General features: G+C 39.2%; 2 protein-coding genes and 1 pseudogene across 3 annotated transcripts; 2 read left to right on the top strand and 1 right to left on the bottom strand.

Moving 5' to 3' along the window:
* The first annotated feature begins 1559 nt into the window (after positions 1-1559).
* Positions 1560-29711, top strand: LOC126263353 (NADH-ubiquinone oxidoreductase chain 5-like; annotated as a pseudogene).
* Positions 29712-32235: 2524 nt separating this feature from the next.
* On the bottom strand, positions 32236-52316 carry LOC126263625 (actin-related protein 2/3 complex subunit 5-B). Its single transcript, XM_049960712.1, has 3 exons — positions 52058-52316; positions 48626-48698; positions 32236-33482 (listed from the first exon to the last, which is right to left on the bottom strand). Exons 1-3 carry the CDS (start codon positions 52201-52203, stop codon positions 33243-33245), a joined length of 459 nt encoding a protein of 152 aa, XP_049816669.1. The 5' UTR covers positions 52204-52316; the 3' UTR covers positions 32236-33242.
* Positions 52317-52496: 180 nt separating this feature from the next.
* LOC126263626 (60S ribosomal protein L35-like) lies at positions 52497-57790 on the top strand. Of its 2 annotated transcripts, none has more exons than XM_049960713.1 (4): positions 52497-52566; positions 52782-52918; positions 57442-57523; positions 57601-57790. In XM_049960713.1, exons 1-4 carry the CDS (start codon positions 52564-52566, stop codon positions 57748-57750), a joined length of 372 nt encoding a protein of 123 aa, XP_049816670.1. In that variant the 5' UTR covers positions 52497-52563; the 3' UTR covers positions 57751-57790. The 2 variants fall into 2 exon arrangements, with proteins under 2 accessions (XP_049816670.1, XP_049816671.1); XM_049960714.1 differs by having other exon boundaries at positions 52559-52668.
* Positions 57791-72089: the final 14299 nt, after the last annotated feature.

The raw sequence follows: 72089 nt of genomic DNA on the forward strand, positions 1-72089 counted from the left end.
TATTTCTCTTTTAGTTTAATTTTATTAAGTTTTTGGATTAGTTCTTTAATAATTACTGCTAGAGGTACAGTTTATTTAACTTCCTATCATTATAATTTTTTATTTTTATGGTTTTAATTTTAATAATTATGCTTTACTGTTCGTTTACTAGATTGAGTCTTCTTTCTTATATATATTTTTTTAGGTTAGATTGGTTCCTTCTTTACTTTTAATTTTAGGTTGGGTTATCAACCTGAGCATTTGCAGGCTGGTGTTTACTTGATTTTTTTATACCCTAGTTGCTAGATTACCTTTGTGTTTGGTTTTGTTAATACTTTATATTTTCCTTTATTGTTTCATTTTGGCTCTTATTATTTTATGTTTTTTTATAATTTTGGCTTTTTTGGTTAAAATACCTATGTTTTTAGTTCACCTTTGACTTCCTGAGGCTCATGTAAAGGCCCCTATTTCTGGTGGAATAATTCTTGCAGGTGTTTTATTAAAGTTAGGTGGTTATGGTATTTTTTGTGTGATAAAGGTTATTTCTTATTTAGATTTAAAGTTCAATTATTTTTGATTGTCTATAGTCTTGTTTGGGGGTGTTATTGTTATATTTGTTTTCATCAGGTTGATTTAAAGTCTTTGATTGCCTATTCTTCTGTTGCTCATATGAGCATGGTTATTGGAGGTTTAATGACTATGAATTGATGGGGTTTATTGGTTCACTTTCTTTAATGGTTGGTCATGGTTTATGTTCTTCTGGATTGTTTTGTTTGTCTAGTATTATTTTGTTTATTTAATATTATTTATGTGACCTCAGTTGCCTGAGACTGCAATCATGTGTGTGTGAGGTTGCATTTGTGTGAGTGTGTGTTTGCTGTCTAAGTCTGATGAAGGCTTTACTGGCCAAAAGCTATATGTGTGACAGTCTTTTTGTTGTGCCTATCTGCAACTCAGCATCTCCGCTATATGGTGAATAGCAATTTTCCTTTTCACAATATTTTTATGGGCATTTAGGTAGACAAAGATTATTAACTGATATTGGTATAATTAAATTGATGCATAGAATGGCTTTATGGTGACCACATTATCTGCACCCTTGATGTATCGTATCAATCATCAAATAATGCTGCTCCTCCTTCATTGAATTTGGTAGGTGAGATGAGATTGTTAAATAGAATTATATCTTGATCTTGTTTTAGATGTTTTATTGTTATTATTTATTTTTTTATTTTATTTTATTTTATTTTTATTTATTTATTTATATTTTTTTTTTGAGCTGTTTGTACTTAGTACATATATTCTTACTCTCAACATGGTAATTATTATTCTGGTGTTTATACTTGTTCTCTTGGTTATTTTCGAGAGTATCATCTTTTACTTTTACATTGATTACCTTTAAATATTCTTTGTTTAAAGAGTGAGTATTTCTTTTTTTTAAAATTGCTTAAGCATTTTAATTAAAATATTGTTTTGTGGAATATGTGATATGAAGTTTTTCCTGTAGGGTTGTGTATTTGTTTTCTATTTTTTCATTGAGTTTCTTTCTTTATTTTTTTCAAGAACTTATTATCTTTATTTTGAGTATTTATTATTTAATAATTTATTACAGAGTTTTTGTTGAGTGGGAGCTTTTTAATTTAAATGGTTCTATGGTTGTGAAGGAGATATCAAGGTGGTAAGGTAATAACCGCGGTTCTCTCTTCTAATCATCAATACTTTTATTACACGACAAACGTACAGGTCGAAGACTAGGCAGGAACTCAGGTCCCAGAAGTTACAAAACCAAAGATCAACTCAAATACATAATACACGTATGATGTTTTGGCCTATCAATCTGTGGATCGACGCCACATCGCGCCCCCCCCTCCCCCCCTTCAGTATGGAGTACGTACCCGAAGGTGGGGGGGGGGAGGAGTTGGCGAGAGTGTAAGTGCATTACAGTGAGTTCCTCTGCATCTAACAGCATGGGCCGTGTGGGAGGAGAGCGTGGAGCAAATCCTGGATTGCTGATTCTGAAGTCTTGAAGCGACATCGGCGGTCGCAGTCATCGGCCGGTGCGGGAGCACTGGTGTGGAAGGGTGTCGTTGGCAGGGAACTTAATGATCACCTTTCCACTTGGCCTAACGTAAGCACGTAGGTTGCCACACGTAGCACTTCGAGAGATTTTGAAAAGCTTCACTACACATTGTGACACACCACCTAACAAGTCACATGAATCGTCACACGCCAGCAGCACTAATGCAGTATCACCACTAATGACGACAGATAAACCACAAATGTCATTAGGATGAACATGGGTAGAGAGCTCGTAAGTGGCACCTGCTAACGGAGAGGTATGTTGAGCCGGTGCGCTGGGGAAACCGTAGCACAGTGAAGGCGGTGTGCTGCGATTAGAGGGGTGAGTGTCAGATGGTGAGGTCTGAGTGGGCGTGGCAGGAACCTGCGGGCTGCACTAGTTAGAAGAGCTGCGTGCTGTGCTGTCGCACAAAGATGGAACTATTATATTAGAGCCCTGGGAGCTGGGACCTCTGCTATGGGAGCTGGAAGGCAGAAAACCCCGGAATGAGTTTGGGCTCATTGATGGGGCCAGTGTAGGCATGAGTTTACTCGAATAATGAGCAGAGGAAGAAGGCCGAGGGTGGTCAGATAGTGAGGTCTCTTCAACGGTGGGTGAGGTAGGGGAAAACTCAATGTGAGCAGGTTTTTACCCTGTTCAGGGAGACAGTAGTTACTGAGCCCTTAATTACGATGTCCATTGTGTTAATGGTTCATTTGACAACTCTGTACGGGCCTGTGTAAGGGGGCTGTAACGGGGCTTTTACAGTGTCATCATGGAGGAGCACAAATTCGCAAGTGTCGAGCGCCTTGGGAATATATGTGTGTGGCGGAGTGTGGTTGGAAGGGGGTGGGGGTTGAAGCTTGTTACAGTGTAACCTCATCCGTTCTACCAAGGACAGCAGTTCGGACAGTTTGGCGACTGGAGTAGGAGCAACAAGTTTGCCTGGGGACTGGCTGTAGACGAACTTGGCCACTGAGCCTTTAAGGTCTTCCTTGAAAGTGGTCTGCAAACCGAGTAAGACAAATGGCAGGGATTCCGTCCAAAGGAGGCCATGGCAATGTAGGGCTGTCTTAAGCGTCCTATGTCAACGTTCCACGAGGCCGTTGCTTTGGGGGTGGTATGCTGTTGAATGAATTTTCTTGATGCCACACAGCCTACATAGTTCAGAAAACAAGGCAGACTAAAATTGACGGCCTTGGTCGGTCGTCAAGTAAACAGGGCAGCCAAAGCATGAAATCCAAGTGTCTATGAAGGATCATGCCACTGATTTGGATGTAATATTGGGTAGCGGGGCAGCTTCCACCCAATGAGAGGTTCTGTCTATAATAGATAGCACGTATCTGTAAGCCTCGGAGGGGGTGAGGGGGCCCACCAAGTCGATGTGAACATGCTGGAAGCGACTGGTAGGAGCGATGAAGCTGCCTAGTGGGGGTGATGTGTGCCGCGAAACTTTTATTTTGTTGGCACAGAATGCAGACACAGGCCCAGGCTAGGCAGTCGCGATGCATGTCGCGCCAGACGAAGTGCTCTGAAATAAGTCTGGTAGAGGTTCTCACACCTGGATGAGCTAGGTCATGTAATTTGTCGAACACTTGTCTCTGTAGAGGTTTGAGTATGAAGGGACGTGGCATACCAGTTGATTCGTCACACCAAACCTCGCCTATGACACTGGGAAAGGTGGATCGCACAGGTTTGAGTGACGAGCTGTGATTGGAAATAAGGTCCATAGTGTCCATGTCAGCACACTGCAGCTGAGGCAAGTTAGAGAGGTCTATCAGAGTTGTGAGAGCGCCGACACGAGACAAAAAAATCTGTGACCACATTATCTGCACCCTTGATGTATCGTATGTCAGAGGTAAATTGCAATATAAAGTCCAAATGATGGAAGCGTCTAGGTGGAGGGTCGGTCAGGGGGTTCTTTATAGCAGCAACCAAAGGTTTATGGTCGGTTAAAATGTAGAAGTCCCTACCCTCAACCTCGGTGTGAAAGTATTTCACAGCCTCGTAAACTGCCAAGAGCTCCCTATCAAACGCTGAGTACTTTTTTGAGCGCCATTGAGCTTCTTAGAAAAGAGCTGCAAAGGAGAGGTAGTATCTCTGACCCTTTGGCTGAGGACAGCACTTACTGCGGTATCACTGGCATCCGCAGTAATAAAAAATGTAGCGTCCGGATGCGAGTGGGCAAAAGTCACTGCATTTCCTAGTAGGTGCTTCAGTTTGTCAAAATCTTGTTCCATGGCAGGGGTCCATGGGACCAGGTGGATACTGGTCGTATTTTTGCCAGCGAGGGCATCTGTTAGGGTAGCCTGAACCTCGGCTGCGGCAGGCAAGTGCTTCCTATAATAGTTAACTGTTCCGATGAACCTGCACAGCTCCTTAAATGAGTGAGGGCATGGTAAATCCAAAACAGGTTTGATTTTATCCTTGGGAGGAGTGAGGCCCTTAGCTGACACGATGTAGCCTAAGAATCTTACCAACGTCTGGTGCAACTGGAGCTTCTTATTATTCAGTTCAATACTGGAAGCGATAAGAGTGTCTTTAACAATCTGCAAATGTTCCTTGTTCTTTGGCAAAGTAGGACTGAAAATAAGAATGTCGTCCAAGTAAACGAAACAAAAATCCAGATGAAACAACACCTTGTTTACGAATCTCTGCCAAGTTTGTGCAGCGTTGCGGAGGCCAAAGGGCACAAACTGGTACTGGAAAAGGCTGAAAGGTGTTGTAACAGTTGTCTTTTCAATATCCTCTGGTGCCATCGGAATTTGATGATAGGCCCTCCTACAGTCCACTACCGAGAAATATTTGGCGCCTGCAAGAGCATGGTTAAAATCCGTGACGTTAGGAACCGGGTACTTGTCTATGATAGTATGAGAGTTCAACTTAGTATAGTCGCCAACCATACTCCAGGTGCCGTCGCTTTTTGTGATGAAGTGGATAGGCAAGGCTGTTCCCCGAATTTTGCATGGAAGAAACAGTATTTATGGGCGGACATCTGCTCCTGCGAGTGGTCAGACGGCGGCGGCACAGGATCTTCCGCGAAGTCAGATGTGCTGTTGTTGTGCAGACGTGAAGGTGTCGGTAGTGCGGCGAGCTTGACAGACTTAGGTTTAATGGGGCATCCACATTGGGCCCCTGGTTGTGGTTGGAAACTGGCGTAGCTGCCGGACAGCTGGGAACGGCGTTCATGTAGTAGAGCAGAGTAAGCTCGGTCAGCGGCGCGCAAGTGTTTGCAATTTGGCCTATCTTCGTAGGCGGAGATGGCTGTTTGGACAGACAGAGGCAGCTTTTCCATCCAAATCTCGGTGAGCATGGCGTCCGGCATGTCGCATTCACCGACGAGAAGTCGAAGGCATTGCCACAGCTGGGACGGAGATCTGTCGCCGAGGCGTTCTTCCTAGATGAGCTGTCAAACATTCTCTCTTCTTGTCTTGGAGACCCGTTCCAGTATTGCTTGTTTAGCTGTAGCATACTTCTCGTTTGGAGGTGACTTAACCAGGTCATAAATTAAGTCGACACGGTCGTGGAGGTGGTTCATGAGGCATGTGAAACGGGCGTTGTCATCAAGTGCACAGACACTGAAAGTTTGCTCGACCAGGTTGAACCAGAATTCTGGGTGGGCAGGTTTGAATGCCAGAAGTTTCAGTAGATTTGACGAACTGGCAGTCAAAAGAATGCGGGCAGCCACTCGCGGACGCAGGAGTAGGCAAGTCAAAGTTAACTCTGCGTCGTGAGGGCGGTAGAGAGGAAGCATATGTGCCAGCTGTGTTCATAGTAGCTGGAGGGGAAGTGAAATCCGTTAGCAGGAAGCCCAGCGTGGAGCGAAGCGGGACCGTTTGTTGCGGCAGAAAGGCAAAGTGGTTACGGTGGTTGCTCGACAGGTTATTATGCAATTGGTCTTCCACATCTGCAGCGAAATTGTCCTTCACAGAGTCACTGATGAGCTTGGTGGAACCTGACGCGCTCAAATTACTGCACTGATGAACACTTGGAGCAACAGGCTGGCAAATGTCGTTCACGTAGTGTGCAACTGGCACGGAGTGATACACACGTGGAGCTTGCACATTCAAAAAGGCGTCCTGTTGTGGCACATTATGAGAACTATGCTCCCCATTATTTACAGTACTTGCATTAAGGTTCGGTATCAGTGTGTAGTGGCTTCTTGTACTGCTGTGCGGCGAAAACTGAAGCACTTCAGGGCTAACAAAGCCGGAGTCGGAGATCGCTGGCGTCATGTTCAAAACCACTGCACTTGATGAGGTCCCTGGGTTCTCGAGGCTATAGGACTGCGGAAATTCATGTCCGGCACCGACTACAGCTGGCATGCTTGAATTTAGCTGCTGTTGCTGGTGAAAACTGGGCGGCGACAACATGTTGTAGAAGGCCATTGTGTAGCGGACAAAGGTCCATGCAGAATGCAGAAGCCGGCGTGGTAGTCACTTTGTACTCGGTTCGACATATTATTCGAACTTCGGGGTTACCACAGAAGGAGATATCAAGGTGGTAAGGTAATGACCACAGTTCTCTCTTCTAATCATCAATATTTTTATTACATGACAAACATACAGGTCGAAGACTAGGCAGGAACTCAGGTCCCGGAAGTAATAAAAAACAAAGACCAACCGAAGACATAATACTCATATGATGTTTTGGCCTATTGATCCATGGATCGACACCACAGTTGTAATAACTTTAATTTTGGTTTCAGTGTCTCTTATTTGTGTCTTTTGTTATATATATTCCTTTCTTGGTAATTTATTAAAGAGAGGATTACATATCCAGTGAAAAGAATATGAATTGTTTTATTATTATTGTTTTAATTCTTATTATTTCAATAGGGTTTTTCATTATTAGTCTGAATTTGGTTAGAATTTTATTAAGTTGGGACAGTTTGGGTTTGGTTTCTTATTATTTGGTTATTTATTATCAAAATGTAAAGCCTTATAGTGTGGGTATGTTGCTGCTTTGTCTAAACGAAATGGTAGTGTTGCTATTTTACTTTCTATTGGCTGAATGTTAAATTCTGGTTGTTGTAATTTTTTTATTACTACGATTTTATCTGAAGTTCTTTTGAGATAAAGGTTATTACTATATTAATTGTTTTAGCAGCTACACCTAAGAAAGCTCAGATCCCTTTTTTTCTTGACTTCCGGCTGCTATGGCTATTCCTACTCCTGTGTCTGCTTTAGTTCATTCTTCTACACTGGGGTTTATTTATTAATTTGTTTTAGACCAATATTAGAGACTTATAATTGTGGTTGGTTTTTATTATTAATTGGTTGTGTGACTATGTTTATGACTGGTTTAGGGGCTTATTTTGAGTTTGATGTAAGAAAGATTATTGCTCCTTCCACTTAGGACAATTTCATTTAATAATGAGAATTTTGGCAATGGATTATTCAAAACTTGCTTTTTTTCCATTTATTGGTTCATGCTTTATTTAAGGTGTTGTCATTTATGTGAGCAGGTTCAATAATTCATAATTTTAAGGATTCTCAGGATATTCATTTTATAGGTTCTATTGTGAATGTTATGCCTTTCACTTCTTCATAACTGCAAAGACATTTGCCTATTATTAAAAGCATTTTTGAGTTTAGAATTTGAAACATTTTGTGGGCATTTACAGTAAGCATAAAATGTCGTATTTATTCTTTGGCGACGTTAAAAGTAAAATGTGAATGGTTGTCTTTCAAGGGGTGACTTTGAACAGTGCCTTCCATATTCTTTGACACATCACCTTTATGGGAAATATGTTTTAGTGACGTTTTCTTCAAATAAAAGTGTAAAATATTATGTTGGACATGTTATCACTGATGATGAAATTACATTTCTGAGGAAATGGCATTCCAAGGTGGAATCAAACGAAGTTTTCTGTGTGGCCTAATGTGCCTGATGTGTCAGGTTCAAAAAATAATTCAAATGGCTCTGAGCACTATGGGACTTAACATCTATGATCATCAGTCTCCTAGAACTTAGAACTACTTAAACCTAACTAACCTAAGGACATCACACACATCCATGCCCGAGGCAGGATTCGAACCTGCGACCGTAGAGGTCACGCGGTTCCAGACTGAAGCGCCTAGAACCGCACGGCCACACCGGCCGGCGATGTGTCAGGTTTTGAGAAAGATGATACTTGTGGGATTCTACCTAATCCTATGGTAGATGGAAGGGGAAGGCTTCATTTTGGGTTTAAATTTGATGTCTATGACACCTGCAACAGTAGGCACTCTTTCCTGATGACTTCCTTTCCGTTAGTGTTTACAGATGTATTTCTTTAAAATGTGACAACCTTTTTTTCATTACTTTCAAATGATCTGTTTTTAAATAATTTTCTTCTTTCATAAGTAGCTCAGCACCCATTTCCATTATTAGCAAAATCAAGCAGTAATCGTATGAAAAGTTTCAGGTCATTAAAGAAAACCCAAATTTTTCTAAATAACTTACTTTCAAAACTACATTTATATACCATGCTGTTTCATATGATAGGCGTGTCATTTAATGGTAATTGACATGACTCCCAAGGAAAAGGGAAATGTTTCCATATTCAAAGTGACCCCAACGCATGGGGTGAAATTGAACAGTGAAGAATTAAAAGAAAATAAACTAAGCATGGGGGATAAAAATGTATAATGTGCTTTACCATAGTCAGCAACCCCTCTTGCAACTTCCCAAAAGATTTCATGTCAATATCTTAAGAATTTTCTGTTCAATTTATAAAAATGAATTTAAAATGTTCAAAGTCACCCCACTTTGCGGTGCCCTTTTTAGCTGGATTTTATTCAAATGATTTAATGTTTGAGATGGTTTGTTTAAGATGGATTAATTGTTTAATTATTTCCTTTATTTATTTTTCTAGAGGTTTAACTGCTTCTTATTCTTTTCATTTATTTTATTATTCAATGTTGGGAGACAATAATTTTTATTGAAGATTTTCTTTTCATAACATGGGTTATTATATTTCCTTTGGTACACTTGGTTTATTGTTTGCTGCTGTTTTTGGTTGTAGCCTTTTATCTTGATTGATTTTTCCTGTTCCTCATGTAATTGGTTAACCTTATTATTTGATACTTTTAACAATTAGTGTTGTTGTTTTAGGTTCTTATTTGGGTTATCTTATTTCTAAGTTTCATTTCTCCCACAACTTATTTTCTTTGCATGTATAATCTTTTGTTAGATTTTCAGTTTCTATGCAATTTATACCTTTTCTTTCAACTAAATTTATTAGAGGTATATACTTTTAAAGTTAGGTTCTTATTCATCAAAGTCTTTTGATTATGGTTGGGGTACATTATTAGATGGTCAAGGTTTATATAGCTTATTTGTTTATTTGATTAGTTATATTCATGGATGATATGACTCAAATTTTAAGATTTATCTTTTCACTTGTATTTTTTGAAGATTTATTTTAGTAGTATTATTTTTCTTATACCTAAATAGCTTATAATTAGTGTGCGACACTGAAGTTGTTAAAGAGATATTTTTATTTTTAAGTATTTAGAAATATAGATTATATTATTTTTACAGTGAAAATGTAATGTTTTATTTAAACTAGGCCTATATAAAAGAAATGTTAACAGAGTTTAACTGCTAATATAACAAGTTAGCAACTTTCATATTGGCTTTACATTTCCTTAATTGGAACTTTGTAGTTAAATTATATTATTAACAGTAATACACCTCTTTTTGACTTGAATTAAAACAGAATGAGGATAAATATTTACCAAGCTTCCAGGTCAAAACTGTCTGTAATAAATTGCTTTTTATTCTGTGTAAGGTTGATTGATAATATCAATACTTTTTGAATGCAAGCCAAATGTTACACTTAACTACAACCCTTTTAATCTGCTCATTGCAGAGCTCCTTGATTCCATTCGTGATTTAATCCCCTAAAAGTACTAGGAGTAGAATATTGTTGATACTGTTCAGATTATAATATCTAATGTTTTAACGATAATTACAATTGGCAGAATGAATGCAATTTCTACATCAAAAATTAGAAAAATTATGGCAATTAGGAAGAATCGAAGGGAAAAAGGTATTCATGCTGATCTTTTTGGATCGAACCCACATACAAATGGTGATCTTTTTTCTACATCATTAATTAGTTTTTACAGTAGAATTATTGCAAGGATTATGACAATTATTGGAATAATAATATTAATGAAAACTCTTGTAGATAATGCTAGGATTGTTTTTCTCAATTTATTTCAAGCTTTCTGATTGGAAGTCAAATGTACTATTTATACTAGAAAAACAATTATCTACCTCATCAATAAATTGACATGCATAGGACTAATAAGCTACACCTACGAAGTGTCAGTATCATGCTGTTAAAAAAAAAATGGTTCAGATGGCTCTGAGAACTATGGGACTTAACTTCTTAGGTCATCAGTCCCCTTGTTAACAAAAGTTTAATATACTTCTATAGAATATAAAGCTCTTAAGACTGAGAAAATGTAAGCTTGGATTATAGCTACTGCTGATTCTAGAATTAATAGAAGTATTTGTCCAATAATTAGCAATGAGATTACATTTATTGCTATGGATGTTCCTGTATTTCCTAATAAGATTAGTAATAAATGCCCAGCAATTATATTTGTTGCTAGTTGTACTGCTAGTGTACCTGATCAAATAACATTTCTAATTGTTTCAATTAATACTATAAATGATAGTGCAGGCAGTATATCTTGGAGTACAAGATACGTAAATATGTGGTTGGTATGATTAATTCATTCAAATAACATAAATGTTAATCATATATCTACATCTACATGACTACTCTGCAATTCACATTTAAGTGCTTGGCAGAGGGTTCATCGAACCACAATCATACTATCTCTCTACAGTTCCACTCCCGAACAGCGCGCGGGAAAAACGAACACCTAAACCTTTCTATTTTAGGTCTGATTTCTCTTATTTTATTTTGATGATCATTCCCACCTATGTAGGTTGGGCTCAACAAAATATTTTCGCATTCGGAAGAGAAAGTTGGTGACTGAAATTTCATAAATAGATCTCGCTGCGACGAAAAACGTCTTTGCTTTAATGACTTCCATCCCAACTCGAGTATCATATCTGCCACACTCTCTCCCCTATTACGTGATAATACAAAACGAGCTGCCCGTTTTAGCACCCTTTCGATGTCCTCCATCAATCCCACCTGGTAAGGATCCCACACCGCGCAGCAATATTCTAACAGAGGACGAACGAGTGTACTGTAAGCTGTCTCTTTAGTGGACTTGTTGCATCTTCTAAGTGTTCTGCCAATGAAACGCAACCTTTGGCTCGCCTTCCCCACAATATTATCTATGTGGTCTTTCCAACTGAAGTTGTTCCTAATTTTAACACCCAGGTACTTAGTTGAATTGACAGCCTTGAGAATTGTACTATTTATCGAGTAATCGAATTCCAACGGATTTCTTTTGGAACCCATGTGGATCACCTCACACTTTTCGTTATTTAGTGTCAACTGCCACCTGCCACACCATACAGCAATCTTTTCTAAATCACTTTGCAACTGATACTGGTCTTCGGATGACCTTACTAGACAGTAAATTACAGCATCATCTGCGAACAACCTAAGAGAACTGCTCAGATTGTCACCCAGGTCATTTATATAGATCAGGAACAGCAGAGGTCCCAGGACGCTTCCCTGGGGAACACCTGATATCACTTCAGTTTTACTCGATGATTTACCGTCTATTACTACGAACTGCGACCTTCCTGACAGGAAATCACGAATCCAGTCGCATAACTGAGACAATACCCCATAGGCCCGCAACTTGATTAGAAGTCACTTGTGAGAAAAGGTGTCAAAAGCTTTCCAGAAATCCAGAAATATGGAATCAACCTGAGATCCCCTGTCGATAACGGCCATTACTTCGTGCGAATAAAGAGCTAGCTGCGTTGCACAAGAACGATGTTTTCTGAAACCATGCTGATTACGTATCAATAGATCGTTCCCTTCGAGGTGATTCATATTGTTTGAATACAGTATATGCTCCAAAACCCTACTGCAAACTGACATCAATGATATAGGTCTGTAGTTCGATGGATTACTCCTACTACCCTTCTTAAACACTGGTGCGACCTGCGCAATTTTCCAATCTGTAGGTACAGATCTATCGGTGAGCGAGCGGTTGTATATGATTGCTAAGTAGGGAGCTACTGTACCAGCGTAATCTGAAAGGAACCTAATCGGTATTCAATCTAGACCTGAAGACTTGCCCGTATCAAGCGATTTGAGTTGCTTCGCAACCCCTAAGGTATCTACTTCTAAGAAACTCATCCTAACAGCTGTTCATGTTTCAAATTCTGGAATATTCCATTTGTCTTCCCTGGTGAAGGAATTTTGGAAAACTGCATTCAATAACTCCGCTTTAGCGGCACAGTCGTCGGTAACAGTACCATCGGCACTGCGCAGCGAAGGTATTGACTCCGTCTTGCCGCTCGTGTACTTTACGTACGACCAGAATGTCTTCGGATTTTCTACCAAATTTCGAGACAATGTTTCGTTGTGGAACCTATTAAAGGCATCTCGCATTGAAGTCCGTGCCAAATTTTGCGCGTCTGTAAATTTTAGCCAATCTTCGGGATTTCACGTTCTTCTGAACTTTGCATGCTTTTTGCGTTGCCTCTGCAGCAGTGTTCGGACCTGCTTTGTGTACCATGGGGGATCAGTTCCATTTCTTACCAATTTCTGAGGTATGAATCTCTCAATTGCTGTTGCTACTATATCTTTGAATTCGAGCCACATCTCGTCTACATTTGCATAGACAGTTCAGAAGGAATGGAGATTGTCTCTTAGGAAGGCTTCTAGTGACACTTTAACCGCTTTTTTAAATAAAATTATTTTGCGTTTGTTTCTGGTGGATTTGGAAGAAACGGTATTGAGCTTAGCTACAACGACCTTGTGATCACTAATCCCTGTATCAGTCATGATGCTCTCTATTAGCTCTGGATTGTTTGTGGCTAAGAGGTCAAGTGTGTTTTCGCAACCATTTACAATTCGCGTGGGTTCGTGGACTAACTGCTCGAAATAATTTTCGGAGAAAGCATTTAGGGCAATCTCGGAAGATGTTTTCTGCCTACCACCGGTTTTGAACAAGTATTTTTGCCAACATATTGAGGGAAGATTGAACTCCCCACCAACTATAACCGTATGATGGGGTATTTATTTGTTACGAGACTCAAGTGGTTGCTAGATGTCTTGTTCTAGTGGAGATATAATCGAAAAATCCTATGAAATCATTAAATAATATTATAATAAAGATTGGAATAAAGATGAATGTTGTTCCATTAAAGGATTTTGATCCTAATAAGGTTTTAAAATCATTGTTTAGAGTTCAATTTAATTTGTTTCAGATAATATTAATCCATGATGATGTAAGTCAAAATAGTGGTTGGAATAATAATAGTCCTAGAAATGTTCTAGTTCAATTTAACGATACGTTAAAGAGGTTAGTAGATGAGTGAAATGTTGAGAATAAATTTGTTATCATTTTCTGGTTAGGTTCTTTATTTCAATTGCTCTTTTTTCTGTTCTTTTATTATTATTTTTATTATTATTATTCATTTTATGGCCTTCATTGGACCACTGTAGTCAAAAATACAAAGTTCTAAACAAGTTGTTACACATGGATACAATTTGGTTCGACAATAACTTAATACATTTAGGTAATATAATTATTAGAGGCTATTCTTATATGAAAGGTGTTTTGCTCTTCTGTCTGCCCAATATTTCTTCATTCTTTCAGATATTTTCTTTCTTTCTTCATCTGAGACAACTCTTCCTGTACTCCTTTTATTGATTTTCATTTTTAGTCTGGTTTGCGGGTCTTGCTGCTCTTTTAATAAGATTAGGTTTAAAAGAAAAAAAGTTTATTTGTTTGAATAAAATTAAAGTGGCTGAAAATATAATGACTAGAGAGAATCATATGGGCAGTGATATCTGAGGGAGTTAGATTAATAATACCCCCTCAGAAGTAGGTGTTAGTTTATTATTATTTGGTTTACGTGACCCTTACCAACTTTCAATGTTTCAAGCTGTACTAATTATTTAGTTATTTTAGATTGACACACTAATGTTATATATTTAACTATCTCCTTAGATTGTCGTAGATAATCACTTGATGAATAAGTTTAAAAGTTCTGTCAATTACAGTTGGTATAAATCTATGATTTGCTCCACAAATTTCTGAGCATTGACTGAAGAACAGTCCAGGTCAATTTATTGTGAATGTTCCTTGGTTCAATTGCCCAGGTGTGGCATCAATTTAAACTCCTAATGCACATACTGCTCATGAATGTAAAACATCTGAAGCTCTTGTAAATACTTATAGTTCTGTATTTAGGGGTAAAATTGCTCGATTACCTACATCTAGTAGTCGAAACACGTCATTTTCTAGATCTTTCTTTGGGGTTATATAGGTGGAAATTCTACATCTATAAAGTCTAGATATTCACATCTTCAGCACCATTGCTGCCCAATTGTTTTCATTGTGATTATTGCATCTACTGAGTCATCAAGTAATATAGTAGGTGTAACGAGGGTAGTGCAATAAAAATTAGAGTAACGGTCGGCAATGCTGTTCAGATGGTTTCAATTAAATTTCCGTGAAGTGTATTTCTGTTTGTATAGGCAATAAATAGTATATAGCTTAAGGCATAACCTACAATTACTGTGATTAGTAATAACAACTAAGGAAGAATGACAATTGGTCAATTACGGGAAAACTCCATCTTGAAGTGATAAATTTGATCATCTTGCCATTATAAATTTTATAATAAAAGGTTAAACCTTTATTTGTAGAGTTTAAATCTACTGCACTAATTTGCCATATTAGATTCTAGAAATTAGTGGTAATTCTGAATAACTGTGTTCTGCAGGAAGGCTATTTTGTAATCATTCGGTTGATCTGCTTATATTAGCTCTGAATATAATTCCTCAATTTGTAACCATTCTTTCTCATATAATTACAATGAATATGATGATTCCTACAATAGGAATTGTTGACCCAATACTTGATACTAAGTATCATGATGTATATGCGTCTGGATAGTGTGAGTATATCATCATGGTATTCCTGCTAGACCTAAGAAGTGTTGAGGGAAAAAGGTTAAATTTACTCCAATAAATATAACTGTGAATTGGATTTTTGATTATGTATTGTTTATAGTTAGACCTGTAAATAACAGATATCATTAAATGACACCTCCTATAATTGCAAATACTGCTCCTACAGATAATGCATAATGGAAGTGTGCTACTACATAATAAGTTTGTTAATGCTAGGCCTGTTAACCCACCAATTCTAAATAGGAAAATAAATCCTAGAGCTCATAGTGACAGTGGGTTAAACTTGAACTTAGTTCCATAAAATGTAGGTTATCATCTGAACATCTTAATTCCTGTTGGAATAGCAATAATCATTGTCTATTAATCCAATTGATAATTTGGCATAAATTATACTTAATGTTCCAAATAATTCAATTTTCCCTCTTTCTTGATATACATTGAGTGAGATAATACCAAATCCTGGCAGAATTAAAATGTAAACCTCTAGATGCCCAAATTAAGAGAATAAGAATTGCTATAGAATTGGGTCTCCCCCTCCTGCAGGGTCAAACAATGATGTGTTTAAATTTTGGTCTGTTAATAATATTGCAATAGCACCTGCTAAAGGCTCTGGTAAGGTTATTGGTATATTTCAACAATTCTTGTTTCCATAGCAGATGCCACACATGGTCAGGCTGTACAAAAGAAACTTCCTGACATGGAGATGGTGACCGCTGTCAAAGTGATACTATTGGTGGTTGGTGCACTTGATACAAATAGACAAATTTATGGAGCCATCGGAGCTGGATGTCTACATCTAGGAAGGTGGCTCATTTAGTTGAGAATGACCAGATGACATGGATTCGGGGATAGATGTCAAAGTTATGGAGCAAGGAGAAAACATTGTCCCTGCCCTGAGTCCAGATCATGAAAATGTCATCATTGGATCTGAACCAATGAAGAGTTTTAGGTGTTGAATGGGTAGGAATTCTTCCAGATGGCCCATACATAACTTGGCATATGTTGCCATATGAGTACCCACAGCAGTACCACAGATTCCTTTATAGATTTTCCCATTAAAAATGAAATAATTGTGGATCAGGATGGGTTTGGCTTGGAAGATTGGGAAAAAGATGTTGGGTTTGGTATCGGGAGGATGTCAGGAAACATATTGTTCCATGGCCCCAAAGCCCTGGGCATAGGGGATGTTAGTGTATAACGATGTAGTGTACACAGTGACCAACAAGGAGATGGGGATAATGAGACAGGAACTGTGGAAAGGAAGGGAGGAGTGTCTTGAATGTAGGATGGGAGGCTCTGCAAAATGGTTTGAAGGTGTTGGTTAACCAACGCAGAGATAGCACTGTATCCAACCACAATGGAGAGGTCTGTATGGTTTGGTTTGTGGAGTTTGGGGCGTAGGTCAAAGGTAGGACTGTAGGGGGTTGCTGTTGTGAGGAGGGAGATGAATTCAGGTGTCATATTTTGGGATGCACCTAAAGCCTTGAGGAGCTGCTGGAGGTCCTGTTGGACTTTTGGAATGGGATCATGGTCATAAAGTTTGTGTGCAGATATGTCAGAAAATTGGTGGGGTCCTTCAGCTACATAATCACTATGATTCATTACCACTGCAGAGGAGGCTTTGTCTGTGGGAAGGACAATGAGATCTGGATCGGTTTTGAGATTAGATAGCTGTGGGTTCATTAGGAAGGATGTTGGACTCACTGGGGAGGGATTTAGGAAAGGAAGGTGAGGCCATGGGACTCAACTGCTGAGGGCATTAGTCCCTTAGAACTTAGAACTAGTTAAACCTAACTAACCTAAGGACATCACAAACATCCATGCCTGAGGCAGGATTCGAACCTGCGACCGTAGCGGTCTTGCGGTTCCAGACTGCAGCGCCTTTAACTGCACGGCTACTTCGGCCGGCTAACTGAGGAATTCCTGGAAGATAACTAAGGGATGACCGGGCAGTAGGGGAGGAGGATCACAGCTGGAGAAATGTTGGATCTGTTTTAAACAAGGTTCTATGTGGGATTTTAGTTGGCTGTTGTCAGTGGAAGAAGTGATGAAGAAATGTTTCTATTGTAGAAAACGGGTAAAAGAAAGAAGGTTCTTTACAAATCCAGCATGGTTGCATTTAGGTTTTGTGCTAGAGGTGAGTCCTTTGAAGTACTGAGATTTCTGCAGGGATCAGAATTTTGGCAGAAAGGTTTACAACAGCGTTACAGGTTGGGTGTTTAGGAATAACGTGTTTTGTGGAGGCTAGAGGAAGTTTTTGGGAGACATGAAAACTGGAGCATATCAGCAAGGCACGGTCGAAGAGCTATAAGGGACTGATGGACATAGGACATTGGATAAGAATGGTATGTTATTGCTTGGCTATAGGTAATCCCAAGTTGGCATAGGGCAGGAGTAGCTGGGACAACTTCCCCAGATGATGCTGGGAATGCTGTTTTAACTGTTGAAGGGCAAAAGACTCTATTGCAGTAATAGAAGTAAAGAAGTTGTGATCTAAAAGGATTTTGTAAAAAGAGTAGAGGCTATCAAATATAGTTTGAGCTTCAGTTGTATGAGTTTGAAGGATCATTCTGGTAAGGGTGAGGGATTGATGGAACTGGTAAATGTCAAGGTTCTTGCAGTGGAATGAGTGCACACCCTGAGATGCCAGTTTCATTGATAGCCCATTTGGTGGGATACGATGTGCCAGACAGCTTCAGAAAGTGGAAAATAAGAAGAAGAAAACTTACCCTCAAACTGTTATAATAGGAATAAATGGTACATACTGTATATAGAGCTATGTGGAGTTATAAGTAAGCTGAGAAATGTTTTAAAGAAGTGGGAGGTAGTAGTAGTGTTCATGAATATATATGCCTGATCACACATTGACATGCATGACACTAAAACAACAAACACAGGTGATGGTACAATGTAGTCATAAATGAACAAGTACAATTGGCTAACAGTCAAGTAGAGCTGCAAGAGTTGGTAGTTCAGAAAAGGTCTTAAAAAAGCACTGGAATAAAATGCCTTTGTGGACAACTGTGTTTTCTGCAGGAAATCTGCATTGTACTTGTACAACATTTTGATCGCATAACTCGCAATCTTCATCAAGTGCTCCCTGAGGCTGAATCCAGTGTGGAACTGGTCCATTATTTATGCCTGTGTATGGCTAGGTGCTCCGTCATCGGTCCACACCATGCCAGAAGTTCTGTTCGAGATACGCACCAGTCAGTCAGTAGCAGCAACCATATTATTTCCTAGCCATAGCTGTGCGTTTACTTTTTGACTGCTATCGGATAATAATTTTGTCATCTGACATTCTGTTCCATGTCAAAATTGTACTGTGCATTCAATCTTCTGATTGCCATTATTTAAGCTTTCCTGTCTGTGCTGTTCTATTACCATCATTTCAAGTGCTCTGTCCGAGATACATGCCTGATAGGGTGGCTGTCACCTAATTTTCTGGCTGCTGGCATTCAAATTGCCATTTGTTCTCGAAATGACTGTCCTCAGGTATTTGATTTGCCTTCTGAAGTACCACTGCCCCTGTGCCCTATGTTGGTTGTGTTAGGTTATTTGCTCAGTCACCATTTCCAAAGTTATTGCCCCAGAGTTTGGATGTTGCCTCCATTGCATCTTTAGGAGACTGAGTGCTAAGCTGATATCCTGTGTCACAGCTGATAAGATTGTATGTGACCAGTATTTCAGTGGTCTTTAATAATGCTATCCTAGTACCTGGGTTTCTTTGTCAGAATCTTGACACCATCATAATTTATCGAATGATTGAATTCCGAACAATGTTCTCATTTGGAAGCCTGAGTCTGGCATGCCGTTGGTGCACCTTACACTTGATGTCAACAGCCCTGGTGGACTGGCCAATAAATGACATACCACACTGACATGGTAATGGTATGTGGGAAATGCCCAGTTTCTGTAGGCCTAGACGACCCTTTACATTCCCAAACAGAATCTTAACCTCAGTTGGTGGGCAGAAAACCCTCTTGAAATTATATTTGATAAGGAATTCTGCTGATTTTGGCAGGTATTGGTCCGGCATATGGTAAAAAACAACTTGGTGGAGAAGCAGGGTGCGGTGTCTTCTGACTATCTCTGGGAGAAAATCTATTTCTGTAAAACACAGACTGCAGATGTTCTGTCTCTGTTGTCAAGTTATCTAGATCCAAAAGAATTCGTGTCTGTTGAACCAGAGTTTTGAGTACACCATTCTTCTGCACTGGATGGTGGCACCTACTGGCCTCGCTGGTACAGATCAATGAGAGCTGGTTTTTGATAAATATTATGATTAAAAGTGCCATCTGCCTTATTCTGGACAATAACATCTAAGAATGGTAGTCGTTCATTTTTCTCCATTTCCATTGTGAATTTTATGTTAATGTGGTGCGAGTTCAGATGTTCCAGGAAAACGAGGAGCTTTTCCCTGCCTTGGGGCAAAATAACAAAGGTATCATCCACGTATCTGAAGAAACACTTATCTTGATCGGGGGCTGATGTAAGTACATCTTCAAATCTCTTCATAAAGAGGATTGGCATCATTGGCAGGACCAGACTGCCCACTGCCACCTCTTCTGTTTGCTCATAGAATTTACCCCCATGTAGGAAGTAATGTTGAACTTAAAATGTGCCCAAACAAGTCCAGGACAGCACTGTCAAACTTTTCTCCAATCAGCTCTAATGATTCATTCAGTGGTGCCCAAATGAACAAGGAAACGGTGTAAAAGCTAACCACAATTGGGAATGTGTTGTGCACATTTGCCCACATTTGGTGAGAGCATCTTCTTCAGGTGCCGAGCAGTGGGGTAGTTGGCCACAACAATGTTGCTAACAACTGGACATAGAGGAATCATTTCTTTGTGCACCTTGGGCACTATAAAGCCTAGGTGGTACTGGAGCTTTTAGCCTCAACTGCTTCACAACTTTTTGGTATGCCGTTTCACTTAGAAGGGCCCTTGTCTTCCTGTCCACCTTATTTGTGGGGTTCCTTTCTATTGGTCTTTATGCTGGGTCATACAAAAGTTGCCAAACTTTGCCATAGTAGCCTAGTTTCTGTAGGATGACAGTAGCATTCCTCTTATCTGCTAGCAACACCTCAGTGCTGTCATCTTCTTGGAGTTGCTTGTGAGCCAACCTCTCATCACCTGTGATTAGGCAGCTTTGTCTTGATGTGCGCCATACATGTCTCTTGTCGGACTTCTTCGGCTTCACTTGTAGGTAGTTCGAGCCGCTTCCTCAACCGTACTGATGAAAGCCGCAACTGGGACATTTCTGGGGGTCACTTTAAAGTTGAAGCCCTTGCCAAGTTCCTCCAATGTGGTCTTGTTAAGTTGCTTCTAAACAACCATATGAATATTCCCACCTTGTTGTTGAGACAATTAAACTTGGCTAGTCGACAGGATATTAGTTTCTTCTTGATGCATCCTGCTAGAGAGCATGAAATGTCATCTACTCAGTTCCAGTCTTGGCTGGTTAAAGCAGTGGCAATAGACAGGTTAGAAATAGTAGCTCCCTGAGCATGACGTCTATATATTGGTGCATATCCCATATTCTCCCCCTTACTACTGCTCAGCTTGCCCAGTGTTAAATCCTGTTTGCTGCTGTGGAATTTATGTGATGTTTCACCCAAGTGAATACTGGAATAACTCCAGCCCTTTCCTTTGTCACAGATTATCCAGCTTTCTGATATTCAATTTTCCAAGATGATGATGCCTCGCTGAGAAAGCCTGAAGACCTAAGTCAGAAGACCGGGAGGACATGTATCTGAATATCACAAAGCTGGATAAGAGAACCAAATCAGCAATTTAAAAAATAATGGAAATTCCTGGATGGAAAAATATGTAATATAAGGGAAGGCCAATAACTTACCTATAGATGGCTGGTGTGTGTAGCACACTTCCATTTGTCGTGAATCTCTCATTCAGCACAAAGTCCCACCAAGCCACTGGGAAAAAGTGCAGGTAACTCCTTGTATAAGAAGTGTAAAAGAATGGACCCACAAAATTACAGATCAATATCCTTAACATCGGTTTGCTCAAGAATCCTTGAACATACTCTCAGTTTGAATATAATAATTTCCTTGAGAGGGAAAAACTTCTGTTTACAAATCACCACAGTTGTAGAAAGCATTGATCATGTATACAGTCACACCAATTAAATATCTAAACATAGCATTGCAAAGTAGTACGAAACAGAACTTGGGTATAGGTACAATAGTATTAATACACAGAATTTTAAGAAAATGAGAGTCATCAGTTAAGTTCACTGCACACAGAACACTGCTCAAAGTGTCTGGGACCCCCAATGGGAAGGACTGAAGGAAGACATCAAAGCAATTCAGAGATGGGCTGCAAGACTTGTTACCAACAGGTTCGATCAGCACACAAATACTATGTGGATGCTTCATGAATTCAAGTGGGAATCCCCAGAGGGAAGAAGACATTCTTTTTGCGAAATACTATTGAGAAAATGTAGAGAACTGGCATTTGAAGTAGACTGCTGAATGATTCTAAATTAGAAATTAGAGTTCATATGGCAGCAGGTAGACAGTCATTTTTCTATTGCTCTATTTGCGAGTGGAACTGGAAAGGAAATAACTAGAAGTGGTACGAGGTACACACCCCCATGCACAACACGGTAGCTTAGGGAGTAATGGTATAGATGTACTTTATACCAGCTTTTGAGCTCTTGCTCTTTTTCTAATAAGAGTTCACACATTCACAAACACACCCAAACGTGCATGCCCACAGTAGTGATGAGACTGATTAGTGAATATTGATTACTGAATGCAGCTGCCTGGGTAGAAGGAGCTGGGGAGGTGATAGGGAAGGACTCACAAGGAAAGAAGGGGGTAGGAGAGTAATGTGAGGCAGATCTTTTGCTAGATGACTGGTTTAACAACAAAATTTGTAAAATGCTCAGGAATCAGAGGCTGATGCATTCTTGGTTCAAAAGAGAACATGTACATTTTGATAGGCAAAATATAATAGAAATTCATGAGTGAACCTTACAACTACCACTGCAATACCTTATCAAAAGATCTTGCTGAGAACACAATAAAATTCTGGCCCTATGTGAAATTGCTATGTGGGTCTAAGGCTTCTGTCCGGTAACTCACTGACCAGTCTGGTATGGCAGTAAAAGATGGCAAAGGTAAAGCAGAAGTTTCAAATTTCACATTTAAGAAATTGTTCATCCAGGAGAATTGTACAATCATACCATCATTTGACCATCGTACAGACCCCTTTATGGAGAACATAATAAGACTTTCTTATGTAGAGAAACACCTGAAAGAGTTGAAAGTGAATAAGTCAACAGGTCCAGATGGAATCCCAATTTGGTTTTATAAAAAGAGCTCTACAGCATTGCCCCTTACTTAACTTGCATTTATCATGAAACGCTTACCCAGTGCAAACTCCCAAGTGACTGGGAAAAAAACACAGAAGATCCTTGTATATAAGAAGGGTAAAAAATTGGACCTGCGAAATTACAGACTGATATCCTTGACATTGGTTGCTGCAGAACCCATGAACATACTCTACGTTCAAATACAATAAATTTCCTTGAGAGGGCTTCTGTCCACAAATCAGTACAGTTTTAGAAACCATTGATCATGCAAAACTCAACTTGCCTTTTCTCACATGATATGGTGTGAACTATGGGTGAAGGGCAACAGACAGATTCCATATTGCTAGATTTCTGTAAAGCATTTGAGACAGCACCACACTGCCCACTATTAATGAATATACAAGCATATGGAATTGGTTCCCAGATATGTGGGTGGTCGAAGACTTTGTTAGTACTACAACCCAGTATGTTGTCCGTGACAGTGAGAGTTCATCACAGACAAGGGTTAATTGCTATCACCAGGTGTGCCCCAAGGGAAGTGTGATAGGTCTGCTGTAATTTTTTAAATACATGAATGACCTGATGGTCAGGGTAAGCAGCAGTCTGTGGCTGTTTGCTGATGACGCTGTGGTGTATGGGAAGGTTCCCTGCTGAGTGATTGTAGGAGGATACAAAATTTCTGGTTGGTGTGATGGATGGCAGCTAGCTCTAAATGTAGAAAAGTGTAAATTAATGAGGATGAGCAGGAGAAACTGACTCATAATGTTTGAATAAAGTGTTAGTAGTGTGCTGCTTGACACACTCATGTCTAGGCATAATGTTGCAAAACAATGTGAAATGGAATGAGTGGGACAGATTATAGTAGGGAAGGTGAATGGTCAACTTCGATTTTTTGGCAGAATTTTTGGGAAAATGTGGTTCATCTATAAAGGAGACCATATACAGGAGCCTAGATTGATCAATTATTGAGGGTTTGGGATTTGCATCAGGTCAGATTAAAGGAAGACATGAATGCAATTCATAGGTGGGCTGCTAGGTTTGGTACCGACAGGTTTGAACAACAAGCAAGTAATGTGGAGATTCTTCGGGAACTCGAAAGGGGATTCGCTGAAGGGAAGACGACATTATTTTTGAGGAGTGCTATTGAGAAAGTTTAGAGAATGAGCATTTGAGGCTGCCTGCAGACTGATTCTATTGCTGCCAATGAAAATTTAGCATAAGGACCACAAAAATAAGATTAGAGCTCATACAGAGGTATACAGATAGATCCAGAAATCAGGAAAGATGCACATACATATAGGCTTATTCAGTGATGTCTGTCTGTTGTATAATTATGGTACATCTTTTATGCCTGACTATATAGTACAATTTATAGTAAAAGCAAATACCAGAGAGATTAATTGGGAGAATATTGTGTTCATTTAATGCACACCAGAAAGAGGTGGCGTAAAGCATTATCATCCATCTGATACTTGTGTATTGCTTATCAGGCTGGGGGCCTTAACCCTTGCAATACCAATGGGGAGGGTGAAGAAGTATCTCCTTTCACTAACAGTAGTGTGTCATCTACATATCTCCTATAAAATTCTATTTTCTTTAGGCAAGGTTCTTGGCTGTCAAATAATTTTTATTCTAAGTGATTTATGTATATGTCAGCTATGGTACTGGATATACATGATCCCATTGCTAAGCCATTTATAAGCAACCAGATGGCCTAGCAATAGGATCATGTATATCCGGTACCATAGCTGACATATACATAAATCACTTAGAACAAAAATTATTTGACAGCCAAGAACCTTGCCTAAAGAAAATAGAATTTTATAGGAGATATGTAGATGACACACTACTGTTAGTGAAAGGAGATACCAAAGACATCACAGACATTCTTAATCATTTCAATAATCTAAATGAGAAAATCAAATTTACAGTGGAACATGAGCAAAATAAAAATATCAACTTTCTGGATCTAAATATTACAAGACACAACAACACATGCACATTCAAAATTTATAGGAAAAACACAATGACTGACACCACAATCCCTGCAACCTCATGTCACCCAAATATCCATAAACAGGCAGCATACATGTCAATGCTGCATAGGGCAACAAAAATACCAATGAACCAGGAAAATATGCAACAAGAAATAAACACAGTGAAGAAGATTGCAGTTGCCAATGGTTACAATGCTTCCATGGTTGACACAATCTTAGACAAAGTGAAGAGAAACCCAGGTACAAACTGCACCACAGAAGCAAAAGAGAAAAACAAATATATATCTAGCATTCCATACATAGGCAATGTATCACAGAAGATTGCAAATATTTTCAAAAATCACAGAGTAAAAATTGGGTTTTCTACATCCAATAAACTACACCAAAAACTAATACATAATATAAAGTGTAATCATGATCCATATTCAGACTCTGGAATATACAAGGTAACATGCCAGGAATGCTCCAAGTTCTACATAGGACAAACAGGCCGAAATATTAACACCAGGTACACAGAGCACATTAGAGCATACACACACAACAAACACACTACATCAGCAATAGCAACACACATACATAATACAGGACACCCATTTGAAAAATAGAGCAAAATGTCAAAGTACTCCACCGACTAAATAAAGGACATAAAATGGATTTGCTTGAAGAACTGGAGATATATTCACATTACAGAAAATATGAAGATAAAATATTAAATGAAAAACTTGAAAATGAATCAGTGAATTTCTTCAGATGTTTCGATAATATACTTAAATAAAAATAGTAAAACATATAAATAAGCACAATTGTAAAATCAATATAAGTAATTCATGAGCCAAACTGTTAAGATAAATAACCTCTGTACAAAAGCATATCATAATCTGTGGAAGACCTATAATGTTATCTCTGTGAACTACCTGTAAGAAGATCTTTGTAACTGTTTTGTTTATATAAGATATTTTCGATGTGTAAAGAGTACAAGTTGTGTGTGATGTTAAGTGTGTGTGAGACTCTACACAAATGGACCATTACAAAACTGTAAGTACAAATTGTTCTCACACTTTAGCCACTAACCTCACAGAAAGAATTGATACCCAACTAAAAATCGCGTTTCTTATGTATTACAGTAAAAGTCAAGAAAATGAAGCAGACTCACACACACTGACAACATCAAAAGAAATGGCTTAACACACATCAAAAAACGCACTTGAAAATGGGAATTATTTCTCAAAACGCGTCGTGCGAATAGTAAAATAAAGAAAAATCGTGACTGGTAGCAGAAGATTTATTTATTTATAAACAAACCTATTGTATCTACAGTCGCAGGCTTTCAGAAACCATTTATAATGGAAGGGTATCTGTTGAGAGGCCAGACAAACGTGTGGTTCCTGAAGAGAGGCAACAGCCTTTTCAGTAGTTGAAGGGGCGTTCTACGGATCAGAGCGTGGAATGTCAGATCCCTTAATCCGGCAGGTAGGTTAGAAAATTTAAAAAGGGAAATGGATAGGGCAATGTTAGATATAGTGGGAATTAGTGAAGTTCGGTGGCAGGAGGAACAAGACTTCTGGTCAGGTGAATACAGGGTTATAAATACAAAATCAAATAGAGGAAATGCAGGAGTAGGTTTAATAATGAATAAAAAAATAGGAGTGCAGGTAAGCTACTACAAACAGCATAATGAATGCATTATTTCGGCCAAGATAGACACGAAGCCCATGCCTACTACAGTAGTACAAGTTTATATCCCAACTAACATCTCTAGATGACGAACAGATTGAGGAAATGATGGTGACATAAAAGAAATTATTCAAATAGTGAAGGGAGACTAAAATTTAATAGTCATGGGTGACTGGAATTTGACAGTAGGAAAAGGAAGAGAAGGATATATAGTAGGTGAATATGGATTGGGAGTAAGAAATGAAAGAGGAAACCACCTGGTAGAATTTTGCACAGAGAATAACTTAACCATAGCTAACACTTGGTTCAAGAGACATAAAAGAAGGTTGTACACATGGAAGAAGCCTGGAGATACTGGAAGGTGCCAGATATATTATATAATGGTAAGACAGAGATTTAGGAACCAGGTTTTAAATTGTGAGACATTTCCAGGGGCAGATGTGGACTCTGACCACAATCTATTGGTTATGAACTGTAGATTAAAACTGAAGAAACTGCAAAAAGGTGGGAATTTAAAAAGATGGGACCTGGATAAACTGACTAAACCAGAGGTTGTATAGTGTTTCAGGGAGAGCATAAGTGAATGATTGACAGAAATGGGGGAAAGAAATACAGCAGAAGAAGAATGAGGGATGAAGGAGTGAAGGCAGAAGAGGATCAAGTAGGAAAAAAGACGAGGGCTAGTAAAAATCCTTGGGTAACAGAAGAAATATTGAACTTAATTGATGAATGGATAAAATATAAAAATGCAATAAATGAAGCAGGCAAAAAGGAATACAAACGTCTCAAAAATGAGATCGACAGGAAGTGCAAAATGGCTAAGCTGGGATGGCTAGAGGACAAATGTAAGGATGTGGAGGTTTATCTCACTAGGAGTAAGATAGGTACTGCCTACAGGAAAATTAAAGATACCTTTGGAGAAAAGAGAACCACTTGTATGAATATCAAGAGCTCAGATGGAAACCCAGTTCTAAGCAAAGAGGGGAAAGCAGAAAGGTGGAAGGAGTATATAGAGGGTCTATACAAGGGCGATGTACTTGAGGACAATATTATGGAAATGGAAGAGGATGTATATGATGATGAAATGGGAGTTACGATACTGCGTGAGGAGTTTGACAGAGCACTGAAAGACCTAAGTCGAAACAAGGCCCGGGAGTAAACAACATTCCATTAGAACTACTGACAGCCTTGGGAGAGCCAGTCCTGAAAAAACTCTACCATGTGGTGAGCAAAATGTATGAGACTGGTAAAATACCCTCAGACTTCAAGAAGAATATAATAATTCCAATCCCAAAGAATGCAGGTGTTGACAGATGTGAAAATTACCAAACTATCAGTTTAATATGTCACTGCTGCAAAATACTAACACAAATTCTTTACAGATGAATGGAACAACTGGTAGAAGCCGGCCTTGCGGAAGATCAGTTTGGATTCTGTAAAAATATTGGAACACGTGAGGGAATACTGACCCTACAATTTATCTTAGAAGATAGATTAAGGAAAGGCAAACCTACATTTCTAGCATTTGTAGACTTAGAGAACGCTTTTGACAATGGTGACTGGAATACTCCCATTCAAATTCTGAAGGTGGAAGGGGTAAAATACAGGGAGTGAAAGGCTATTTACGACTTGTACAGAAACCAGACAGCAGTTACAAGAGTCAAGGGTCACGAAAGGGAAGCAATGGTTGAGAAGGGAGTAAGACAGTGTTGTAGCCTATCCCCAGTGTTCAAATGGCTCTGAGCACTATGGGATATCCCCAGTGTTGTTCAATCTGTAGTAGTATAGGAGTTTTGCTATTTGGGGAGCAAAATAACTGATGATGGTCGAAGTAGAGATATAAAATGTAGACCGGCAATGGCAAGGAAAGCATTTCTGAAGTAAAGAAAATTGTTAACATCGAGTATATATTTAAGTGTTAGGAAGTTGTTTCCGAAAGTGTTTGTATGGAGTGTAGCCGTGTGTGGAAGTGAAACATGGATGATAAATAGTTTGGACAAGAAGAGAATAGAAGCTTTCGAAATTTGGTGCTACAGAAGAATGCTGAAGATTAGATGGGTAGATCACATAACTAATGAGGAGGTAATGACTAGAATTGGGGAGAAGAGAAATTTGTGGCACAACTTGACTAGAAGAAGGGATCGGTTGGTATAACATGTTCTGAGGCATCAAGGGATCACCAATGTAGTATTGGAGGGCAGTGTGGAGGGTAAAAATTGTAGAGGGGGACCAAGAGATGAATATACTAAGCAGATTCAGAAGGATGTAGGTTGCAGTAGGTACTGGGAGATGATGAAGCTTGCACAGGATAGAGTAGTATGGAGAGCTGCATCAAATCAGTCTCTGGACTGAAGACCACAACAACAACAACAACAACAACAACAACAACAACAACAACTTCAAAATTTACAAAAAAAATTGTTTTTAATGATTTCTTGTACCAGACTGCACAATTGTTTTGAACTTTTCAGTAAAAAGTAACCCAAAAATTTAAGCGAATGTGACTTTTTGCAACAAATGTCATATGCACATTTTCAAGTTGAGGTCTCTCCTTACACATTTATAGATATTTAAAAGGCATGTTGTGAAAAACTCAATGGCAATTAACAAAATCTATATTTTTTTTAAAAAAAAATTGTTGTTGTAGTCACATAGCACCCCTCAGAGGGGTAAACATTACAGAAAATGTGCTGGTTTAGGTAAGATTGTGCTTAAAGTTATTTTCAGGTTCTGAACCCTACTTATACACCAATAACTCTTTTAAAACTGAAGTTCATAAAAGTTAACAGTTAATGATTTTTTTGGCATAAAGTAACCCCCCCCCCCCATAGTCCATGTTGATATTGCTACGCTTAAAGGTCAGGATTTATAAAGAATGTTGAGAGGATTCAAAAATGAGAAGTGGGTTTTGTTGTGAGTTTGTTTAGGAAGTGTGAAAGTGGTACAAAGATGCTAATCAGTCTCCAGTGACAGATATTTCAAAAGACCAGTGTATATTGGAGAATGTGTACTGTTGAAATCTGTTATGCAGTTTCCTGGAAAATTCAGAACACATTACTTCCTTTTACAAACACCTTGTATAATGAGCACTGTGGGTAAATGAGAGAAATTGGAACACACGCAGAGCCTTAATGAGAGTCATTCTACCCTGCCAACAGTGGTTCTTCCAGCACATTGTTAATGAATGGGAGACAGCAGAGTGGAGAAGACAAGGGAACTTGAAGTATCTTTCACCACACATCATAAGATGGCTTGCAGAGTATAGGTGTAGGTGTAAATTTCTGAAATGAACCATAAGATCAAATGCAGTAAGCAATTAACCTTGCAAGAAGTATATTATCTGCTGTATTAAGACATGACACAGTACATGTGTAACATGATCTATAGAGAGGTAATCCATTTTCAAATACATTCACTAGTGTCTCTCTTCTGCACTGATGTGAAAGTTGAAACACTTCAACCACACATTGTTACATTTCTCAAATTTGGGGAACTTCATATTTGTATTACACAGGCAGTTGAGAATAAGCCAGACACAAAGGTATGGCAAGGATTATCAGAGAATGAAGTAGTACGGTGATCAGGAGAGAAGACATGTTGGGGGAACTGAAACAGACATCAACAGTGAATGTAACAGTTGCTGAATTTCTTGAAAACTACAGCATGAATTTTGTTCTTGGTGAATGGGAAACTCTCCCCCCCCCCCCCAATACCTTTTCATAGGTGTTCAATATGCCCCCCCTGAGATGCATGGCATATGTCAATGCGGTATTCAAATTGTTCCCACACTGCAGTGAGCATGTCTTGAGTTACAGCTTCTACAGCTGCTTTTATGCGATGTCTCAGTCCATTCACTGTTTCTGGTAACAGAGGCATATAAACAGAGTCTTTTATAAACCCCACAAGAAATAATCACACGTAGCCAGACCCGGTCACCTTGGAGGCCAGTACTTTAAGGCTGAAACATTTGGTCCAGTGTGATTCGGTCCATCATTCAGTAATCCTTGGATTTAAAAATTCCCACACTTCCAGATGCCAGTGTGGCCCCCCTATTGGTAAATGAATTCGTTCAAATCAGTCTCAAACTGTGGGAAAAGAAATTTCTCAAGCAAATCAAGATATGTGCTTCCTGTAACAATGTTTTTGGCAATGAACAATGGGCATAACACCCTTTCCCCATGAAACTGCATAAACACATTAAATTTTGGAGAGTCCCTCTCATGTTGTACAACTTCATGTGGTTGTTCAATACTCCATATTCTCACATTATGGCAGTTCACCTTTCCATTTAAATGGAATGTTGCCTCATCACTAAACAATAAGCATGGAAGAAAACTGTCATCCTCCATCTTGGCAAGAAGAAATTACAGAACTCCACATGTTGTTTGTCACCTTCATGAAGAGCTTGCAATAGCTGAATTTTGTATGGTTTCATGTATAAACATCAATAAAACACATGCCAGATGGACACTGGGGCCATGTTGAGTTGTCAAACTGCACGATGAACGGATTTCTGTGGACTCCTTGTGAAACTTGGGCGGATGCGTTCGACATCTGTGTCAGATGCTCAGGGATGGCCTGGCGATTTGCCTTTACACAAACAACCAGTTTCTCGGAATTGTTCATACCATCGTCTAATGTTCTGTGCTGTAGGAGGATCCATACCATACCTAGTATGAAAGTCACTCTGAACAATTATTACTGACCCGCACTGCGAAAAATGTAGAACATAAAATGCTTTCTGTTGTCCTGACACTATTTTTACTAGAACTGAAGTGGGCCCACACTGCTGCTACCTAGTGGGAACCATGTAAAACTCAAAGAGTTTGCTCTTTCCAACAGCATATTTTTTTACACACATATCTCAAATAACATAATAGTTATGATTTTTTTTTTAATTCGATGATTCTTTTTGATACACCCTGTATACTGGAAAACATATTTATGTATTTCAACTCTTCTTACAAAGCAAACATGTTACTGTTGCACAAATTGCATTAAAAATGATGTGTGTTAATAAAGCACTTTTATCACAGCTGAGCTATTTTAACATCCCACTGCCATTAAAGTCATTATTAATGTAATATTATCTAAATTGGATGTAGGACGACCAAGGGATTTGCTGTAGTCCTGAGATGGAATTATCCCTGTATTTACATAATAATGATTAAGGAAACAACAGAAAACAAAAATCTTTATTGTTTGGTCATAAGCTGAACAAATCATAGTATGACTACACTGTTATAAATCACAATTGGCCAAATGCTTCAGTAATGGGGTGGGATACAAGTAGTAACAATGCAGTGAAGCTGCTTTTTCAGTTGTGCGAGTACATGTGAATTATACCTGGGCATATTGTCAGCCCACATTGAGTCAAACATGTATTGTATGACAGTAGCTATGTCCACACAGAACATCAACTGATGTTTCTTACTTAGCTGAGAAATACTAATTCTGTGTAGAGGAAGTATTCATCAGTCAACATGTGTGCTTCTATCTTGCTTCTGTGTTACGGTCGGTCACAATGTTCAACTTCTTCCTGTGCCTATTAAACCCTGAATTTTTTCCTCCACACAGTAGGCACTTACTTTTATGATACCATTGTGTTCTATCTAAGGTTTGTCTATTACGGTACTGATGCATTTGTGTTTTATTCATCCTAAGTCTACTCCTTGTTACAACACTCTTAGAAAATACAACTGGGTGTGGAATAAAATGTACATGTTATCACAAAGACATGAAGTGGCACCTAACAGAAGTGCAACAACATGTTGAAGTATCTGGTTTTTATCTCTTCTTACCCTCCTATGGCCTCCTCCAGTTTCACTGATATAGTGTAACAGTTGTTGTTATTCCGCTTTTCCTGTATTTCTGTTAGTTTTCTTACTCCTTACAGATTGTGCATATTCTCTTAGGCTGCAATGTATTATCATATCTGTATTAGTTGCCTTACAAGGCAACTGATATTGCTGTGGTACAGCACAATTTACTGAGAACCACCATTTTCAACCCTATGTCACTTTATATATAGACTAACAAAACAAAAAAAGTTCCAATCATCAGTTATTAAAATGATAACATTTCATTATTGATTATCTCTGATGTTGCAGTAAATTCAGCTTTTATTGTATATTACCATTACAGCAAAGTGATTCTTTCATTGCTGCTTGGTATAATAACTTTATATTTATAAATGAAAAGCATAAAAATGTGGATATTCCAAAGTATTATCATCAATAAATGTTTGTACTTGAAAGACACAAGTAGTACATCCATACAGAATATTAATTGAACCATAGATTCATATACACAAATCACATGAATTATATCCATCCAGATTCACAGCAAAACATTTAGAAAGTGGAAAATTATAATTTTCTGTATGTATTTGAGTTCCTTGCATTAAACTAAACAGAATGAATCACTCTGAATAAATCATATACTGGAACCCAGATTTTACACAATGTTCATCAAATATCCACACAAAACTGTCAACAGAGAATCCATAAGCACAAGTTATCTAGAAACACATCTTTACCAAAGCTTTTATTTTACTTTACTAATAAGTTAACTGTGAATGTTGCAAAAACAATACTCACAAGGATAGTATTTCACACAGTCCTTAAAAAAAGGATGGAAACTATGTTATAGTTGTTCCAGTTATCTCATATCCGATATGAAAATATATTAATCAAAAAGCATGCACCTGCGATGCCCATTGTCGTGGCATCTAATGGCCTAATACTGATCATTTTTCTCTATGAAAGTTTGTTTTTTTCTCTTCTATATGATCATTTCTATACTGAAACACAAATGTGCATTTCCTAGTAAACTATGTAGGTGTAGATTTTCTGTCAAAGTGAATTGTACAAACACTGATGCAATAATCAGACAGCATTTTTCAGCGGTGATACAATGCTTGAATAAATTATACTCACCAAAATAATTATGTAGTTTCCAACAACAAACGCAAAATATTAAAACATAATCACTGAATATGATCAATAATTTTACACATTGTAGACTGTATTCACATTCACACTGAGCTTTGTTAGACTGCAAGTCTCCTTGTTTCTTAACAATGCACAAAAACTATACACGTGAAACATATTTATGCTCTCTTTGTGTCAGACAGCACCCTCATAATGCTTCCAACACCTCCAACAGCGTATGCCTTTTCATGCCAAAGCAGTAAGTGACCACTGCTCCCTTCTGATGGCATCTCGAAGCCTCTGTAGACGTACTTCATGAGGACATCAATAAGGTCTCTGTCAAGGGCTGCAACTGCTTCTTCTATTTGAGATGACTTGATGGACAATAATACTCTCAATGTCAAATTTAATGCATTGTCCTGTAAAATAACAATAACTTGTAATCGCTAATATACCAGAAAATTCAGAAAAGGAAGGAGAGATGGAGACATGTATGAAAGTTACAGTCTATTTCTGATTTTGCAAAGTTTGCCTTTCCTTTTACAGAGAGAAGGGGAAAATACAGGGAGTCCCTAAAGGTACTTTACAACTTAAATGCTGTATAACTAAACTTGTAATTAAATTAGCGAAAAAAGATTACGACTGTCTGATGTACCAACAAAAAGTTATATATATGTGTGTGTGTGTGTGTGTGTGTGTGTGTGTAAGATAATGAATAAATGTTTGCCTTTCCAAGAAACAAGAGCAACATAACCGATAAAAGTTTTTTCTTTGTTGTTGCATAAATGAATGGGGTCCACACAATATAAGACACAGTTTGTGGCTTGGTTTATTGAAATGAAGTCAGACACACTAGTTCAGAAGAATTTCAAAATATGATACAGGAAACCAACATCCCCTTGGCCGTCCTAAAGAAAATGTGAAATTCTTGGAAACAGGAAGTCTGGATCTGACGCACCATTTAGGCAGGCCAACAAGAAGTGAGGAACATAGAATAGAATTTGACAGGCTTTCCTGTGTTCACCACAGAAATCTGTTTGCAAGGCATTAAAAGAACTGCAAGTCCTTCATACAATAGTACACTGGGTGCTCCGAAAGCATCTTCACCATGTCAAAGGACCTAATGTACTGCACACCCATGCACAGTGTTGCTCATTTGAAGGCAAGAATAATGGCAGCTACTGAAACAGATGACTTCATATGTTAGAATGGGCTTGGACAAAGTTGGAATATCAACCAGATGATGTACATGCTGCAAGAAGAGCACACTAACTTTATTAAAGAACCAGAAAAAATTTTTTTTAGTTGATGCACCAGACAACCCAAACTTTACTTTTTTTACCTAAGTAAACATGTTGAGATAAATAAAGTTATGATAACATTGGAGTACCTTTTGTAATTCCCTGTACATTGTTTTTTAACCAGCTGAGCTTGTTAGGTGATTCACGATTAGTTCAGCTTTCCACAAATAATGAAGGAAGCATAGATCATTGCACCTTTAAACTATGACTACAATTGGGAGGAAAAAAGGCTTAAACATTACTCAGAATGCATTGATAATGCTGTGAACAGAGCTCCTCCCAAACACAAGTCTGCTCCCGTATCACTGAGCATGTATATAGTGACAATGGCAGTGAGCATAATTGCACAATGATTACAGTGTCTTCAATCAAATGGTAAGTACCAAGTTAATCTTAATTTCTTGACAAATAATATTTTAGTACTTGGACCATTCTTTTGCCAGAGTGCTGTAGTGTAATGAAACATCAGTTTACATGCAGTACTATACGATGAAAACCAATACATTATTTTTAACAATCACTAAAATAAAAATAGAGCTTTTTCTTAAAACAAAAATGCAAATAAGACGCCCTCCCCTCACACACAGATATGAGAAAAATAGTCAGTGCATTTTTATAAGACACCCACCCACATGCTGCCAAGGTTACTTTGAGTAAGCTGTAGAATTTTCGTTGGGAAGCCCTTACACATCCTCCATAGAGACCCGATCTCTTCCCATGTGACTTCCATATTTTTGGAATGCTGAAGAAAGACTTTTGTGGCTGCTGATTTGCTTTGGATGAAAGGTGCACACCTGGGTACAGTCACGGTTCCACAGGCAACCACAAACATTTTTCCATGAAGCAACTGACCATCTTGTCTAACAGTGGGAATAGTATATCAATAGTTATGGTGATTATTTTTTAAATAATGAGCAGTTGACTTATTTATTTTGCATGTGTCTCATTTTCATGTGACCACTCCTTGCAGAAATCAATAGTTTTCTCAGTTGTGAACTTAGTTTTATGCTCCCTGGATCATTTATAAGACTAACCATAATGATATGGGACGAGTTATTTTACATTCATATAACACACCCATAAATAGGTATGGATACATGCTGACAAGGGTCACCCCTCCACCCAATGTGAATTAGTAATCACCAACCACACATTACAAAAGTATAATGTAACTGGATAATTCTTCTACAGAATAGAAGATGTTGCCATGCTGAAACTTTTTCAGTTTGATTTCAAATTTAACTTTGATGTCTGTCTGACATTTTGTATCAATTGGTATGTGCCATATGGATCCTTCCCACCAACACCAGCTTTTCTGAATTGCGAAGGTGGGAACTTTCCCTGCAATACATCCTATGTTCCCGTAACCCTCCTGGCCTCAATCTTCGTTAGTCACTGTCCTCACCCATCCAGCCCTCTCCCTGTTCCCATTCCAGCACTACATAGCTGTTCATTTCACCGCCACACCCAGTCTTTTAATTTATTTTTTTATTATTATTTTTATTTCTCTCATTTCCGCTACTTACCTCCTCCCCCCTCCGCACATTCTCTCTTGCCCTTCGTCTAAACTGCAAAACTTCACTGTTCGCCACTCCCACCATACTATCCCTCCCCCTCCCCTCCCCAGCCTCCTCCTTACCCCCACCCAGTCACCACTCCCATCATGCACTGGTGCTGCTGCTCGCAGTGTAGTTTCAGCTCTCTTAGACTGCAGACGTGTGTGCAAGTTGCGTTTGCACGAGTGTGTGTGTGTGTGTGTGTGTGTGTGTGTGTGTGTGTGTGTGTGTGTGTGTGTGTCTACGGCTGACAAAGGCCTTAATGGCCGAAAGCTACGAGTGTGTGAATCTTTTTATTGTGCCTATCGCGACTCAGCATCTCTGCTATATGGTGAGTAGCCACTTTCCTTCTCTGATATTGTTACATTCCATCCTGGATTTTCCATTGTTCAAGTAAATGGTTACCTAGATAAAGCTCTGTAAGTTAAAACACATACCTGAACCTGTAAAAAATAAAAACAAAATTCATACAGTTATTGTGAAATTGTAGATTCCATGGCAATTCTTATATCATTAATTGTTGTGGTCAATAGGGTGACATTTAAAACTGACCCCTAAAGGAATCTGTTCTCCTCTGCATATGGTTTCTGAGGGTCATATTTAACTGTACCTGAAACAATTGGGAGGATAACACATGCTGCATAACAGTATGCAATCCCAGAAACACCACCTGTGCAGTGCAAACAGGATATGATGATACAAGATGGTATCACAAGTGTTTTGCAAATTAAAGAACAGGTGTCAGGCATGCAGGAAAGCATTTCAACTGTGAATTCCAATCATATCAGACACCCTGTGATGGTTCTGAATTCTCCAATAACCACTCTGAAGCCTGGAGATGTCCCCTGACTTCCAGGGGATTACCCTTTCAACAATTTACACAATCCATTCATTAAACAGACTGGTCTATTGTTATCTAAAATATGTGGATCTTTTTTGTGGTCTCAGGATATGGATGATAATACTCTCCCATTATGAGAAGGAAAATTCTCCTTCTTGCCAAATATGACAAAAAATCACGCATGATTGTGAATATTGTCAGGTAGAGAAGCTGTATCTTGGAATACTGCTAAATAATGGTGGAACTACCATTCACTAAATGAGAATATTGCATGGCTCTTGACATTGTGTAGATAATCATAAGTTGCTCCCTCTGCAAAGTGTTTACAAGTCAGGAAAGAAGGTAGTAATTGCTGGATGTGGGTAGTTCGACGTAGCTTACTGCACTGACCAACAGGTCATTGCCAATGTTGCTGCTGATAATATTTCCTGAAGCTGTTGGAGACAGATGATGGCTGCAAATGCAGCAGAACTTCCATAACTGGGAGGATGGATAGTGAACTCTTACAGTTCCTAGCACTTCTCCTCCTCCCTTTTTGTTGTCAAATACTACACCTTTTAAATGCAATTAAACTGTCAATGAAAGTGTGGAATGTGTGTTGTTGGAGCACTTGTCTATGCTCTCTGATAGCTGCAACTATTCCCTTTAACCAACATGGTACAGATGTTTTCAGTGTAGGGCCTTAAAAATGCAGGGTTTTGTTTCTGTAGCATGTAAAATTTTCTTAATAGTTTCCTGTATCACTCCATCAATTTCTTTCTGTTGACTGGTTTCAAATATTGTGCCTCAGCTGAAGGCTTGCCACTTGGATTTTCTAAGTAACAAACACATTAAGTACTCTGTCGGTCAGTAGTTCGAGAGGTAGATAATGATTGGAATGTGGCAACAATCACAGAGGCCACTATGGATGATCCACAAGATCAAGAGGGAAAGGCACCAACTACAGATTGTACAATCTATAGTTAATTATGTATATATTATGAGCTACACTAAAGTTTATTGGGGCAGTTGGAAAAGTTCAAACTTCAAAGTTACTTGCTCAATTAATTGGGCTCTACTGGATGTGTTTATAATGCATCACAGAAGATTCTGAGTTATGAAGAACTCCAGCAACAGAAAGGTGGGGGGCAAATGTTCCATTATCTTCACTATCTTATGGCATGTTCTTTCTCTGCCTGGAGAAACGTGTTGCATATTGTTGCCCCAATGGACACATGAATATAGGCTGCTTCCTGTGCCTGGTGTGCCGTTTAGGGGCATCTGCTTGCTTAATGTATCTGATCATATTAGTCTGCAGACACTTATAGGTGACCTCTTAGCACCAGTGCAGCTTTTACAATAGACTTGATAGATAAGGTGTTAATCTTCTAAAAACCTCTGTCACCTGTTGTGCCACACATACATCACGGTAAGTGTCTTTCAGTTGGCTAAGATTAGTCAGGCAGCAGTTGTTATCATTATAATTCAATTGCAGGAATGTCAAATCAGATTTTGGGAAAGCAGTGGTGGGGAAAGTGTGTTCGTAAACTTAACCCCATGTTAAGTGGCCAGACTGGGTTTTGCTTTTGATTTTTTTCTTTTGTCCCAATGGAGGCTTAGTTTCCTGTGGCAGTTTTTTTCATGATTCTTTCTGAAAGAGGAGGTGTTCATGTTGCTCTGTGACATGCAGTCTATGGCTCTTTCAACCCAGTTACTGTGAGGCCACTAATCTGCTTCGTTGATTAAGATGGCACCTTGGCAGGTTTCCTCCTCTCTGGTGATGTTTGGAGGAAACAAGGCATCTCAAGCTGCACCAGTGGTATGGTTACCATCAGTGCAATGGATGTGTGGGCTGAGGAGGTTGTGTCCTTCCCCTTGGCCACACAATTGGATTAGATACGCGATGGGGGCCGAGAGTTGGAGTCTTACAAAGGCTTGTCACTGTAGCAGTGGATGTAAGCTGGTTCATTAGTGCAAGAGGGAGGGCAAAATCCAAACCTGACACTTAAAGCATCTCACAGATAGGAGAGCAAAACTGGTTTGATGTTGCACCTACAACACCTCAACCTTAAACTTCTGGGGTAAAATGTATCTTTCAACAGCAAGGATAAAAGCATCAACATCCAAGTTATTATCTTCTGAATGAGACAGATGAACGGACTTATATCACTCCATGTTTGGTCACATTTCTGCCTCAGCTTGTAACATGATGTCTTAAAGATGAGAACATGAACTATACTAATTAAGCATATAATGACAAATGATGGTCACTAGCATTTCCCCAAGTTTGTCGCAGGTCTGAACAGCAAGTGAAGAATTAGTGTCCAACATTTTGATGAGTAGAGATCAATTCCTCGTCTTTCCCTATTCGTCATATGTTCTATGAAGAACAGTGGCTTTACTGTTGTAAAGTATTCTCCACAATTTCTGGCACATAACAAGAATTGCATGAATTGCAAGACTACATTTATTCATACCTGACTAGTGTCCCATGGCATTGGACAAGATGGAAGTAATATTAAATTACCGTTCTCTGCATTAAAATATTTTTTTCCCTATCAAATCAGATGTCAGTATGGTCACTGGTTTGGGAAAGTCTGTTCCACTTCATAGCCATCAGCCCTCATGACATTCCCTCCAATCAGAAGCTCTCCAAATTAGCATTATACTGCCGTGGCAATAGCTACATTGCATAATTGCCACTGCTAAGGGTCCTGCTGTCCCAGACTGAAAAGGTACCTACTCTTTGGCACAGAGTAGGACTTTGTAGATGAGGCTTCAGTAATGTGATCACTGTCCTGTCAATGCCCATGAGGTGACATGATAACCCAGCCAAGATGGATTCACTATCATGCTGGTTTTTGGATGCATTCATAAAACTACACAAATGAATACTGCATAGGATCTTCACAAAAAGCGGAAGGGTTATTTGTCTGCTGCAGGTAGTCCACACTTCTGTAAAATTTGTAAAAGTTATGGAGAACAGACCGTGAATGGGACTGTTCAGTAATTAAACTGAATAGTATCAGGATGAGTGCACAAACAGAGCTAATTCTAAGGGTTGTCCTGACAGTAATCATGTTGTCAATGCGGCAGCTCAGTTAGGGTAGGTCTACTTTTACAACAGGCAGGAGTTACTGTGAGACTTTTCTAACCTCCAATGCTGCAGGGGAAGGCTAATAGCAGCCCGCTGCATAAGGAAAATGCAACTTTGATTATACATTTAGGTATGCAATATTTCCTGTTATAATATATTGCCTTCCATGGTTTTGCAGGCTGACAGTCTGCTTTTACTATGCTATATTAGAAACAAAAATTTCAGAATGACTTTTTAAATGAAGTATCCTACATAAATATGATAAAACTCACCACATATACCTTAAATCTAGCAAGCTCTTAACACGCGTGTCAGTGAAACAGGTGATATGGCAATCCCGAAATAGCGTGATATGTCAGGAATCAGCAAACAAGAGTAGTGCTGTTTGGATAACAAACCTTTGCCATTGACCCTGATATAAATTTTCAGTCCAGACGACATCATGGACTGATGAACAACACACTGTTGTCATGAAGACATTTCACAAAAACCATGACAACTATGTGGCAGTGCAGAAAGTATTTTGTGCTCATTAAAATCTCGTGCATCCCACCACAGTACCGTCTGCACAGACTATCAAAGTGTGTATACAAAACTTTGATGAAATGGATGGTACAGTGTGAAGAGGAGTGGCAGTACAAAACACATGTGCACACAGAGAATGTTGCAAGAGTGGAAGAAGCCTGCAGCCAAAGTGCCAGGCATTCCGCATGCAAGCATCAAATATTGGATCACAGTATATGGCGAATAGTGCATAAGGAACTGCAGTACCACCCATACGAAATACAAGTAGCGCAAAAACTGATTGTGGATGACATTCTAAACAGACTATGTTTTTGCTGGAAATTGTTGGAATTACAACCCAGGCCTTTTCAACAATTTGATCACCAGGCCTTTTCAACAATTTGATCATGAGTGATGATGTCAATTTTTATGGCAGGCTGTGTTAACAAACTAAACTTTAGATACTGGTCACATGAAAATCCTGCAATACTTCATCAAACACCACTTTACAGTGAGTATGATCAGAAAGTGCTAGCGTGGTGCAGCATACCACTGTTTGGAATCATAAGGCCTTTTTTCTTTCATGGTAATGCTGTTATTGTGAATACAGAATGTTATGTTCACGTGTTGCACCATTTACTAGTTCAACAGCTTGCTGATATTCCTGTAATGTAAATACATTCTTCTAACAAAACAGGGGCCCATACCATACCTCATAGCTTTCTATTAACATGCTACAGAACATCTTTTCTGGTCATTCCATTTCCAAGGATGGGGGCTTTTCCTGGCTTCCAAGAACCTCTGACATTTCAGTGTGTAATTTCTTCATTTGGAATCATCTGAAATATGTGATGACCTGGAGTGACACACCACACACTATCCAGGAACGGAATGATCACATTCACAAAGAAGTTAATCAAATTCCAGTGCCAGTCCTGTAAAATGTGAGGTCTAACTTCCGTATCACGGTAAATAAATTTGTATCATTGGAGGAAGTTTTAAAATTGCCTATTAGATTTGCGTCCACTTTAGAAGACTGTTACAGAACAAGATAGCAAGTGCTCCTCCTCATCTCAATTTTTCATCCTTCATCAGTGCAACCAAGACACATTTTACTCAAGCGAGAATTTAATCTAGTACAAAAGATGTAAAACGAAAAATAATAATGTATATTGCCACATTAAAAGTGCAAAACTAAAAGTTGTGTGCTATGTTGCAGTCGATGGAGGTGTGGTATAACACAATAAACCACTGTTCCACTTTCTGGCTACTGTGAGTCTCCACGTAAAACTGAGGTTCAGTTCTGGAGTAAAAGTCCTATTTTGAACACTGTTGTGTGCAGTTTAAGCAGTGCCTCTATTCCCCATACAATCACACAACAGCAAAAGTTAATCTCCTCCTAAACCATAGGACAGGTTACAATTTAAAGGTCTGCCAATATCATCAAGATAAAATCAGAGAAAAATTTCACATGAAAATGGCAGGAATCATAAGTGGGTTTACCAGTAGATGTACTGAAGTTACTTGGGAATGCCACTGAAAACTTAATTCAGGATGCCTGGATGATTGATTGCACCCCATACCTCACAAATATTTCCTGTTCAACAATCATTCCAAAATAAAAAAAATAATAAATAAAACAATTATGTGGAAAAACCAATCTCTCCCATGAAAGACGAATGTGTTGTAACCACATTGTAGCTGTACAACAACATGCAATCAAGCTGTACTCAATCAACCATTCTGGTTAGCATCAGCATTTTGTGAGGTGATGAACACACAAACATTCAAATATTTCTCCACTGAAATGTGAGTTTGAAGGTAGCAGACAAACAGCCTTATGCAGATGCAACAGGTCAAAGACAATAATACTTGATCATGTTAGGCTTCAAATACGAACAAATCAGTGGTCAGATTGATCACCTGACCTCAATCTCACAAAGCTTGTTTGGGAACCTCAGATGACGCAAGCTTTACTTGCTGACCTTTTTCCAAGCAACATGACTTTGACCCACACTAAAGCAGATAGATGGATCTTCATTCTGATTCTAATGGCTGTGTTCCTCCTAAACAGATAAGAATAATCATTCCTGTGGCATCTGGGCAATGGCGAAGGAAGAAGGTGGCTGTGGGACAGAAAAAACTTCAACAGTATATTGGAAATATGAGACTGCTGCTGTATGGAAAGTGAAAGTTCACCAGACTCTTCATAGACCCTTGGATCTTTTGAGTCTTGCTGCAAAAAATTGGGATTTGGCATGTGTGGAGTATTTCTAAACTATGCACTTTTCCTCCCCATGATTTTTTACTTTTTTCTCACCCAAAGTGCTTGAAGATACCAACCAACTTGGTCATTCATTCTTTTGAAAACCTTTGGTTGTGGCAGACAATTAAGATTTTCATTGAAAATTATGCTCAGAAATCTCACTCAATTAAGCTGAGAAACTGCCTCACATCCATAACTCAAGTAAACTTAAAAGCATCATGATACAGTTAAAACAAACACCAACATAGGGCTACAGAAAATTTAAAACCACCACCCTTCACTCAGTTCTCCAATCTTCTAATCAGTAGCTGTGCTGACCACTAGCAGTCAGAAATGACAGGTGATTACAGATGGATTACCAATGGGGTCCCCAGTTTCAGAAGCCACATTGAACAGATCATTGTCACAAAAATAGTAGCAGACTGGTGTGGCAATAATTCATACCATAGTTCATGTAATTTTCCCATGGCAATGGAACGTGTGCAGGCACGCATTGTCTTGATGGAAGATGAATTTCTTCCTTGCTAAACTTGACGTTTTTCGCATATCTTTTGTTACAATTTGTCCACGGGTTAGCATAGTATTCTCCAGTAATTTTTTGCCCAGTGGGGAGATAATCTACAAACAGAATCCCCTTAACCTCCCCGAGCACTGATGCCATGACCTTTCATGCCGAAGGAATTGTCTTGGCTTTCTTTGGTGGCGGAGAATCAGCATGTTTCCGCAGCTTTGACTGTTGTTTTGTCTCTAGGGTACAGCAGAGCACCCAAGTTTCATCTATGGCCACAAAACAGCACAAAAAATCTTGTTAATTTCTCCTAAAACAGGCCAAACATTGTTCCGATGGTCCATTCTTATGCGTTTTTGATCCATCGTCACAAGTCGCGGCAACCATCTTGCAGATAATTTTTTCATTTCTAATTCTTCCTTAAAATGTGATGTACCCTTTCAGATCTGGCAAGCATAAGCAATTTCACACAATTTCAATCAGCAATACTCCATGACGATTTTGTGCACTTTTGCAATGATTTCTGGAGTAGTGACAGATTTTGGCTGACCACTGCGAGGGTAATCATCTAAGATCTTCCAATCAAATTTAAATTCATTTGTCCACTTGGCAACTGCTGGACATGAAGGAGCAGAGTCCCCCCTCGTGCATTCTCGAAATCTGCACGAACGTTCTTTGCTTTCATACCTTTCTTTCCGAAGTACTTACTACTGCTCGAATCTCGATTTTTTCCATATTCGCAAATCACTATGCGAGAACAACAACAGAGCCATGCCACCACTACAGCTCTCTTCCAAGAGCACTGCCAGAGCGAGAGCACCAGCAGCAGCGAGTACTGTTTGTATAAAGTGTTTATTTTGCATTTTGTTTACGACCTTCCACTAAGGAAGGGATTCTATTAGTGTTTATCTGCTCTGCATAGTAACTAACAGTTCTTGATAAAACTTTATGTAGTTTTCGTGTTAGATTTCTTAGTGTTTTCTTGATCGTTTAGAACAGAAAGCGCCCTAAAACCGTCTTTTGTTTGTTTCGCGGCCGTTAGCCACTAGTCACTTGAATCAGCAGTTGTCTTGTGACAGCCAGAGCGAGAGCACCAGCAGCAGCGAGTACTGTTTGTATAAAGCGTTTATTTTGCATTTTGTTTACGACCTTCCACTAAGGAAGGGATTCTATTTGTGTATATCTGCTCTGCATAGAAACTAACAGTTCTTGGTCGTTAGGAGAGAAATTTATTTTGTACTTATTTGCTGCGCTTAGCTTTTAAATAGTTTTTCTGGGAAAACCTAGCGTAGTTTTCACGTCTCGTATTTCAGTGAGTGTTTCTTGATTATCAGAGTAGCTCATCAGAAGATTATCTTGGGAATTTGTCACCGTATAGAGTAAGGTAAACATAGTCATGTGTAGGGACTGTGGTTGTTGTGAGCGGACGCAAGGAGAATTGGCCACTCTTCGGGGGCAGGTGGAGGCTTTGTCTGTTAGGCTCATCGAGCTCGAGGCGCAGGCGTCGGCTCGTAGTGGCGTTGGGGCAACTGTGGTGAGACCTATGCCTACTTCGGTGGCCTTGGAATCGCATGGAACCCCTGATGTCGCTGCGTCTTCCGGCAGTGAGCATCTTACCGGTCAGCCATCACTCCAGGGTGAATGGCGGACAGTGGTGGGCTCGCGCGTGCCTGGCCGAAAGGCGAAGGTGGGATCTGGCCGCGTGGCAGCTGCCTTACCCCTTTCCAACAGGTATGGGGTGCTTCCTAGTGGTGATGACATCGTTTCCGAGCCACCACAGGATGCCTCGCCTCTTGGGCCAGTGGCCGATTCTCCGGCAAGGTCCCGACAGTCACAGAGGGCGGGCCTATTAGTTATAGGGAGCTCCAACGTTAGGCGGGTTATGGAGCCCCTCAGGAAAATAGCGGGTAGGTCGGGGAAGAATGCCAGTGTGCACTCGGTGTGCTTGCCGGGGGTCTCGTCCGTAATGTGGAGGAGGCCCTTCCGGCAGCTATTGAACGCACTGGGTGAGACCGGCTGCAGATAGTAGCACATGTCGGAACGAATGACGCCTGCCGCTCGGGTTCTGAGGCCATCCTTGGTTCCTTCCGGCGGCTGGCTGATTTGGTGAAGACAACCAGCATCGCACACGGAGTGCAAGCTGAGCTTAATATCTGCAGCATAGTGCCCAGAGTCGATCGCGGTCCTCTGGTTTGGAGCCGTGTGGAGGGTCTAAACCAGAGGCTCAGACGACTCTGCGACTATAATGGTTGCAAATTCATCGACCTCCGTTATTGGGTGGAGAACTGTAGGGCCCCCCTAGACAGGTCAGGCGTGCACTACACACCGGAAGCAGCTACTAGGGTAGCAGAGTACGTGTGGCGTGCACACGGGGGTATTTTAGGTTAGAGGGACCCCCCCCTTGGGCGAAACGATAAAATACCTGACGGCTTACCAGAGAGAACATCAGCATCGTTGATAAAGAACGTCCGTCCTCAGAGACCAAAAACAGGAAAAGTTAACGTAATATTGGTAAACTGCAGGAGTATCCAGGGCAAGGTTCCTGAATTAGTATCGCTTATTGAAGGAAATAGTGCGCATATAGTATTAGGAACGGAAAGTTGGTTAAAACCGGAAGTGAACAGTAACGAAATCCTAGACACAGAATGGAATATATACCGCAAGGATAGGATAAACGCCAATGGTGGAGGAGTATTTATAGCAGTAAAGAATTCAATAATATCCAGTGAAGTTATTAGTGAATGCGAATGTGAAATAATCTGGGTTAAGTTAAGTATCAAAGGTGGGTCAGATATGATAGTCGGATGCTTCTATAGACCACCTGCATCAGCAACCGTAGTAGTTGAGCGCCTCAGAGAGAACCTGCAGAACGTCGTGAAGAAGTTTCGTGATCATACTATTGTAATAGGGGGAGACTTCAATCTACCAGGTATAGAATGGGATAGTCACACAATCAGAACTGGAGCCAGGGACAGAGACTCTTGTGACATTATCCTGACTGCCTTGTCCGAGAATTACTTCGAGCAGATAGTTAGAGCACCAACTCGTGAAGCTAACGTTTTAGACCTCATAGCAACAAATAGACCGGAACTTTTCGACTCCGTGAATGTAGAAGAGGGTATCAGTGATCATAAGTCAGTGGTTGCATCAATGACTACAAGTGTAATAAGAAATGCCAAGAAAGGAAGGAAAATATATTTGCTTAACAAGAGTGATAGGGCACAAATCGCAGAATATCTGAGTGACCACCATCAAACGTTCATTTCTGAGGAAGAGGATGTGGAACAAAAATGGAAAAAATTCAGAAACATCATCCAGTACGCCTTAGATAAGTTCGTACCGACTAAGGTCCAAAGCGAGGGGAAAGATCCACCGTGGTATAACAATCATGTACGAAAGGTACTACGGAAACAAAGAAAGCTTCATCATAGGTTTAAGAGTAGTCGAACCATAGCTGATAAGGAAAAGCTGAACGAAGCGAAAAAGAGCGTAAAGAGAGCAATGAGAGAAGCATTCAACGAATTCGAACATAAAACATTGGCAAACAATCTAAACAAGAACCCTAAAAAGTTTTGGTCATATGTAAAATCGGTAAGCGGATCTAAATCCCCTATTCAGTCACTCGTTGACCACGATGGCACCGAAACAGAGGACGACCGAAGAAAGGCAGAAATACTGAATTCAGTGTTCCGAAACTGTTTCACTGCGGAAAATCGTAACACGGTCCCTGACTTCAGCCGTCGCACGGACGCCAAAATGGAAAATATTGAAATAAACGATATCGGAATTGAAAAACAACTGCTATCACTTACTAGCGGAAAAGCATCCGGACCAGACGAGATACCCGTAAGATTCTACAGTGATTATGCTAAAGAACTTGCCCCCTTTCTATCAGCAATTTATCGTAGATCTCTGGAAGAACGTAAAGTACCTAGCGACTGGAAGAAAGCGCAGGTCGTTCCCATTTTCAAGAAGGGTCATAAATCAGATGCGAATAATTATAGGCCTATTTCGCTTACGTCAATCTGTTGTAGAATAATGGAACATGTTTTATGTTCTCGTATTATGACGTTCTTAGATAATACAAATCTCCTTCATCATAACCAACATGGATTCCGCAAACAGAGATCATGTGAAACTCAGCTCGCCCTATTTGTCCAAGAAATTCACAGTGCCGTAGACACTGGCGAGCAGATTGATGCCGTATTCCTGGACTTCAGGAAGGCATTTGATACGGTTCCACACTTACGTTTAGTGAAAAAAATACGAGCTTACGGAATATCGGACCAGGTTTGTGATTGGATTCAGGATTTCCTAGAAGAAAGAACACAACATGTCATTCTTAACGGTTCAAAATCTGCAGATGTAGAGGTAATTTCGGGAGTACCGCAAGGAAGTGTGATAGGACCTTTATTGTTTACAATATACATAAATGACTTAGTTGACAACATCGGTAGCTCCGTGAGGCTATTTGCAGATGACACGGTTGTCTACAAGAAAGTAGCAACATCAGAAGACTCGTACGTACTCCAGGAAGACCTGCAGAGGATTAATGAATGGTGCGACAGCTGGCAGCTTTCCCTAAACGTAGATAAATGTAATATAATGCGCATACATAGGGGCAGAAATCCATTCCAGTACGATTATGCCATAGGTGGTAAATCATTGGAAGCGGTAACGACCGTAAAATACTTAGGAGTTACTATCCGGAGCGATCTGAAGTGGAATGATCACATAAAACAAATAGTGGGAAAAGCAGGCGCCAGGTTGAGATTCATAGGAAGAATTCTAAGAAAATGTGACTCATCGAAGAAAGAAGTAGCTTACAAAACGCTTGTTCGTCCGATTCTTGAGTATTGCTCATCAGTATGGGACCCTTACCAGGTTGGATTAATAGAAGAGATAGACATGATCCAGCGAAAAGCAGCGCGATTCGTCATGGGGACATTTAGTCAGCGCGAGAGCGTTACGGAGATGCTGAACAAGCTCCAGTGGCGGACACTTCAAGAAAGGCGTTACGCAATACGGAGAGGTTTATTATCGAAATTACGAGAGAGCACATTCCGGGAAGAGATGGGCAACATATTACTACCGCCCACATATATCTCGCGTAATGATCACAACGAAAAGATCCGAGAAATTAGAGCAAATACGGAGACTTACAAGCAGTCGTTCTTCCCACGCACAATTCGTGAATGGAACAGGGAAGGGGGGATCAGATAGTGGTACAATAAGTACCCTCCGCCACACACCGTAAGGTGGCTCGCGGAGTATAGATGTAGATGTAGATGTGGCACGTGTTTACAGGCAACAGTCAAATGAACATCACATGAACAACTCGTTGTGCTAGCACTGACCTCTTGTGGTGATTCTGAGAGCTTTTCAAACCACCCTCGTATTAAGAACTATAATGGAGCTATGCAAGATTTATTTCCTGACCTACTTTGATCACGCCAACATAATGTAAACATGTAAACATATAAATCATATAATATATATAATCTACATACCTTAACTTGCTGATTTTTAGATCCTAATGGAGCATTCTTTAGTACTAATTTCAATGCATCCACATAGCGTCCTCTACAAAGTTGTCAAGAAAACTACCCAATGCAGGTATGTTAATCTATCTACAAAGAACTTTTCTCACGGTGGAAACAATTTAAAAACAATTGCAACAGTTGATTATACATATCTCTTAACAATGGAAGGGAAACAAGTAAATGCTGTAGCCATTTTAGATACTTAATTTTCATTTTTCATTTACATAATAACAAACACAGAAGTTAACTTCACAGATCCAACAACAAGTGACCCATTGATTCAGAATAACACATGCCTACAAATCTGGAATGAAAAAGTTACAAAAGGGTCATTTGTTGCCTACTGGTCTCATGGTCCCAACTTCACTACCTCAGTTTTTGTTCAAATTTTGTACGTAGATATGCCTTTTAAGTTATTCCACAAATTATTGCTTTCCAATATTGGTGTAAGAGCTCTGTACGTCAAAGCTGTCAACATTTTGTGATTAGGAAGGTGATCTCATTCACTGCATAGTTGCACTACATTTGTGAGAGTTGGCACGCTAGTTCGTCAGCTTTGAGGGTACACGCTACTCAAGTCTTGTAGAGTTTTAATATAACGGTCACTGCAACCAGGGCACTCAAAAGTCATCAAGAACTTTTATCGTAGGGAAAGACATTCAAAGTTCATGTATGACAAGTTTCTTTTCTGAAGTAACTGCTGTAAAAAGCTCTGCTTTTGACAGTTTGTTCTATATTATTTTCTTTGTGAGCTCTGCAAAAATTAAGCTTTCCATAATAGATCTTTCTTGATATAATTGAAGGTAAATATTGATCCATACTTTTCTTTTTGTTTTATGTTTATCAATTTTCAACTCTTACATCTCAGAAACACCACCTCTTTTGTTAAGCATTCAGTATTCAAGCAAACAGAACATTATGCCGCATAGACTCCTGAATTTCATTCTAGCATGTTTCAAGTAGCCTGGTTCCAAAATTATCCAAGCTAGGTTCAACTCAAAATTTCATAAATGAATAAACATAATTGACAATTTTTCTCATAATATTGTTGCTTAACGCTTTAAAATGTATTTTGATGACGAGTAATCCCATAATACCCTGCTGAGTTAAAGGTTGCAATTTTTAAAAACAATTGCAAAGAACAGTTTTACATGCAGATTTGTCAGCTTATTTTGAATCAACTGGTAAACTTGCTACGTCTATTTTAGCAATGGTTTGTTTCTGTTGCTTAAGCTATCTTTTGAGTACAAACTTACATTTGTCCATAGTGGGTTTTTCCACTACAATCCTTAAGTCAATAGTATTCCCATCACCATTCACCACTGAGCAACGTGGAGCAGTGGTTGGCACACTGGACTTGCATTCAGGTGGACGACGATTCAAACCTGTGCCTGGCCATCCTAATTTAGGTTTTCTGTGATTTTCCTAAATCACTTCAGGCAAATGCCAGGATGGTTTCTTTGAAAGGGCACAGCCAATTTCTTTCCCCATCCTTCTCTAATCCAATGGGACCGAAGACCTTGCTCTTTGGTCCCCTTCCCCAAATCAACCAACCACCATGCACCAATTTCTGATAGGCAGACATGTTCAGACACAGGTGTGGAAGTTTTCCAAGGGTCCCACGAACACTGGTAGTTTGCTTAACACAGATTGTGAAGCTCCAGAGTGCGCTGTCTACCCAGGATTACAAAACTTCAAGATGGGTGTCTACTAGATTACAAGCAGAAATTTCAAGACAAATTGCCTGTTCATTAATGTGCATCAGTTACTTAAAAGAGCATTCTGGGAAATTGTTACGTCTACCCAGAGAGGATGCTTACGGAACTAGTTCCTTTTTTAAAAAAAATTGCCAATCAGTGTTCCAGCAAATAAATATCACTACTGAGTGGCCAGTGGAAGAAAAAGTGCCACAAGGATGCATAAGAGTAATTAGTGCATCATGTTTCTGAAGTTAAACTTCACAAATGTTACCAACATACCGGTATAGCAACAACTTGGATAGGGTGAAGCAGTTGGGTAAAATTGGATGTGGCTTAAATGTTCAATGAATGACATCACCCGAAAAATCACAAAAAACTTTTTCACCTTAGTTCAAAGTTTCAACAGTCTTGACTTGGGGATTCCTAAAATCCATCTACTGTCTCCTGAGAGCTTAAAATTTGTGGAATTACCTGCAGTACGTATACATATCCACATACAAAATACAAATAAACTCTCTTGTGGTATGTTGGGGATGGTGTCTAAAATTTGGACCACAAGACATGGAATGACTTAAACTTCAATTTCCTGGTTTCACATGGCACTTAAATACAATTACAAAATGTTTCTCCTACTGATAAGCTACTCTAAGGAGTATCATACATATTCAGATGTAAAATACTCAAGCTGCAAGAATTTCTATTTAAAAGAGCAAACATTTCAACTACAAAAGTGGCCACAGTTGAATAAGTTGGTAAATCTTTCCCTTCAGAACCTTCAGAAGGTATTAGAAATTGTTTCCTATCATGAATCACCAATTAACTCAGAGTCATTAAAATGTGTATTTTGGTTGGTGCCTTCTATTGAGTCAAAATACATGAAATTGTTCTTCCTGTTCTGTTAACAGGAGATTGCAGGAAGAACCTCTGTTCAGTAAGCCTTCCCCTGCAACAATTATTATTTTTGTCTAGTTTTAATGGTCTGTATGAAAGCAGTAAGGGACTGTAGGCTCCACTGCATTTCTAAGCTCTTCCTCCAAAATTCATGAATGAAGTACCATACCTTCTTGTGAGGTGTCAGTTATCTTTATCAAGTGATTATCAGTTCTATATCTCTAATATAGACACAGGTGACAACTTGTCTAATTTTTCTGTGAATACATGTTACATAAGTTATTACTTACTGATGGAAAATTAAAGACATTAAAACATAACAAAATTTAATGTCAGTTGCCAATTTTTACACCAAATCTAAACGCTTTCATAACTGTGGCTGGCTACTCAGAAACATTTTCCGGTCATGTGTGCTACTTTGAAATTACATCACTGTTGAAAAATACTACAATTTACATTATTTCCTTGTCTCTACGCAGAAAAATGTGATAAACTTGAATTCGAAATAAGTTTCATCCAGCCTGTCAAGTAACCCACCATTTACAGACATATCTGTTCAGCTACGTTATAAGAAATAATTTTCTTCACAAGGTTTCAGTATGGTAATGAATCCAACACTTTTGTAAATGCAAATGCAGCACTACTACCAATCTGATTATATCGATCCCCCTCATTAAGATTGGGGCATCGTGACTGTTTCGCTACAACTGGTAAATTTTCCACTTCACGGCATGTCCTTCTTATAGACAAAATTATATAAATTAACAATCTATTGGATTATAGTGGTCGTTTTTATTGAAAAGGATACTGATTCATGAGGCCACCGACTTCTGCTTCATCCGGACCGATGGGCGTCGACTGTAACTCAACTTGCTCTTCCTCTCTATAATTATCCTCGTTGTACTGATCAACATCTATCTTCCGGAACGCAGAACTTGATGTATTTTTCGCCATTACTTCTCGATTACAATTGCAGCAATATTACATATAATCTTCCATCAATCAAACATCAAACATGACATCAACAACAACACTCCACGCAACCAGAGATCTGAAAACCACGCCTACGGAAGTCAACACAGGTGCAACTTTTATCACCAGCTGGATGAATCATTGGTGATTGCTGTCTTTCAGAAATATAATTCGTATATTATGAACTTCTATTAGATGAAACTACAAGAATGTTTTTTTAAAACATAAATTTATGATAAAAAATTCTCGGAATTTTGTTGTGCAATATTGGTACGAAATGTTTCAGAGTATCTCTGATATAAGAAATATCGCTGCTTTCCTCAGGTTCTCAACGCAGCGAAAATGGTGAGTACACATGTGTTCTTGAATGTTTCTGTATCCGATCAATCCGCAGCCTGAGTTACGATAAATTCATTGTGAAACTTTGCATAGAATATTAACGAAATGGTAGTATAATATTGTTATACTCGTTTGTTAGAATTTACAGTAGCAGTTACAGATGTATAGATTACCATGTAAAAGTACACGTTATTTCAAATTCTTTCTTTTTGTTGGTATAGGGGAAAGTTAAGTGTTCGGAACTTCGTACGAAAGACAAGAAAGAGCTGCTGAAGCAGCTCGATGAGCTGAAAACAGAACTCACGAATCTTCGAGTTGCGAAGGTTACTGGTGGAGCGGCGTCGAAATTGTCCAAAATGTATGTATGGTCAAAATTATTTAGAATCTTTGTTCTGTTAACAAAGTTAGGTTTTTCCCCATTGTCACAGGAATACAGCCCTAAAGGATCCGACTCACTATGTTGAATTGTTAAGGTGTAAATGGTGCATGGTTTTACTGTTTGTATACCAAATAAGTTGATACAGAGGCGCTTTCATCTGTCAGTAATAACATAATGGCTAATATAATGTTGTAGTCTTGCTAGAAAACCTGAGCAAAATTTGGTTAGTGATGAGCCGGGAGTATAAGTGCATGATTCTGGGTTTGCTAATATGTTGTGTACGAAATTGTAATGTACCATACAATGTAAATTGTCTTGCTGCTACTAAACCTCAGAAACTTTTACCATTCAACGGAACAAGCCTGCTGATAATATTTAATGCATTAAAGGCAGGAAAAGAATTGGCAGCACCAGTACTGCTGTATTGCCAATTATTGTATTTAAAGTGGCTAACCTTCTTAATGCATTCACATGCTGTGAGAACAAGTTAGGATATGCTTATAAGGTAAAATGCATTGCTGTACATGGTGTGGTGTGCCGTCAAATTGTAGGGGATGGTTTGTTAGAATGCCTACAGTATTGTCCTGTAGAGTAACACTGTATTGCCAGAAAATGTAATGCAGGAAGACCTGCAGAAGTTACCTTAATTCACAAAATAAAAAAATGATTGGAAACCATCACAGCTCTTAAATGTTCAGGGATATGTTCGTGGAGCAAGTTTACATGGATAGAACTTACAAGGAAGCGAGTTGTAGTTTCTGGGGTAGAAATGTTGAGTATGGATTACAGTGTTTAGGATAATTACACAATGCCGGCTTACATTTTTTTATAGTTATACATGAATAATGTGCATGAAAATACTCTTTATATTTGGCTTACATTTTTTCTGCGTGTATCTTGTAGTTGGTAACAAAGTGCATTAAATGTGTTGTGAACTTGGCCTTTTGGTGTAACATAGATCAGTCTGTTTCCACAACTTGGCTTCATCAAATTTCCCACTTGACCTAGAGTTTGAGAATGCTTCAAATAAGCATGTCACCAAATTTCAAGGGGAAAAAATTATACTACATTCTAACCTAGTAATAAGCTATTTCAGGCCCCTATCAGTGTAGTAGTCCTAAATGATATGCATCAAGAAATATTTTGTAAGAGCAGGGACATGACTCTCGTTGGTTTTTTTAAATTGATGCAGTTGGTTCCTTTTGGGTGGAAGGATTAATGAGAACTTAAAAATAATTTGAGGTAGGAGCCTGAATATTATTTTGGGTCGACCGAAGCATCCGATCCTACCCGTCTGCTTTGATCCGTGACATAAGGCTGTAATGGTGTGTGCCGTCATGACGGCGCGGAATTTAGTTTGTGAGAGTGGCGTGTTTGTAGGTGTCGTTTTGATGCGATCGGTGGTGCTCTCTGGTGATGTGTTAAGTGATGTTTTTGGTTTAGTTTGCGAGTCTGGCGTCGTGTGAATTTTGGTAAATTGCTTTTTTTATGTCTTCGGTAGGTATGGATATGACTGACAGGGTCAACAGTTTTCGGTTGTCGGCTATGATGGGCGACAGTGCATTGTCTCTAGTAAAATTTCTTCAACTATTCGGATTTTCGGATGAAGTCGTGAAGAAATGAGGCTTACTTAAAGTTTCGGCGTCTCGGACCAGGGACGGCTGTATGTGGAGATTTCGTAAGAATAACAGGTGATGGGAAGTGTTTGATCCCAATGTGTGGCTGTGAATGTTGGTATTGGGAGATGTTTTTGAGCTATATAGCTCAAGGGAAATGTCCGATTCCAGATGATATTGTGTTTAGTGGTATTTGGGGAGTTTTGTGATGTCGTTTTTTTTCGTCATTTTGCGTGGTTTTGTATGGGGGTGGGTGTCTAAATTTGTTTATATTTTGTTTGTCTCCACCAAAAACCCATATTTCCTGCACTTATCCCATTAGTGTCATTAGGCTTTTTGTGGAATGTGTGTGTGTGTGTGTGTGTGTGTTTTTTGATATATTTTCGTCCTCATAATGTGTACATAACGACTTTATATGCGCCATATTGGAATCTTTGGTTTATGGCCGTTTCCACCATATTTGTGAAGTCATGGGTCAAAGCAGACGGGCAGGATCGGATGCTTCCGTATTTCCATTATTTTGTCCATTGACAAGGGAATGTGATGTGATATATTTTTAGTTTTTTAAGTCGTTGGAGTGGATCAATGTTTATTAATATATCAAATGTGTGACTCTACACCGGTCCACTTACTCAATGTGCCTCGGCACACGTATGTTATATATTGCTCACAGTGAGGGATGACTTAGATACTCAAGGCTTCTTGGGAATTGCCATTGGATCTGCCTGATGTGAATCGTTGCTTGCGTAATTTGTACAACCTTCTAGTAATGAGCCCAAGAACAGGGTATGTATTGTCAGGTCGAGCAGTACATTAGAATTTAAATTTTGCTACTCCTTACTGTCAAAGTAGTAGTAACAAGTGTATGGAAAACTGAGGTACAGCAAGGCTTATTTATGAACATCTGCTCTTTCTGTATGTTCACACATACTTGTGCTTTAAAGTGTGTGGTGACATGTAATTATGGCGGGTCAACAGAAAGGTCCGATCTTACTCGTCGGCTTTGACCCGTGACGTAAGCGTGTTGTGGTGTGTGACGTCATTACGGCGCGGAAAACCTAATACATGGTTTGATGTACTCTTGTTTAAAGAACATGTATACGTAATATGAAGCAATTTGATGAACATATTGATCTGTAGCGTAGCCCACTTGAGGTTAGGTTGGGAGTTTTTTTTTTTGGAATGCGGCCGCGGCAGCGGCCGCCTATGATTCGAAAATATTGATTTGACACTAATGAAGCCTGTGGGGGGGATGGGGGGGCACTGCAGACTCCCCCCACCGCATAACGACATATTTAGTTTCTCCCCACCCAAAAACCCCCAATTTCCCACGCTTGTCCCGTTACAGTCATTAGGCTTTTTGTGAAACTTGTGTATTTCAGTGTTTACAATACGTATTCGATGTTTTTATATCCGCCATATTGGAATTGTTGTTTATGGTCGTTTCCGCGGTATTTGTGACGTCATGGGTCAAAGCCGACGGGTAAGATCGGACGCTTCTGTATTTCCATTATGGCTATTATAAACATGGAAATTTTAAGCATTTCATTATATTTTTAGGATAGTTCGAAAAGGAATTTGGGGAGTAAGCTGTGAAGGGAATAAAGTAGAAATTTGCGAAAAGAGTAAAGTTCAGGCGGAACAAATAAAAACTTGGGTTTGTTGGTTGCAAAAATCCTTTTGCATACTTGAGTTTGAGCTGTCGTACAGTTTGAAAGATGAATAGCAGCAAAATAAAATGAGGGTAACAGAAATAGGTCATTTCAATCGGGCAGTAAAAATGTAGAATAGGGCCATTTGCGCACTTCTGTGTTCCGTGCAGGAATGTTGTCAGTGCTTGCTGTGGGGTATAATGGGAACTGCCAATTTGTGTGGGGGAGAGGGGATGAGACCAGGATTAAAAAAAAAAAAAACACCGGAGAATAGTTAGAAGGAAAACCCACGGAGTTGTTAGTTCTTGATGATGACCATGCTGCCTTCTAATTATTGTTTGATTTGTGGATGGAAGAGATAGATTTGACCATTTAATTGGTAAATTTTGTTGCAGCAGCCTCATAGTACTTTCTATGTAGGTGACTTACAGCTCTCATGCTGTGTCACTTCTAGATATGGCAATGGCTATTCTGATGTCGCAAGGTAAACACCCTTGAACAGAGGAAGAATGTATAAAAATTAAAAACTCCTCTCGAACAGGCTTTGAAGGCCCAATGGTACTGACTGGCTGCCATATCATCCTCAGCCCATAAGTGTCACTGGATGCGGATATGGAGGGTTATGTGGTCAGAGCACTGCTCTCCTGACTATGACAATTTCCGAAACGGAGGCCGCTACTTCTCAATCAATTAGCTCCTCAGTTTACCTCACAAGGACTGAGTGCACCTCGCATGTCAGCAATGCTTGGCAGGTCAGATGGTCACTCATCCAAATGCTAGCCCAGCCAGATAACGCTTAACTTCGGTGATCTGATGGGAACCAGTGTTACCACTGTGGCAAGGCCGTTGGCGAGGAAGAATGTATGCAGATATCAATATAATTACTGCTTTGTTTCTTGCATCATTTATGAAAGTGCTCACATGATTGTGGCAGTTGCTTTCTCCTTGTTACTTAAAACTCTGTATTTTTTTAGCTACTTTCCGTTTCATATTCTCATCGCTTTACTGAGTTTGTTGTGCTAATGCTTTTTGTAATCATAAGGTACCACTGGTTTTAGAATAATTAGCAGTGTTATGTTTATGATTTTTAAGTATGTGATTGTTTTGGTTTGGAAGGTACTGAATTTTTTAATGCCTGCCAGTGACATTTTTTTGTGTAAAAAGGTGGTATTGTGAAATTGTAATCTTATTTCTTTGTATTCTTAGCTGTTCTTAACAATTTGGAATTTTTCAGACGTGTTGTTCGCAAAGCTATTGCTAGAGTATACATTGTAATGCATCAGAAACAGAAGGAAAATTTAAGAAATTTTTTCAAGGTGAGTGACAGTGTTCATATATCTAGTATGGAAAACAGGCCATCTGGCAACAGATTAATATGTATTTTATTTTTTAGGATAAGAAATACAAGCCCCTTGATCTGAGGCCAAAGAAGACTCGTGCTATGCGCCGTGCATTAACAAAACATGAGGCAAAACTGAAGACAAGGAAAGAAATCTGGAGAAAGCGTGTGTTCCCACCAAGGAAGTTTGCTGTAAAAGCATAAATTTTTGTACTTTACTGAATGCATTAAAAGTGAAAAGAAACTTTTTGTTGCAGTTATTCAAAATTTTTTGTTTCCTTTCGATAAATTTTTGTCAATTTTCCATAAAGAATTTTCTCAACATTATGTCAGCTTTACTGAAAGTGAAGGCACAATGCAATTAGAGATTTGTTTTTGCTTAGAGATTAATAGTCCCATTGAACATCTAGTGAGTACCATTACAGATTAAAGTGTACCTACAGAAGTAAGCTTGCTTCATCACAGTGAAGTGGTAATTAGGTCAGATGAGTTATAGGAAGTCATATGATAAAATATTAATACTGTAGATAAGCTTGAAGGTTTTGATGTCCATTTTTTCACAGTGGTTATCTTTTAATAAAGAAAAAGGGTTTCTTGTACCATGTGATGTTAAAAGCCTCTTCTGCTTTTTGTTCCTTTGCTACCATTATAAAATTAAAATTAGGACTTAGTTATGAATTTCTTGAAAATGTTGAGGAAAAACTGAATGGCTAGCCTCTTTCCAACTTGGGCCTGCAAAAAGTTCAGGGGAAATTGATTATTCTGTGGAACTTTTGAAGATCTAAGCATTTTAACAAATGAGATAGGGTTGGTTGAAATTGATCAGTGAACAGTTCTAATGCTACCATAGTGGAAATTGCTCAGAATACAACATGAAGGGTTCTGTAATCTAAAAGATCTGGTGGGGTGGACACAACTTCATAACTGAGACATGGAGACTTCAAAAAGTTTTAGAGACTAGTCCCAATAATTATTTCGGGGCTCCATGTGTGATGTATTGGCTGTTTAACTTACCTTAATATCATTGGAACAATATGGTTAAGTGGATTTGTAAATTACCACACCTATAATTTCATATTATTATTATTTTAAGCCAATGTTTGGAATATAAAATGTCATTCTGGGTAAAATAGCAGTGGCAAGCTTCAGTAGTAGGGTTTTTTCAAATGAAACCTCTGCAAGAAATCTAAATATTTGTGGTGTGAAGCTACAAGGCTTTTCCTTGCTGCTAATGGACACAGATCTTGCAACGGTTGCGCTTTCATGATGATGTGGTACTTATTTTGTTCTGGTAGGATTATTGCAGATAGGTCGAGTTGAGTAATGTAATGGAGTGATCAAGGATTTCTTTTAAATCTGCTTATCTTTATGAACAATTTGGCATGTGGAATGATCCCAGGTAAAGTAACAGCATTTATAGTTCGTGCTTGTTTGCTAAGCTATTGACCTTGTCACTAATAAAGGTTGCGGAATGCCCTTTCTGCAAAGTGCTAATTTACTTGTTAGTTGGCATCTTTGTGTTGATATTAAATACTTACGTATTTACTTCTGGAAATCTGATTTAATATGCAAATTATCCCTTACAGTACTAATTGAATACATGCAATGTACAGTCATGACAATGGGTGGAGAGATTTTGAATTTCTGCGCATGCGCGCGTGGACACACACACACGCACACACACACACACACACACACACACACACACAGTTGCCCATCTCTCGTATGTCGAGGATTAAACACAGTAAGAAGCTACTCTGAACATATCTTAAATATACCTGGAGATCTCATCACTTATTGAGGTGTAACACTTTTAATCTCTGTGGTTGCACTAGAGTAGATAAACTATGTTACTAGTCTGTAGATTATTTTAACTCAAATTCTCATGTGTGAGCTGCCTTATTCTCATTGCAGTGGATGACAGAAGTGTCAGTGGCTAATGTGCAAATGTTATGTATAACTATGCTTTGTGACACTATTGTGGAAAGGAAAGTTGCTACTCACCATGTAGTGGGATGCTGAGCTGCAGACAGGCACAAGATGAGGAGTCACAAGTAAATGCTTTCGGCCAGGAAGGCCTTTGTCAAAATTAAACACACACATGCAAATGCACCTATCACACACACACACACACACACACATTATTTGTGAGTCTACTGGCACCTGTTATTAAATAATAGTAGTCATTTCACAAGTAAAGTCTGTTGGAAGGGGGAGTCCCTCCAAAATAAGATCCCTTAACCGTGTGTTGCTACTGTGTTAGTACTGCCATAGTTACGAGGGGTCTCTCAGACTTGACCTGCGCATCAGTCTGATTTGTTAAGGATAGGGAGCACAAAAGGGCTTAACATTCATGTATGTTGCCTAGATGAATAAACAAATACATTTTGCTTTGGGTTTGAGTAAATTGTTGTCCTTTTATTGCTATGTAAGCAAATTGGATAGTGATTCTAACATTTATATACTGTAAAGGACAAAAATGGTTGCACAATGTGACTGTTGTGTGTCACAGCACACAAAATGGAACAATGAAAGCTATGAAAAACAACCCCAGGTATGAAAAGATGAATAGAAAACATGTACGAAGACGTTGTAAGGAGACAGAGTGTCTCCACAATGTGTTTTGAACGTACTGTTTTCACATGTCGTTCTTCCACACCAGTCCACTACATGCAGACTTTACAAATTAAACTTGAGTGTTTTTTGAGAACACAAACTTAGAGCGTTTGTAACAAATAAACTGCGTGTGCCATCTTCACACCTATAGGACTGTCCTCTTAGGCACCATACTCTGATTCACAATCCCATCGTCTTGCTGTTTGATCCCCGCCAGTCTGTTGACAGATCTTTTGAGAGGTCGGGTGATATGTGTACTGCCAGCCTGTGTAGTAATTGGCCTCTGACAAGAGCCTTCCCAAGCAATTTCAGAAAGTCTCTCCTTGTGGTCTCCCCCTGGTTGTTAGTTCTGAAGATGAGACTATTTATGCCTTCTGCATTCAGTAAGAAAAGAATAAGGCCAACAGCCACCTTATAGTTCTTGCTACATCATAGGTGGTACACATGTGATCTACTAAATCTACCCCACCCTTACTTTGGTATGTAACTCACTAATGTGCATGTCTTCTGAAAGCCAAAGATACTTGTAAAATCATTTCTAGCTCTTGTGTTCATGAATTTTGGGGAATTTGTCTTGTTTTCCTACTGTTCCCAAAGGTGTTAATTTATAGTCTTTCAGAAGTGACCGGACCAGTTCATAGCTCGTAAACCAGTTATCCATTATGTTCCTTGATGTTTTGGAAATATGATTACACTACTGTTTGACGACATCAGCTTATACAGTCCATCTGGCTGCTCACCAAACTTCCAAATTTGATGTGTACACCATTCTTACATTGGCTAGATTGAACACTTTTATTCCATATTTGCCAGGTTTGTAAGGAATGTACATTCGAAAACATCGTCCTTGAAATTTGAGAAGCATTTCATCAACAGTGACATATTCTCCAAGAGAATATTGTGCTATGCAGTTTTTGGTAAGCAAATCAAATACATTTCGTATAGAAGCCAGTTTATCCTCTTTTCGCCTGTCGGACCTGATTGGCTTAACGTCAAATCTCTGTGCCGGAAACCTGAATACCTGTAGGGTCATTATAGAGTAGAAAAATTCCAAACCTGTTCCATCTCTGTCCCAGAGTTCTTCTATATTAACCCTACCAAGCTTGTAGATTTGATTTTCTGTGACAGTATCAACATACAAAAATATTTGAAAAAATGGCTTATTTTTAAAATGTGCAGGGAATTTTAAGATAGTCCTTACACTGTATTATCCTAAGCACTGTATTGCTTCTGTGTAAGTACTCTTTGTAAGCAGTGTGTGTCTACAGGAGTTTTGAGGTCTATTTGTAATCTTGAAAAACTGACATAGGCAAAATTGGCATTCTTTAAACTGGCAACAGATGGTACACTGTAGCAGCACAAACTATGGTTGATATGATAGTGTCCTGCATGCATGTAATGATCAATCCCATCTTACAATGAATGTAGACTCACTCAACTTTAATTCCAGAAATATTGTGAAATGCATCGTAACCATAATTGATTGTGAAACTAAAGGAGTCAGTATCACACTGCACTGACTTCTTGACATGACTGCACGATTGTTATGCCATTGACACAAGAAGCATGTTCTCGATCTGTAACTTCATGAAATTGTTGAAATGCACAAAATGAAGTCACTGTTGCCATCAGGTTTGAATTCAATCTAACTTGTAAATTTCAACATGAATTTACTCTTAGAACCCACGTACTATGTGAAGCCTGGGATAGTAGTGCCTGGTCTTAGAAGCTAACATCCTCTTCTGCATGCAGAGTCCCTAACAAAAATATTATAGAGGGATGGTCTCAGCCAATCTCAAATGTCCACTACACATGCCCTTCTGTGCCAATCAGTGACTGTGCAAGATGCAAACAGCCTCAAAGCTGAGAGGATGGGGGACTTCCAGAAGCTTCTGCATGTGGTGTCCCCCACACCATTCAAAAGACCAGGTTTTGAAAACAGCAGGAATGTGTGTTGCTGCCTTTGTAGCTCACTTCTGCCGGTCAAGTTTGAAAAAAGCCAATGAATTTCCCTTATCCCTAGTATGGAGGAAAAGTAGGAAGTAATTGCATCCAACTTTCCCCCCATAGATGCCATGTTACTGTTCACATGCAAGTGGCTAAATAATAAATTGAGATATTGTATGAATTGAGGCTGCTGATCTCCATAGTCACATGAGGGAGTCATTAAAATTTGTCCATTACAAAGGCTTTTCAATGCATCAACTTGTCAGAACAATATGGTTTATTTAAATATGAAATATAAACCTGCAAAAGTTCAAAAATTAAATTACAAAAGGTACTATCATCCACATTGTGAAAGATACACCCTAGCAACATCTACCTCCCATCCTCTTTTGTTCCACTCCTAAGTGCTGAGGGAAAGACACTAAGCCTTCACATGAACCCTAATTAGTCTTCAGCTTATCTTCTTGATCCTTAAGTGAAATCTACATTTGTTGCAGGAGAATCATTTCACTCTTGCTCAAATTCTGGTTCTCTAAATTTCCTCGGCAGTACCACACTAAAAGAATGTAGTCTTGTTTCCAGGGATTTCTATTTGAGTTCACAGAACATCTCCATAATAATTTCATGATGATCAAACCTTATAGTAACAAATCTTGGAGCATGCTTCAGAATTGCTTTGATGACTTTAACCCATTATATCCCAGGATATTTTTTTAGATTTTGATAAAATTTCGGATGCTCTACCTGCATTATGATGGTGGCCTTAAATTCATTTTTTTTAAATATACGATGGGCAGTAAGGGGTAGAATTCCTTACACCATTTTATCACAAGTAATATGTTGAAATTTTTATTGTCATTCATTACAACAACAACAACAACAATAATAATAAACATGTACTGTAATGTTCGTTTTATTTACATTTTAAGGTTACATTATTTATACATGGCAAATTCATATAGTAGAACCAACAAAATAACTACTGCATTACATGAATAAAGTAAGACATTGCAATAATAAAGAACAAATGACAAAAATAATTGTTTATTAGACAACTTAGTCTTCTTAGCGCTGCAGATACAAAATGAAACATCCCTTTGGATGGAGTCCTACACTGTATTTTACACAGTGTACCACAATGTCCACATATTCTTTGTGTGCTCTGTTCATCAATCAGGTGTCCAGCATTATCAAATCTGTCTTCTTGCACCTGTGACAGAAACCATGGCCTCAAACCTCTTGGCTTTTCAGTGTTGGGCGAAGTCAGAACTGAAAGTACAATACAATTCCAATAAGCTTAAACTGTTATTTAGCTGGCGGTATAGGATTCACAACAGCACCACTTACGCAGAACCTGCTCATTGGCCAGTACCATTTCTTTGATCTTATTAAAGTGTGGTATAGACATCGTAGATTGTCAAAAAGATCTACACCTCCCATGTGGCTATTATATTTCTGTACAAGAGAAGGTTGTGGTATGGAAACCTTTCTTGATTCTCTATTCCATCTCAAGCCTGTACTTTCACTTAATACACCTTCATCTAATAGATTTATCTCCAGTGTCAATTGACTATTGTCATTCCATGTTACAAGTGTGATAGGATTCTCTGTATCGTGTAACAAGACTAGTACCTCATGGTGCCTTCTCCAAGCACTTATTTCTCAGGATTCCTATGCATTTGGTTTCATTTGAAGTAAGAGATTCAAGTAGGGGCAAAGAGTTAAAGTAATTATCGATGTACACTGTACTATTCTGAGGGATGTAGCCCACACAGAACTTTTCAACTACAGAATGTCCCAGTGGCTTATGGGGATCTCTTTGACTTTCCCCAACATATGGCTCAAATTTGGTGAGATATGTTAGAGCTAACTAAACACCACCATTTGAAACCATAATGAATTGGTTTGTCTCTTTTAAACTGTTTCATAAAGTGGTGTCCATAATAAGGCTCCATGGCTTCATCCAAGGAGAAGTTTGACCCTAGAGGCTCTATGATGTCTTGAAATTTCTTATTTAGATGTGAAATTAATGGCTGAGCCTTATAAACTTTCTTTGTTTTCAATTATGTCATTATCATTGCCATGGAAGAATCTATAAATTTTGTCAAAAGTATTTCTGGAGATAGAATTCAAAACAAGGACATTGTTCGTCAGGTCTGGTCTCGCAATACGTATGTCTATGCATGACCTTAAAATATCTAGATAACAGCAAAATAGTGATATATTTGTAGAGGTCATCATGACATATTAGTATATCGTGTCCCCCTTTGAGCAGCATGTTTTAAGTCTCTCACATCAGAATCTCAACCAAATAAGCATCAGAAACTGTATGAAAAAGATTTATTGGAGTTGAGTTTGATGTGTGGAGATGTTCTATAATATCAAGTGTAAGATCACGAGATACCCCAAATTTTTGTGAAGAGTCTAGTCTTTCTGTTATTCAGGTTCTTGTTTTCCTAACTCGGGAAAGCGATCGTGATTTGGAACAGCAGGCATTTTCGCCTTGCGATTTGGAACAGCAGGGGTTTTTGCCTTAAGTGAATAAAGATGTAACATTTTCAACAAAGCTGTCAGTATTTACTGACCTTATATCTGCAATTTGTCCCAGAACCTTCTTCACTAAACAAGCAACAGTGGTGGGTTGTCCTTCTGCATCACTACCTGCATCATCTTTGTCACTGTCCTCACCATCGTTTGGTGGAACAAGTACAAATTCAGGCACCTGACATGAATCAAATATGTCACACAGTGTCATCATCTTCTGTGAAGAACGGGATACTTAGAACCTCTTCTAAATCCCTCTCTTTTTCCAAATTACATCTGCAAAAAAATAGGACCCCTTACTGCCCACCATATATTTCATTTGTAAAGATATAAGCCAGAACCACAACAAAGCAAACAAAGTACTCTCTTCCAATTTGTGCTTGTAAATTGCATTTAGGTATTCAGATTACTAATCCATAGTAATAGGTGCAAAAGTTATGAACCTGAAAATTATGATTTTATTATTACCACCTGTCCACGACGAGTGGCAGCAGAGTGAACAGCACTAGAACAAATGCTTTCCACCAGGAAATAAACAATCCTGATCTCCACTGATGCTGGACTTTCAAACTAATAATAAAACATGAAAGAAATATTTCAGTTGTTGATAAAGAGCTTCTGAAAACAAATATGCCTGAGAAGAGGAAGCATATGATAAATCATACGATGGGATATATTTGGTTAATCTGCCCTGTTGTGGATCACAACCACACTAGCATCACTCAGGAATGAGTTACTTGTGTTACATATGCAGTCTTTATAAAATAACTATACTTTCCCAAAATTCTCCCAATAAAACAGTTGACCATTTGCCTTCCCTATTACCAACTCAAAATATTAGTTACATTTCATGTCACTTTGCAATGTTATGCCAGTATATTTACTCAATATGGCTGTGTAAACCAGCACACTACTAATCCTGTATTCAAACAAAACAAGATTTTTTTTTCCTACTCATCCACATACTAACATTTTCCTATGTTTAGAGCAAGTGCAATTCACCACCATATCTAGAAATTTTAAACAATGGAAAATGCAGAATGGAATGTGACTATATTATGAGAAGGAAAGTTGCTACTCACCATATAGTGGAGATGCTGAGTTGCAGACATCCACAACAAAAAGATTTTCACACTTAGAGCTTTTGGCCAATGGCTTTTGCCAACAGTAGACCCACATACACACACACAAACTCAACTCACACACACGACTGCAGTCTCAGCCAACTGAAACCACACTGCAAGCAGCAGCACAAGCACCAGTGCATGATGGGAGTGGTGATTGGGTGAGGGAAAGAGAGTATGGCGGGCTGTGCAGTGCTGCAGGTTGGGCGGTTGGCAGGGGGAAGGTGGGGAGTAGCAGAAAAGGAGAGAAATAAATTTAAAAAAAAGGACTGGGTATGTTGGTGAAATGATGGCTTTGTAGTGCTGGAATGGGAGCAGGGAAGGGGCTGGATGGGTGAGGACAGTGACTAACGGAGGCTGATGCCAGGACAGTTATGGGAATGTAGGATGTATTGCAGTGAAAGTTCCCACCTGCGCAGTTCAGAAATGCTGGTGTTGGTGGGAAGGGCGCGTATGGCACAGGCTGTGAAGCAGTCATTGAAATGGAGGATATCATCAGCGTGTTAAGCAACAGGGTTGTCCACTTGTTTCTTGGCCACAGTTTGTCGGTGGCCATTCGTGTGGCCACACAACTTGCTAGTTGTCATGCCTACATAGAATGCAGCACAGTGCCTCGAGCTTAGCTTGTAGACCATATGAGTAGTTTGACACATAGCCCTGCCTTTGATGGGATAGGTGATGTTAGTGACCGGACTGGAGTAGGTGGTGGTGGAGGAGGATGCATGGGACAGGCCTTGCATCTAGGACTGTTACAGGGGTATGAACCATGAAGCAGGGGACTGAGAGCAGGGGTTGTGTAAGGATGGACAAGTATATTGTGTAGGTTCAGTGGATGGTGAATGCCACTGTGGAAGGGGTGGGGAGGATAGTGGGCAGGACATTTCTCATTTCAGGGTACAATGAGAGGTAATCAAAATCCTGGCGGAGAATGTAATTCAGTTGCTCCAGTCCTGAGTGGTTCTGAGTTATGAGGGGAATGCTCCTCTGTGGCTGGATTGAGGGGGGGGGGGGGGCTTTGGGAGGTGGTGGGAGAGTGGAAAGATAAGCCATGGGAGATTTGTTTTTGACAAGGTTGGGAGGATAATTACGATCAGTGAAGGCTTCAGTAACCCTTGTTACATTTCGAGAGGGACTGCTCTTCACTGCAGATGCAACGACCACAGGTGGCTAGGCTGTACAGAAGGGACTTCTTGATATGGAATGGGTGGCAGCTGTCGAAGTGGCGGTATTGCTGGTGGTTAGTAGGTTTTATATAGACGGAGGTACTGATGTAGCCATCTTCGAGGTGGAGGTCAATATCTAGGAAGGTGGCTTGTTGAGTTGAGTAGGACTGGGTGAAGCAAATGAGGGAGAAGTTGTTGAGGTTCTGGAGGAATGTGGATAGGTTGTCCTCACCTTTGATCCAGATAGCAATAATGTCACCAGTGAATCTAAACCAGGTGAGGGGTTTAGGATTCTGGGTGTTTAGAAAGGATTCCTCTAGATAGCCCATGAATAGGTTGGAATAGGATGGTGCCATGCGGGTGCCCATAGCCATACTCTGGATTTGTTTGTAGGTAATTCCTTCAAAGGAGAAGTAATTGTGGGTGAGGATATAGTTGGTCACTGTGATTAGGAAATAGGCTGTTGGTTTCGAATCTGTCGGGCATTGGGAAAGGTAGTGTTCAATTGTTCGATAGTGGTAAGGCCATGGGCAATAGGAATGTTAGTGTACAGGGAGGTAGCATCAATAGTGAGGAGTGGGGCACCGTGTGGTAAAGAACAGGAACTGTGGAGAGTCGGTGGAGGAAATGGTTGGTATGTTTTATATAGGAAGCTGATTTCCGGGAAGTAGGTTGACGGTGTTGGTCTACATGAGCAGAGATTTTTTCATTGGAGGCACAATAACCGGGCACAATGGAGCATCCTGAGTGGTTAGGTTTATTTACTTAAGGAAGCATGTAGATGGTAGGAGTACGAGGAGTGGTAGGTGTGAGTAAAGAGATGGACTCGGGGGAGAGGTTTTGGAATGGGCCAAAGGATTTGAGTAGTTCTCAAGATCCTGCTGGATTACTAGAATGGGGTAACTGTGGCTATGTTTGTAGGTGGAAGTATCTGACAGCTGGCAGAGTCCTTCCGCCAGGTAATTCTTGCAGTTGAGAACAACATCGGTGGAGCCTTTGTCTGCAGGTAGGATTATAATGTTGGGATCAGTTTTTAGATGGTGGACTGTGTTTCTTTCTGTGGATGTAAGGTTAATCTGCTTGTTGAGGGATTTGGTGAATGATAGTGAGGCAAAGTTTGAGGTTAAGAAACTCTGGAAAGTTAACGGAGTTGTTTGGGGGCAGTTGGAGTGGATCACAGTTGGATGAAGGAGTGAACTGAGTTAGGCAAGGTTCAATATTGGTCTTTGGTTGAGTCTGATTGGTAGGGTTGTTGGCGAAATAGTAGGGACCAGGAGAAGGAGAGAAGGTCTTTAACAAGTCCTACATGATTGAATTTGGGAGTGGGGCAAAAGGTGAGGCCTTTGGATTATATGGCGGGGGGAGGGGGGGGGTGTTAGCAGGTTTGAGGGTAGATAGTGCGAAGAAGGGGAATGGCAGATGTGACTGGATGGTGGAATTAGTGGGTGCGACCTGGGATAGAACGGAGAAAGTGGCGGGGGCGGGGAGGGTTTATAGAATGTGATACAATATCGTGTGGCACTAGAAAGTTGCCTGTGCCTGATTTCCTTTACACAGGGTAAACCTAATTAACAAATACAAATCAAAGCACAGCACTGAACTATATACTGCAATACACATACTGGAGTGTGCGGCCTTCGGTGTCCCATGGTGTCAGGCACGAACCTCTGCTGTCTCTGCCAGTGGCCTCATGGCAGTCAATGTGTTAAAACCTCTGAATCAGTTATGTGGACCAAATCAAGGTACAAAGGCAAGCAAAACGTGGAAATTTATTCTGTATAGCAGTAAACCATCGCTATGCTGATAAGTGCTGTTCATACTTGGAGTTGAATTTGATTTATTTATTCATCCAGGGATCATCTCATGATGATATAGCATGTCATCATAATACAGTGAAAATAAATAGCTCATAATATACATATACATAGAATTTATAAGTGTGTTTGTATGAGGCTAGGACAGATAGTCAGATGTGGCCACACTGGAGGGACTAACTCAGCATTTGCCTGAAATGCTTTAGGAAAACAAAAATCACAATGGTCAGTCAGAGTAAATGGCTTTAACAACTGTACTGCTTCATTTGTTTAGTCCATATTTTGCAATGTTCGTTGACTTTCTTCCAGTTTTCACCAGACAAACTCTCCCTGACACAAGATGATGATTCCTGGATTATGAACCTGCTGCTATGCCTCTTGCATTCCGTCCAGTCTGTTTGGAAAACTGACTCCAGGCTCATAAACAAGCAACTATGCCCCGTGCATGTCATTCGCTATCCTCCCCCGACACCGTGATGAGATATCTTGAGCACAAGGGATGACCACATCACTATGGTACACTATAGATTTTTGCACATGATTTTACAAGAAATTTGTGACCATGTATTTTAATGTGGCTCTTGTTTTAGTTGTCCCATTTCACTCACTATTAACTATGGCTGGGCCCTCTAAATGATCTTTGTGTAGCATGCATTACTTATGAGCAGTTCAGCTGTCTTTTTTTAAACAGCTATATTTTATTATTGTTTTCATCTCCTTGGGCAATTAATTATGCAAGTTTATTCCCTGTTAGAAAATGCTGTTTCGAATTTTGTGTTCCTTGGTAAATTTGCGTCCAAACTGGCTCTCGTTCCATGATAATATTTAGAACCGCTATTAAATTGTTGCACTGTAGGAAGTACTGCAATCAGCCACAAGTTTTCTTGAAATGATTTTACTATCACATTACTAGTTTTGAGCCTGAGCCCATTGTCAGATGGTAGTGTTGACTTCTTGCTAGTTTTGCACTTTTGCTGTTGTTCACTTTGATATACTTTGGAATCACTTTTTCAGCTAGACACATTTCTTAAATGCTACAGCAAGTCTTATTAGTTGAAGCCTGCACCTTCTGAACTTATGCACAGGACACAAATCTGAAACTTGCAAGAAATCAGTGGTAACATCTGACTATGGGCTCAGGTCTGAAACAAGTAATGTTATAAAAATATTTCAAGAAAGCTTATGGCTGCAGTACTTCCTAGAGTGTAATTTACGAAAACAGCTCCGGTGTTATCCAACAAAATGGATAAAATATATGTTTTAAATTGTTTACAGGGAGGCAAACTATTGCTTCTACTTATTCTTAAGGTTCTTTTCTGCAGTTTGTGTCAATGTTTCATGCCTTTTGTCCCTGAGAAAGAATCCTTAGCTAAGAATTTAGTGTATATTGTAACAGAATGTCACCATAACTCATTAGCTGCTACAAACTGACAACAGAGAACCCTAACAGCTTAACATGGTGAGGACATTCTTTTGTCAGTATCTTTGTGTGTGTTCATCCCATGTTAACTGGCAATCAGCAGTCATTCCTAAAGCTTCATTTTCGTATATATTATTATTATAGATTTATCATTCATGCTTGATGCGACATTCGTTTTCCCTTCTTGTGCTGAAGTGTACACTCTTCAGTTTCTTTATGTTAAATGTTTATTTAATAAGTAGTTCCAATCGGGAATGTCCTTGAGGGTTTCTTTTGCTTTATTTAGTAGGGGTGAACCCAAAACACTATCCTAAGGAACACACACCTAACAAGTTTCTTGTCTGACAATTGTTTTAGTAAAAATTTATCATGTGCAGATGTGTAATCTGTCTTCCTTTTGCAACCACTTTTACAGGTATGACTGGGACCACTCTATTGCTATTCTTCAGGCACCTAGTGCTTCTGGCTTGTTTAGTCAAAAGCCATCGACAAGTCTAAGAATGTACCTGTAGCACAGTCATCTTTGTCGAGAGCTTCCAGTTCACATTTGTGAACTCTTGTAATGGCCATTATTGTACATTTCCTGCTTGAAAAACCATACTGTGCTTCATTAAAAATCTTGTATTTATTCATGTAACTCATTAGTCTCTCTTTCGTGATTCAGTATTTTTGAGAATGAAGACAATCATCAAACTGGTCTGTAGTATTTAGTACTTCCTGTATTCGTTAGTAAGTCCACAACTCAAGCATGCTTTGGTATCTCATTTATTATATTTATTAATGTACTTGCATGCTGTCTATGCGTATTTTTTGAACAGAGACTGCGACCTATAGGTTTATTATCTATGCTTGATGCGACATTAGTTTCACCTTCTTATGCTGAAAGGTACTTTCTTCAGTTTCTTTACGTTCAGTGTTTATTTAATACATACCTCGAATCGGAAATTTCCTTGGGACTTTCTTCTACTTTGTCTAATAGGAGTGGATGCAAAACATTATCCAGAGGAACACACACCTATTCCTGTGTAGTCTTCCAGTCTGAAAGCTCTGTTGTGCTTGCTGTGTAAGTCATTGTTGGCACTTTATGTGTTTTATGAGCTCTGTTGATTTTTCGAAATAACAGAGTAATAGTGATTTGCGAAATCCTGTGAATTTGGTTGTTATACCCCTTCATTAGTATGTTGATATACTGTCTTCTCCTGGTTTGATGCCCACACAGCTTTGCTTTTATTTTGTGCATTATGTTTTATTTTATCATTGAATGATTTTTTTGCAACAAGCAGTACCCTCCAATACATTTTTTAAATGCTTTGATAGTAATATAGGAACTGTGGATTAGTGTACTACTTTTCTTAAGACGTGAGAATTTTAAATGTCTGGGAGGACTTCCTGATACTTGCAGTTATCTGTCCATTTCCCTAAGGTTCTGCTGTTGAAGTATCTTACTTTTGGAAATGTCTCCTCAAAAATTAATTTAAACAGTGTGTAGAGTTTGGGGAACTTAGCATCTGCATTGTTTTCCATATACAATTCACCCCAGGGTTTGATATGCCAATTCCCATAAAAAACGTTTCTATTTTAAGTTCTAAGAAGATCCATTTGTTGGTGTGCAGTTTTGTGGGTTTTACAAGTCTGTGTTTTAAATTTTTTACGTTACTGTAATGATCAGAAAAGGCCTGATCTTTTACTTGTAAATACTGTGAAATTGTCCTTCTTGATATCTGTAAGTATCTTACGCTTTTGCTGTTCTTTTTCATAGCAGTATTTGCCGTTTGTGCCATGCAAAAAATGTTCAAAATGTTTAGGAACTTATTTCTAATTTGACGCTCAACACCTGTCTCCACATATTATCAGGATGTGTACACCCCAGGAATTTTTCATTGTTTTAGTCTTCAGCTAAATTTTCGTACTTTTG

Source organism: Schistocerca nitens, chromosome 6 (genome assembly GCF_023898315.1).
Source record: "Schistocerca nitens isolate TAMUIC-IGC-003100 chromosome 6, iqSchNite1.1, whole genome shotgun sequence".
Lineage (NCBI taxonomy): Eukaryota > Metazoa > Arthropoda > Insecta > Orthoptera > Acrididae > Schistocerca > Schistocerca nitens.

Excerpts from the sequence above, each read along its gene's own strand:
- LOC126263625 (XM_049960712.1), bottom strand. The coding sequence starts at position 52,203 with ATGGCGAAAAATACATCAAGTTCTGCGTTCCGGAAGATAGATGTTGAT. Across the intron at positions 48,699-52,057 it reads GTCGGTGGCCTCATGAATCA|AGGACGCTATGTGGATGCAT; the intron begins GTATCCTTTTCA and ends ACAACTTTGTAG. Across the intron at positions 33,483-48,625 it reads CTAAAAATCAGCAAGTTAAG|GACAATGCATTAAATTTGAC; the intron begins GTATGTAGATTA and ends GTTATTTTACAG.
- LOC126263626 (XM_049960713.1), top strand. Across the intron at positions 52,919-57,441 it reads GCGTCGAAATTGTCCAAAAT|ACGTGTTGTTCGCAAAGCTA; the intron begins GTATGTATGGTC and ends GGAATTTTTCAG. Across the intron at positions 57,524-57,600 it reads ATTTAAGAAATTTTTTCAAG|GATAAGAAATACAAGCCCCT; the intron begins GTGAGTGACAGT and ends TTTATTTTTTAG.